The 69,164-nt window shown below is 51.6% G+C and overlaps 3 protein-coding genes across 6 annotated transcripts in view; 2 read left to right on the top strand and 1 right to left on the bottom strand.

Annotated features, from left to right (window-relative positions):
* Positions 1-5,429: 5,429 nt before the first annotated feature.
* Positions 5,430-7,734, bottom strand: GADD45B (growth arrest and DNA damage inducible beta). Its single transcript, XM_044421047.1, has 4 exons — positions 7,449-7,734; positions 7,235-7,336; positions 6,784-6,991; positions 5,430-6,164 (listed from the first exon to the last, which is right to left on the bottom strand). Exons 1-4 carry the CDS (start codon positions 7,490-7,492, stop codon positions 6,051-6,053), a joined length of 468 nt encoding a protein of 155 aa, XP_044276982.1. The 5' UTR covers positions 7,493-7,734; the 3' UTR covers positions 5,430-6,050.
* Positions 7,735-30,245: 22,511 nt separating this feature from the next.
* On the top strand, positions 30,246-63,720 carry MAP1S (microtubule associated protein 1S). 4 transcript variants are annotated; one of them, XM_044421039.1, is made up of 8 exons: positions 30,246-30,372; positions 42,546-42,647; positions 47,350-47,432; positions 49,522-49,662; positions 50,823-53,976; positions 56,946-57,160; positions 61,439-61,613; positions 61,709-63,720. In XM_044421039.1, exons 5-7 carry the CDS (start codon positions 50,979-50,981, stop codon positions 61,592-61,594), a joined length of 3,369 nt encoding a protein of 1,122 aa, XP_044276974.1. In that variant the 5' UTR covers positions 30,246-30,372; positions 42,546-42,647; positions 47,350-47,432; positions 49,522-49,662; positions 50,823-50,978; the 3' UTR covers positions 61,595-61,613; positions 61,709-63,720. The 4 variants fall into 4 exon arrangements, with proteins under 4 accessions (XP_044276974.1, XP_044276972.1, XP_044276976.1 ...); XM_044421037.1 differs by having other exon boundaries at positions 61,439-63,720; XM_044421040.1 differs by lacking the exon at positions 30,246-30,372 and adding an exon at positions 41,870-41,933 and having other exon boundaries at positions 61,439-63,720.
* A 1,378-nt stretch (positions 63,721-65,098) lies between these two features.
* FCHO1 (FCH and mu domain containing endocytic adaptor 1) overlaps positions 65,099-69,164 on the top strand; it is a 56,069-nt gene continuing 52,003 nt past the window's right edge. Inside the window, exons 1-2 of the mRNA XM_044421032.1 lie at positions 65,099-65,282; positions 66,266-66,352. The gene's annotated coding sequence lies outside the window, so the exon portion shown is untranslated. The remainder of the gene's footprint in view (positions 65,283-66,265; positions 66,353-69,164) is intronic.

Genomic DNA, 69,164 nt, shown 5'->3' with positions numbered 1-69,164 from the left:
CTGGGGCAGCCTGCAGCTGAATTCTTGGGCGGTGACCAGGAAGGTGGGAGAGTCAAGGCAGAGGAGGGAGCCACTCTGCTGCCTGCAAGGAGCAAAGGTCTCTCTGCTCCTTTTCCTTCCTGCAGGGATGCTTCCACCTCTCTCCTTCCTCCCCTCCTGGGGGAGAGACGCTCTTCCAGGTGCCATCTGGTCCCGCTCCAACCTCATCCATGAAAGGGCTTTTCAACTGAGACCTTCGCATCTCCTTCCTGCACTCCTCTTCCCATTTATTTTACCTTGAATATGTTAATGTTTTTCATTCTTACTAAATGATCTAAATAGTCTAGTTTCCTGCACTGTCTGTTTTTTATAATGTCTTGATTTTAATTCTTTATCAAATTTTCTTTCATTCTTTACAGTAGCATCCTGTGATAAATCCACATCTCAAAGGCTTGTCTATTTTTGGATGTCTAGAACTGAGAAAATATAACACTATATAAGTACAATTGTCAAAGCAATGTTAAGTTTACATTAAAGATTTCATTTTTCTTCTTAAGAAAGTTGCTCCAGGCCATCCCTACTCTCTCTTTTGCTCCCCACCCACTCAACCAAATCCCAGTATATTTATCTGTATCAACTTGCTCTGCATTTTTATTTTGAGCTACCAGCTGTATTTCTTGAACTACGTGTATAAACATTTTCTTTTTAAAATGTGCACCATTCAGAGGAGGAGTCTGGCAGGTTTGGGCAGTGCCAGGGCTCTGACCACCTTTGCTGTTCTAGCCCTTTAGCTACTCTTTGTTCCCCTGGGCAAAACCAGGAGGTCTCCAAAAAGCCTCCCAGACATGGCTTGGGAATCAGGTGGAACTGACTTGACTGTGAATGCTCATATCAAGACAGTACAACTGCCAAGGTACAGATTGCAAAGCTCAGTGCTCAGAAAACTTAATTGCAGATATAAAAAGGGGTTTTGAAAAAGCAAGTCACTAGTCCTTAAGGTTGTGGATGCAGAAGGGAAAGCAGAAGTAGAGTTTTTGCAGTCAAAGTTCTGAGTCTTTGCTGGACTTAAACTTTGCAGCAGAGGTAGGGAAGTGCTCTGCCTGGGAAGGATGGAGAAGTCCACAAAGAGCACTCTGTGCACTCCCTGCAGGAAGGGTGTTCCACCATGGGGATCACCCCTGAAAAGGCCCTGCCTGTGCTGCTTAGCCAGTGAGGACATATGTCAATACAGGGATATGAACCTCAGCTCCACCTGACGCCACCGGCCTCCAGCTCTGCTGTTCCATTGTGGTAGACCAGCCTTTGTATCAGATTTGCTTGCCAGCTTTAAGGTAGGATCGCTTGGCAGCGGACCACCTGGGAGGCTCATCTCAGCTGTATCGCTGGCTTTTCAACTGACACAGAAGCTGCTCTTGGAAGCGACTTGTCTCCTTTCTGCCACTCAGCTCTTTGTGAAGAGGATTTCCACTGAATGGCACATGAATGTCTGTTGGAAAACATCACTTGAAAGACAGGTTGATGGGATTAGATGGTCAGATAAGGCAGTTTGGGGAAGAACCAATGGAGGCCTGGATCTCACTTGCTGAAGGAAAGATGAGAGGACTCCGAGAACTTCTGCTCCCTCCAAGCCTCCAGATGGGATGCATTTTGACCCACATGTGCTTCCCCCAAATCTTTCAGCCTGAGGCTTTCTCACGCTGGCGACATTCAAGAAGAAACTGGACAGCCCCCTGAGTGGGGTGATACAAACTGGTGTCCTGCAACAGCAGGGGCTGGACCCGGTGGCCTTCATGGCCCCTTCCCACTAAGATGCTATGATTTTCCCTGAAACCCAGTACTTTCCTCTCCCCCTTTCCATGCATCCCCCTTTTCACCCTTACAGCCTTTTGTGCAAATGGAAATGAGCACAGACAGATCTGTGTTTTGTTTTTGCTCCAGCTTGTCCTAGAACATGCATGGCAAGAGTGTTGCAGATGCTGCTGAAGTAGACTCATCTGCCTTCAGATCAGCCTCCTTGCCTTCTTCCTGGCCCCAGCAACAGTATTGTTAACAGTACAAATAATCAAGAATTTATTTATTTAATGTCTAGACTGCCCAACAGCCGAAGCTGTTTGGGTGGTTTGCAAAGCACAATAAATATGACAAGAATGTAAAATTCCGACAGAGGTAGGAATGGAGACGACAGCAGAGCTCATCTCCCCAGCCCAGGAAAAGGAGCTGGTGGAAATGTTTTGAAGATCCCAAACCCTGAGCAAGCTGTCCAGTTACCAGCTTCCTTTCAACAAAACAACAGACGCCAGGATCCCAGGTGCGCAGGCAGCCTCTGGTGGAGCTCCCCAGGATATGGGGATGGAGTGCAGCATGGACTTCAGTTCCCTGGAGCTGTGCCAGGGCTGCTCCCGGTCGGGCTGGATTCCTGAAAGCTGCTGCCATGTGGGAGGCAGGCTGGAAGGAGAAGGGATGCACCCGAAGAGGCCAAAGTTGTAGTTCAATGTGTAGAAGAGATGAAGCAGAGAGCTGCAGAGTCAAGAGAGAGAGAATGGCTGAGTTGAGTCAAAGTGAAGCTTTGCAAGAGCTCAGCTGCCAAGTCAAAGGGGAGAGAATGGCCTAAATGAGCCACAACAACACTTTGCATGAGCTCAGCTGACCACCCCTACCCATGCTGATTTAGCACTCCAGAGCTGCTGCTGAGTTTTCTGGCTACAATGTAGTGAGGATTATCACACACACACACACGCACCCTGCTGAGGCAAAAGAGAGCTCGGCTATTGGGCAGCGCACGAATGAATGAGCTAAATAAGAAGACGACTGTTGAGAGGCTCTGTCGAACCAGAGCACCTGGTCTGAGCTTAGCGGCAGTGCATGTTACCGTCAAGGCTGAATCGATTAAGGCAAATGACACGGCAGGAAGAAACGGGTTGCCGTTCACTGTCACTGTCATTCCTCGAGTGGCCGTCTGAGCCTCCCACGCACAACCCCAACCTGACCCGGCCTGAGCAGCCATAGAGGGTAAGGAGACACCGTTGGAGGGACTAGAGCAAATGGGGCTGGAGGGCGGGCTGTGTGAACGCACGGATGGCCACTTGAAGAACGGCAGCCACAGGTGAGCGACCTGCCTTCCTTCATCCTGGTCTCAGTGCGTCGCTCATATGGACGACTAGCGAGCTTGCCCTGCGGCAGACGGAGGGGGGCTGCTGTCACGGAGGAGCGGCCTGCGCTGCCAAGGCAGTCCGTCCTTGCACGGTCATCCAGCCAGCCGTGCCTGATGAAGGTCGACGGCGAGAACCATGTGGCTGCTCTCTGGATGCTTTGCAGGGGGATCCCAGGGAGGTGGCCCTGGGCATCGCCCAAGCGGGTATGGAAGGGGCCCTTGGTTGCACGGGGAGGGGAAGACCAGCCGTCTCGCAGGCCAAGCTGGCGGTGTTGGAGGCCCGCTGGGAGCATCTCTGTGAATCACAGAACAGTAGAGTTGGAAGGCCATGAAGGCCACCTCCTTGCTTCTGGCCATCGTAGCAGACAGACAGCTTTGGCGAGCAGTGGAGGTGGCCTCGTCCCTGGGCCCAATGAATGCTGGGGGCCGATCAGAGACCTGCCTTCCTGCAAAGCATCCACGTGCCTCTCCAGCACACAGGGAACACTTCTTGCACGGCTGCCTGGACGACCCACCCCACAAGCTTCCCTGGCCTGTGTGGCCTGTGACAGGATGCGCCCGCGAGCAGTGAAGACGCCGCCTCCAGTGCTAAACAGCCCCCGGATATCTCTGTTGTTTGGGATTTCTGCCCCACCTCCTGTGTGTGCATCCTCAGCGAGAGGAAAACCTGAGCAACCAGAGCCACTCACTCTTCCCATTGCCAGGTTGCCACATTTCTGGAGCCAAAATGCAGACCCCCTCCACCCAGCACAGCACCCAAGGGTGCACGTGGAGAGCCCCCTGCTTGGGCGACAGTTCTGGCTGCGTGCGCGTGAACACATGAGAGAGAGCACGCAAAAAAGCTGGCTATGGGGCTTGTCGTGACGAATCTTCACGTGATGCCTGCCCAGGGCCCTGCAGAGAGGAATCTAGCAGTGAAGGCAGGAAGTCTTCAAGAATGCTCTTTGCTACTCTTTGCATTCATTTGTCTAGTTTGCATAACTCCCTCTGTGACTCATTTGAGGGAACCACAAACACCTTCTGCGTCAGCTTTGGCATTTCAAGGGCTAGCAGCTCAACAGAGTGCTTTTAACCAAATCTGCTTCACTGTGCCCACAATGGCAAGCTGTGCTTATGCGATCCAGGCCAAGAAGAGGCAGGTAGTGTGCAAAGTCTGCACAGGTGGAACCTGGTTCAGTGCCACAGGCAAGTCACACATTTCAGAAGAGCAGCTTGGTTTTGTGGGAAGCAGGAAGCATTGTGTGGGAAGCTTATCACGGTGTCAAAGCACTCGGCTTCCCATGCACATGGAGCAACAAAATTAGAACAAGCTTCCTGTCCAGGGCTACTGGCAGCTGGGAAGACCGTGCTTGGCTCACTCTTGCCTGGTTTCCACCTGGTGTGAGAGTGGAAAGGTGAGCCAGACCTTTGTGCGACGACCACCCTTCTCTGGCTCAGCATGTATTTTTTTGCTACTCCTACTTCTGCCCCAACCTCAAAACTAACAGTAGCAAAAAAACAAAACTGCGTGCACATCGTGGCAGGAAGCCAAATGCCTACTTTAAAAAGAGAAGGAAAAGGCGACACAGGGCTGTGGTGTTGCCATCTTTCGTCTGCTCCAAATACCCAATGCTAATTTGCGCAAACCAAGGCACAGCTAAAGTTTAGAGAAACAGCCGCTTGTATCATGGGCTCCAGAATCGGGCTCATGCCTGGGAAGCGGGTGCAGCAAAATCTGCAAGCCTGACACCGCTCAGGTGTGTTGGATCACAGCTCCAACCCTCTCCAGCCAGCTCGGCACCAGCAAGTGAGGGTGGCGTGCAAGTGTTCAGTCTCATCATTCCTCCTCCTCTAACCAGTCCTGCGCATGCGGCACGGATGCCTGCTGACGAACCCCATGAGATGATGTGGGGCCCCTCAGCCACTCCCGCACCCCGGGCAAACCTCTTGAGCATGAGAAGAAGTGCACACATTAGAGGTACCCCAAACAGCCCAGTTGCAGCAAGTTCCAAAATAGTTGATGCAGATCAATGGCAACTGTGTGTGCGCTCAGGCAGTCAAGAGGCCCTGCAGTTCCCAGGATGCCCCAATTAGCGGAGCTGCGGGGGAATTTCTGTGCAGCTAAACACCCAAACTGCTTCCCCAGGGTTACATGGAGAACCCTGTTTCTACCAGACATGGCAAGCCAGTCTGCAAAGGGAGCAAACGCTGTTTGCAGAGGCCAAAGAGATGAGCTGCAAGCCAAGCATATTCTTCCCGCAACCCCACTCAAAACGCAGAACAAACTCTTAAGGCAGACTCAGCATGCATCACTTCATGCTTGCAGAACATAAAGTATCTTTATTGTAATTTTTAAATCATATAAGCATATATTTGTCTTTGGGTTCTTCTCAAGCTTAGAGTGCAAAAAAGAAAATAAAAGATTGCATGTTTGGATGCATTTTATCAAAAAGTCTTTTTTTTTAAAGATAGCATTGTATTTTGTTTGCAACCGTCTTTCGTGCATCAGTCCTTTGCTGCTGCTTCTTCTGGCACAAGCGGCAGATGCAAAGAATTCTTCCCTCTTCCAGCGTCCAGTTAAGAGTCCTTTGCAAGAGGGCAACCAGGTCAGGCTTCCTCTCCGGTTGCTCCACGGGGGACACGGGGAGGCAGCTGCAAGGCCCAGTGGCCCAGAATTCGCCCCACCTCCTCCCACAGCACTGGGCAGCCCCAGGCCAGGAAGGCCACCACCGCCTCCGCCCTCTTCCTTCGGAGCAGTCAGCTGACAAGGTTGAGCCGGCCCTCAGGCACTCACTCTGGGGGCTTCACCTCCTCTGTCTCCATGACTCGTCCCAACCCACTTCTCCATGGGATGGGCAGGCGGAGCTTTTTTTTCCTAAGAACTTCTGACCCGTCTGGTTCTCGTCCGTTTGCTGCGCTCACGGTGGAAGCGGGGGCCAGGTCAGCGCACCTGCAAGGAGACGTAGGGGACCCACTCATTGTTGCAGCGGCTTTCTTCGCAGTAGCTGGCCACCTCGGCTAGGCCATGGCTTGTCCAGGAATCCGTGTGTGGCTTCTGCAGGGGAAGGAAGCAAAGTGGTTGTCAGGATTCGTGGGGGGAGGGCTGGAAAAACCACCGAAAGTGACCCACGAGCAGGGCAGGCCGCAGAGCGCCCTTCACTAGCCAGCTGTGGAGCCCCTCCTGGCTGTTTGGGGCTTCCGCCCCTTCAGCCACAGCCAGCCTAGCTCTTGGGCAGGGACCATGCCCATCAGACCAAGCCCCAACTCTGGGAGGCAGGTGGAAGTCAGGCCACTTCAAGCACGTTGATCTGCCACTCCTCAGCTCCAGAGAAAAAGGCTTTCTTTCCCGGGCAGATTGATCTGGCACTGCAGAGGCGGCCTCCCAGAAATGATCCCTGGGCGGGAGGACATTCCGATCTGCTCACTCAGGGCTGTTTGCCAGGTCAGCTGAGGAAACAAACCCAGGGGAAGTCCCTCCTCCTCCAGCAAGCACAGACCCAGAGCCCTCGGCGTGAACCCCCCCTCCCCCCGTTGCACGAGCACGCTCCTGCCCCCCCTTTCCCCTCCAGGGCATTTAACCTCAAGAAGAAGCCAAGCGAAGCGAAGCCGCCCGGAGACCTGGCGGACCCGGGGGAGCGGCGCGGCGTGGGGCGCACCTGGCGCCGCCGACTCACCGTCACGAGGAGGCAGTGCAGGTCCCGCGGCTCGGCGCCGTCCTTGGGGTTCTCGCCCAGCACAGCCGCCAGCCGCTCCATGCCGGCCACCCGCAGGATATGGATGTCGTTGCCGCAGCAGAAGGCTCGGATGAGGGTGAAGTGGATCTGCAGCGCGATGTCGTCCTCGTCGGCGGCCAGCAGGCACAGCACCACGCAGTCCGGGTCGCTGCGGAGGAAAGGAGGGCCGTCACAGAGCCTCCCGGCCGGGCAGAGCACGCACCCCGCGCCCGCTTGGCACGCTCTGCAAAAGGCCGCCCGTGCCCCGCAGGGCCCGCGCTGGCTGCGCCGGCTGTTCCCCCGAGCCCGGGACAGGCAAGCCCCTTAAAAAGCAACCCGCAGCCAGCGCCAAACGTGCAAGAGCAGCGACGGCGGCGCCGGGGCGGACGGGCGGGCGGGCGGGGAGGCTCACATGTTCATTAGCTTGGCCGATTCGTACACGCCCACGGTCAGGCAGCCCTGCCTCTGGGCCGCCACCAAGAGCTGCTCCACCGCTTCGCTGACCGGCTTCATCCTGGAAGGGAGAAAAGGCGCCAGGGTGAGGGCGAGCGCCGGACAAGGCGCCTTGGGGGCCCAGAGCGCCCCCAGCCCCCTCCGCGGCGTGGCGAGCAGGGAGGCGCGCTTACTTTTTCTCGGCCTCGTCGGGGGTCACCAGCTCTTCCAACGTCATGGTGCAACTGTAATCCACCGTGGCGGGCTCGGCCACGCGCGCGAGCAGGCCAGGGCGCGCGCCACACGTCCGCACGCGCGCAGTCAGCCCCCAAGCTCCCCGCAAGCCCCGCGGGCTCCCTCCAGCGCAGCAAGCCGGAACCCCGCGCAGCGAATGCGCACGGCAGCGGAGCGCGCAGGCAGGCAGGCAGGCAGGCAGGCAGGCAGGCAGGCAGGCAGGCAGGCAGGCGAGGCGAGGCAGCACATCCGTCTGAACGCGGCGCCCGCTGACAGCTCCTTTTGAACCTCCGAGGGGGTGTGGCTCGGGACGTCCCTCGCTCCGTCCTATTCGTAGACGAGGCATCAAAGGCCGCCCCACGGAGCCTGCGGATTGGTTGTCCGCTTAGGCGCCACCACGTGGGATTCCGGCAGTTTTGCAAACGGTAGGGGGAGTCATCTTTATTTGCAATATTTAAGAAGTCGAAAAGAAAAGAAAGAAGCGGAGAGACCGGAGTTTCGGTTGATTTTTTTCTGCTGCCAAGCAGGAAAAGTGCTCGTAGCGTGGCTGAATTTCCCCAGAAACCAGGGCTGGGCTTTTCCGAGCAGCGCGGCTGCACCCTCCTCCTTCGAGAAAGGGCAAAGCCGGCCTTAGCTGCGCTGCATCGATTTAAGGAGACGTTTACGTGCATACGAGGGACGAGAATACGCCCCATCCCCAAGAATGAGCGCGTGCGGGGGGGGGGTGTTTCGGTTTTTTTAAATGCAGTTATTTTGGAAGCCCACGAGGTGGGGAGATACTTTAAGTATGTGCGTAGAAATTCCTGTCCGGCAATGACTGTGGTTTTGCAATCTATTACAGTGCGCGCGCACAGCAACGATGCAAGAACCCGCCAGCAGATGAAAAAACAAAAAATAGCGCAAAGTCTAACTGGGTGGCGGAGGAATGTCGCCCCCCCCCCCGCATCACTCCCGTAGTAAGAGGCGAGAAGAGGTGTCGGTTGTTGCTGCAATCGCTCTTGGCTTCAGTCTCCTCGCGCGGAGCGCTCCTCTCGCTCGTTCCTTCTGCTTCGGTTCGTGCAGCTCGTCCACCGGCAACCCACACCCACGCGTTGTCTTGCAAACTTCCCACGGCAGCAGCACAGTTGCACGCATGCACTTTACAACCGCAACCCCAGCCAACATCCCTTACTCATACAACGCCCCCACGCAACAGGAAAAGGCACGCGTGCATTTTGCATCGCTAGCCGCGCTTTCTGCAGCGCCCGCCCCCCTTTCGCAAGGTGCTTCGCCTTTAATTTGTGCAGGCAGAGGCGGAACCTCGAGCCCTTTCACTCGAAAGTGAGTGCCTGGAATTTCAACAGCCGCTTTCCGTGTAGAAGAGATCCTGGATCAGGCAGATTTTAGCCAGATGTGCGGGAGGGCACAGTAGCCCCCCCCCCCGCAACATTGGGCAGAGCAGTGCATGCCCTTCAACCTGCAACGCTGAACCCACTTACCGGGGAGTAAGCCCCATTAAAGTCAGTGGGATTTATTTCTGTGTAGAACCCTGATAGGCAAGCGAGCAACAAACCACTTGGCCATGGTTTTCTTTGCAGCCCGATGCTACGCAGTTTTACTCGCGAGTCAATCCCTCCCCACTGGGGGCGCCGCAAGCTGCAAAAGGGGTGCCCGGCTGAGTTGCAAGCCACTCTCCGACTCGGTTTGGCGCAGTAGGGCGGATCGGGGCCTAATCCCGCCTGGAGAAAGCGGGTGAAAGTTGCCCAGTTCTTTGGCAACGCCGCTGGCCCCCTCGACGCGCCGCACGCGCTGCCCGGGGCATCGGCGAAACGTGATCCAGCGCTTGCGTAACCGCTTCGGTGACTCATCCGGAGTCAGCCAGCGCAGCTTGCGTCGGGGCAGAGGTGGCTGCTTGGTCCCAGGGAGCTGGGCTGGGGATGAGGAGGAGAAAGCGAAAGCAGGGGGGAGAAGGGACCCGGGCCCCGATCCAAGGGAGTCCTCTTCCGCAGCCCATTCATCTACGGAACGTGCTGCCACATGGTGTGTCGTGGCCACCAACTGGAATGGCTTCCGAAGGAGACTGGATACTTTCCAAAGGAAGAGAAGGGTGGAGGGGCCTCGCTCCCCCCAAGAAAAGAGACAGGTGCCCATGGAAGCCAATCGCTTGGGGCGTGAGCAGGGGGGCTTTCGCACTCCCGCGCTGCTCGAAGGCTTCCCATGGGCAAGAGGCCCGCGAGCACAGCTGCTCTGATTCCTCCAGAATCCTCTTGCTGGAAGTGACCTCGGGGCCCGAAACTCCAGCCGCTTGCAGGCGGGAAATGCCGTGCGGCAGCCTCCGCTGTGGGGAACGAGCCAGCTTCTGTCCTAAAACGCCGCCTGTGAGTGGAAGGCTAGACTAGACAGTCGCACAGTCTGGTCCAACAGTTTCCACCAGGGGACAGCCAGTTTACAGTGGACAAAAGGATTGTGTGGTTGGATCAGAACAAACCTTTCTCTGGCTCAGCCTCCAATAGGCTATCTAGGCCCCCTCAAAAAATCAAATCATGGCCCCAGTAGTTCATGGGGGTGACTGCCGCAGAGGTTCACACAGATTGGCATCGAAAGATGCCCTGCCCCCACTTCCCAAAGAGTTGCACCCACAAGCCCACTCAGAGCCCCTCTGCCCTCTGGATTCCAGCATCACCAGAGCTGTGGGTTTCCAAAAGGATCTGTATTGATCTCCTTTTAAAAGAACTTGCACTGGATCTGATGCTTACGCATCTGACAGGTGAGGGGCAGTGTGGGATAGCACTTAGGAAATCTTGTCTACCTCGCAGGGTTATTGTAAGTGAAGTAGGTGGGAGTTGTGCTTGCTTTATTGGCGGAAATAAATTCATTTAACAATGTGGAATCAAAAGGAAGTATTCATTGATTCAGTGGGGTATATGGGGGCAGAGGGTTTGCAATGGTGACAAAAATATTCTTCCAGATGGACTGGGGGATGTACTGGTGCCAAGCAAGAAACCCTGCACACCTGCTAATAGGGCCTGCTGTGGTTTCTCTTCAGATTGTGTAATACAGGGGTCCTCCAACTTTTTACATGGGGGGCCAGTTTACTGTCCCTCAGACTGTTAGGGGACTGACTATAGTTTGAAAAAAATGTGAACAAATTCCTATGCACACTGCACATTAAAAATTAATTAAAATAAAGTTAAAAAGTAATTAAAATTTGAAAAATTAATTAAAATTAAAATAAATTTAAAAAGTAATTACAATTAAAAAATGTTTGCTCTGCTCGCTCGGGCTGCAGCAGATGAGGTGGGGAAGAGCATGTCCATATTCGAGGGACAGAGCTACAGCACGACCAAGGCACCAAATAGAGTATTTTGCACAATGCAGCTGAGGACTGCGACTGGCAGTTACAAAGAATGAAGCAAAAACACTAAGGACAAATACTGTCAATGCCACTGTGGTATTTGAAGCAAGTCAGCCCAGAACAATTCCCACAATACACAATGGCCGTATTTGGATGCAGAGCCAATGGCCATCATATTTCAAGTGCAACCTTGCCAAAACGGGTACTGCTCACATGAGTTGGACTACAACTTCCATTGGCCATGCTGGTTGGGCATAATGGAAATTATAGTCCTCGCCACCGGCCAGGTTCTGAGGGAGCAGGAGGCCAGGGAGGCGAGTGTGGAGCAGCTCCCCCAGCCGGGAGAGGGCCGTGAGGAGGGAGGCGAGGGCTTCTTTCCGAGGCGAAGGAAGGAGGCTGCGGCTGTCCAAGCAGGGCGCCTCCCGCCTCTCCCCGCCGTGGGGGGAAGAAGCGCGGCGGCCGCTCGACGGTGGCGGCTTGCCCATAGAAGGCCGTGGCTCCCGCACCCGGGGACATGGCTCACATACTTATAAATGGATGTAAAAAGTTATACTCTTCTTACCTTCAATCCTTTTTAGTGACTTCATCTCTCTCTCTCTCTCTTTCACCCTCCTCTCTTCTGTTTCCCACCCCGTATTCCCGCTCTGTATATGCATGAAAGAGGTGGGTGGGGAAGAGAGCCGGTGCACGCACAGTTGAGCCGCTACGATTTGGCGCATGCACCGGCTCTGCTCAGCTTCAGAGAACGCCTGCACTGGCTCAGAGCTTTTGGACTCGCTTGGAGATCGTCCGAGTGAGTCCAAAAGCTCTGAGGCGAGCCGGATAAATGAGCATGGCAGGCCATATCTGGCCCGCAGGCCACAGTTCGAGGACCCATGGTGGTGTAATAGGGGCTGCTGCTTGAAGGGAGGCAGGAATGTAAGGCCAACAAACTCAGCAAGAGCAAGGCCACCCCTGGTGGCTAAAGCTGGCATAGCAACCTCTGCCATCCAGGGTGACTTCCTGCTAGTCCTTTTTCTCACCATCAGTACTCCAAAATCAGTAAAGGCCAGATTTTTTGAGAACGCCCCTTCCTATGGCAGGGCTGCCCTCATGCCAGTCTGGCTGGATGAGCCCGCTAAAAGGGTTTTCTCCAGACAGCTTTGGTTGGGATATTAAGCAACTTCTTTGGTGCATCAAGAGCACTGGAATGTAAGGTGTGTCATTTTGGATCAGGTCAAGAGCCTGACTGTGCGGCAAGGAAGGTTTCTAGCTAGATCCCACGCTGGGCTGCAAGACGCGGTTGCAGTAGCACCTTCTCGCCCATGTTCCCAGCATACATTGTTTGAAACTACAGCTGTCCTGCTCACTGACGGCCTCCTCCTCTGGGAATTCATCTAATCATCTGAGTCTGTGCTCAGAGCTACCTCTGTGTTTGTGCATTTCATATTTTGACTCTGCATTATGTGAAAAGAAGGGGTTTCTGTTGTGTGTCCTAAATTTCCACCACTCAGTTTCACTTATGTGCATCCTGTATTGCTGTGGGATTCGTTTCTGTTTTTATCGTTTTTAGCTTTTGAATATGCATGTTTCATAGAATCATAGAATTATAAAATAGTAGAGTTGGAAAGGGCCATGAAGGCCATTGGGTCCAACCCCTGCTGTTGCAGGACACCAATTAATGCCATTCCACTTAGATGGCTGTCCAGTATCATCTTGATGTCTCTGGCATCAAGAGACCACCACCTCTCTAGATAACTGGTCCCACTCTGACAGTGATGACGCTTTTCCTGATATCTAGACTGAACCTGGGTTGTTGCAGCTTTAATCGATTATTCCATGCCCTGCACTTGCATCAGCAAGAAGAGATCTCGACCTTCCTCTTTGTGGCAGCCTTTGAGCTACTTATAGAGCCATACCATGTCCCCCCTCAGTTTTCTCTTCTCAGGGATGAACATGCCCAGTTCTCTCCGTCTCTCCTCACAAGGCAGAGTTTCCAAACCCTGGTTCATTTTTGTTGTCCTCCTCTGAACCCCTTCTAACTGTTCTTCATCTTTCTTAAATCTGGACACAGTATTCCAGGTGAGGTCTGACTAGGGAGGAGTATAGGAGAACTACTGCTCCTCATGATTTGGAAGGAATACTTCTGTTAATGCATCCCAAAATAACATTTTCTCTTTTGATGGCTGCATTGCATTCTTGACTCCTATTCAGCCCATTGTCCACAATAGTCTGAGATCTTTTTCTTCTCAGTTCTGTTGAGCCACGTATTCCCCATCCTGTATCGATGCCTTTGGTTTCTTTTTCCTCGGTGGAGGACTTGGCACTTGTCCCTATTCAATCTCCACCTGTTGCTTTCAGCCCAGCGTTCAAGTTGATCAAGATCGCCCTGGATCTTCATTCTGTCTCCAGGGTGTTTGCTATTCCACCCAGTTTTGTATTATCTGCAATTTGATTCTCTTTCTTTGTACTTCCTCATCCAAATCATTAACAAAGATGTTGAAGAGCACTAGGCCCAGGACTGAACCCCGTGGCACCCCACTGGTTACTTCCATCCCATTTGAGAAGGTGCCGTTGATGAGCACTCTTAGTGTCTGATTTAGCAGCTAACTTTGGATCCATTGAACAGTTTTTCTATCTAGTCCACTTTTTGCTAATTTGTTTATCAGAATGTTGTGTGACACTATGTCAAAAGCTTTTCATATTGTATTCAAACCATTTGCCTAGTTGACAGGCAAAACGTGAACAGATTCTGTATGCCTCTCACTGAGGCATGTATTCGGCGGTACAATTGGCCCAGCTTGCGCATTCTGGGCAGATTCCTCACATGATAGTCCTGTTAACTTGCTGAACGTGGTGGCTGCAGAACCTGCCGATAACTGATGGCCCCTGGAAAAGGGTGAGGCATGATGGAGATGTGCGACCCTTTGGGTAAATGCACGCAGCCGGAGCTGATACCCTAATTCCATGCAAAGCTGGCTTTGAAGGCATCAGCCAGGTCACTGTGCTGGACCTGTTTAAGAAAATATTCCAAATTTCGAGAGGCCAGAGAAACTGCCAGCTGCTGCCACCTGCTGCCAAAATTGGGCAAGGCAGGATCACAACCAGATGGTTTCCAGAGAGTCAGGTGTAGATTCAGGAAAGGCTTGCAGGCTTTGATGGGACCTTCAAAAGCACCTAGTCTGATCCCCATGACCGTGTTCGATGTTATGACACTCCCCAAAGCTTTTTCCAGACATTGCTTGGAAACATCCAACACAGGAGGGCACATTACCTTCCAAAGCTATGTTTTTAATTATAAAGAAGAGGCTTTTTTGAGGGCCTGTCAAAATCTTTTTCTTGTAATTTGAACTTGGACTCCTATCTTGGGGCAAGAGCCCTTCGAGCAAGCCCTTTAGTCCATCTGTCTGGGGACTAAAAACACCCCTTCCACCTTTGTCCATACAATCTAGCCCCCCTACTACTTTTGTCCTTTCGACATGTACCAATTTGGCAACCGTGATGTCAAGAGTTACCTGAACCCTGTTCCTAAGGTACTAGCTCTCAATCCGCGTCCCCCTTAGTGCAAGCCATTTCTGGAGGGTTGGAACAGGTTCAGGGTGAAAGGACCTGGAGGGGAGGAGCTGCCCATGGGTACTGCTCCGGAAGGCTGATGAGGGTCTTGGAAAAGCTCCGTGCAGCTCCCATGGCAAGCCCACTCTCTCAGCTGCCTGCTTGCAAGTGGCTGAGCCACTCCTGCTCAAACACCTCTCCTCCTCATGGCTCTCTCACAGGCAGAGGTCTGGCAAGCACTCCAGCCCCCAGTGTGTTACTGAGAATATTAGGCCTATCCCTGCCACGTTAAGGTGATGTTTCCTGCCTCTGCTTCACAGAAGCATCTGCTGGAGAAAAATGTCTTTGCCTGGCAGGAGTCCCAGGGCACCAGCTGTTTTTGCTGCAACAGATCAGTGTAGAAGACCACCCAGGTTCTCTTTCCTTCTTTCTTCTTCAGCAGTGCATGCACATGGCCTCCGATTGCATCTTTCCAGGGAATTGTTTACATTTAGCCAGCCGTGTGCAACCTTGGCAAACAGGTGCAGTTGGCAGGATGGTGCTCTCTCCCTTCTTGGTTGCTTTGGCAACCAGGGATGATGGCGAGGGAGGGAGGGATGGTGTTGCTCTAGCAACAAGCTCAGCACCTGCCAGGAGGGTCCAGCTCCCGAGAGGAAGTGGTTTTGCTGGAGTGAAGCAGGATCTTCTGGAATGCTCATGATTCTTCCAAATGATGCAGTAACCAAAGTTCATGAGCTTCAGAATCCTGTTTGCGTGTTTTTTTCTGGTTGGGGGTGGGGTGAATAGGTGTGTGGATCTTTCCAGGTGGGAAAATGATTCCTTTGCCACACATTGTGTTAGCTGTACAGAAAGCAAAATTCACTTGCATGCATATTTTTTCATGCATTAATATTTATATGGAGGGAACCCAGGTTCAATTTGGATGCCAGGAAGCACTTCCTGACAGTCAGGACCCCGAGGGTGTGGAATGGGCTCCCACGGGAGGTGGTGGAGGCCCCATCAGTGTGGGTGCTCAAGGATAGGCTGGACAGGCGCATGGTGGGCATGTCATGAGTGGAGCCGGCTGGAGCCAGGGGTCAGACTAGATGGCCCGGGAGACCCCTTCTGGCCCGATCTGTTTCTAAATAGGGAAATTCTGCCTTCAGACTTCCACAAAGGCCCACAGAGTTGTTTGCAACAATAATAATGGAATTTTAATTCAAATGAACAGTTATACTGTAAACTACTGTAGGTCACCCAGAGAGTTTTGGCTAATTAGGCAGTGTAGCCAAGAAAGTAGTAGCAATAATGATAATGGCAATGGTCGTCATCATCGTCATCATCATCATCTCCCATGACAATAATAAAATACAATACTCATTCCATAAGACCACCAGAAAATGAATGCATAAAAAACAGCTGTCAGCAAAAATGAATAAAACAATTAAAACAAATTACATTTCTGGCAAAAGCGAAACGTCTTGATGAAGGGGTCAACCTGTCCACCAGGATGGGGAGAGTCCTACAGAAGGACAGAGAGCTGCCACCAAGAAAGCCCCGTCTCTGAACCACCACCAGGAGTTCTCTTGGCAACAGACGATAGGCTTGAGATTCCAGTGATGGCTATGAGGGAAAAGTATTTGTGTGAGAGAGAACATGGTCCTTTAGAGAACCTGGAGCAAGAGAGTGCAAAAGCAGGACCACAGCTGAAGAACACAAAAACCACAACTATAGAAGAATTACACAACTTGAGGATCAACAATGAAGAAACTGAAATTATAAAAGACTTCTCTTAATTGTAAGTTCAAAGGGAGACTGCAGCCAAGAAATTCAAGGACTGAAACTTGGAAGGGCAGCAATGAAGGAACTAGAAAGGACCATCAAGGACGAGCCTTTCGCTGTAGACCAAGGCCAAGACCATCCACACTATCGTATTCTTGATTACTGTGAATGGACATGAAAGCTGAGCAGTGGTGAAAATGGCAGGAAGAAAATTGGTGCATTCAAAACACGGTGCTGGAGGAGAGCTTTGCGAATACCCTGGACTGACAGAGAGGCGAGCAACAGGGTCGTAGATGAAATCAAGGCAGAGCTTTCTCTGGAAGCAAAAGTGGCAAAACTGAAGCTGTTGTACTTTGGGCACATCATGAGAAGGCAAAACTCAGTGGAGAAAACTTCATGCTAGAGAAGGTTGAAGGCAGAAGACAAGGAAGACCAAATATGAGATAGATGGACTCTATAAAGAAAGCCATGCATGAAAAGCTGAGTGAGCTGCCAATGGATAGGTCATACTGGAGGGCCTCCAGGCATAAGGTCACCATAAGCTGAGGTCACTTCCAGTGGCAAATGAGTAGATCCTGCTGGTTCCCACAAATCCGAGCACCTTGCATGTGTCTGTGTGCTTAACGAGGTTGGGACTTGGAGTTTTCTGCTGACTTGTTCCAGGGCAGGCCTGAGCCAGATGTCCCCTTCGCCTGCAGGTGAAACAGCACAGCACACCTGCAGCGGTCCATCTCAGGTTTAGGGAGGTGGGGCCTGTCACCTCCAGTTGCATGGGCTCTGGTCCTGGGAGATGGCTTGAGCTGAAGGAGAGAGGGCTCACGCTGTTGTGAGCTGCCTTCTCCCTCCCAGCAGTAACAGTGAGCTGCCAGTACAGCCAAAATGGTCAGCCTCGTGTGCCTGCCCTTGGAGTCTGCCAGAATGTGCATGCAGAGCAGGAAGGCAGACTGTCCCGCAGTGCGGCAGCCATGAGCTCCTCTACTCTGTCCTGGGGACCTGCTTTCGGATACACAGCCTGTGGGATGGGAGACCTGGGCAGCGGGCTGGAGTCCCCAGAGACCACTGCCATGCCCCCTCCCTGACCCCTGGGTCTCATCTGCTTCTGGACAGAGGGTCACATCCCAGAGAGCAGCTCTTTCACCCCTCACTGGCCTGGCATTCACCAGCAGCAGCCTCACCCCAGTAGGTCTGTCACCCACACCACCTAGGTTGTTTGAAATTTGTGGCAATGCAGCTTCAGTCAACTTCCTAGGCTGGGCATGCATGTGGTATGTATTTCATAAGTGGAGCTGTCTGGAGCTGGGGGTCAGACTAGATGGCCTGGGAAACCTCTTTTGACTCACTTTGTTTTTCTATGTCTATGTTTCTAACTTGGTGTCCCCTCTTGCAGAGGGTAACCATTAGTGGAGAATCATCAGGATGGCGGCCAGGGACAAGCGGGGTCCCCCAGGGCTCTGTCCTGGGGCCGATCCTGTTTAATCTTTTCATCAACCACATGGAAGAAGGGGTGAACAGTCTGCTGATCAAATTCACAGACGGTACTAAAACTGGAGCAGTGGCCACAAGTGAGAAGCAGGTACTCCAGATCCAAAAGGATCTGGACAGACTATGGAAGTGGGCAGGAGACAACAGGGTGGCGTTCAAAGTGGGTCTTGCACTTGGGGCATAGGAATGGGAGTCATAAGTACAGGTTAGGGGACAAGTGGCTGGAGAGCAGCACTTGTGAAAGGGACCTCGGGGTGTTGGTCGGCTGCAGGGTAAACATGAGTCAGCAGTGTGATGCAGTGGTCAAGTGGGCGAACGCCACCCTTGGTTGCAGGGCCAGAAGTGTGGCTTCTGGATCAAGAGGGGTATTACTGCCACTCTATACGACTCTGGTGCACCCGCAACTGGAGTATTGTGCTCAGTTTTGGGCCCCTCATTACAGGAAGGATATGGACAGGTTAGAGTCAGTGCAGTGCAGGGCCACAAGGTTGGTGGCCGGATTGCAGGGGATGCCATATGTGAGGGGGTGTCCCGCAGAGGTGGGTAGAGACCTGTTCTCCCCTGCAGAGGAAGGCAGGACACGCTCCAACAGAGCCAAGCTCAGGGAACCAAGGTTCAACTTGGATGCCAGGAAGCACTTCCTGACAGTCAGGACCCCGAGGGTGTGGAATGGGCTTCCCTGGGAGGTGGTTGAGGCCCCATCGGTGCGGGTGTTCAAAGATAGGCTGGACATGCCCATGGTGGGCATGTTGTGAGTGGAGCCGTCTGGAGCTGGGGGTCAGACTAGATGGCCCAGGAGACCCCTTCTGACTTGCTCTGTTTCTGTGATTCCACCATTCTCCTCCCACATAGCTCTCTGACCTCTTTCCCTGTGGTGGCTGCCCCAATGCCCACCCTCTCCCCACTGTTTGGAGGGAGACATTTGTCACACTGCAGCTTACCATTGCTGTGCATGGCGCATGGACCCAGCACCCTGCAGGGCACGGTTCAGCAAGTGGAGCTCTCCTGACCCCCATGCCTGGTACCATCCCTGCCTCCACTGGCACCTGGTTTCTCTGCTGGAAGCTGCTGCAGTGGTGGGGGCACATTTTGCTGTCCCTGCGTCTGCAAGGAGGCCAGTGAGAAGCCCCACGGACTCACCTCCCCCCCAAGACAGTGGCTGCAGCCAGCCCCTCACCAGTTGTGGTGGTGTTCATTTGCTGGTGATGCTGGTTTTGAAAGTTTTTAACACAATTGCATTGTAGACCATAAGTTTGCACCCTTCTTATTCCAAATAATAACCTTCCCCGTTTTCCTGAACACTCCCCTCCCCTTCACCCTTCTCCAAACCCTTCGCCACAGCACCTTGAACCTTAAACGATGGGTGCGATCCCATGCCAGTTTACTTGGGAGTAAGCCACGCTGCTCCCAAGGAACCAACCACCCGCCAACCACACAGCACTGCTGCCTGCATGCGCAATGGTGCCATCCTCGCTCAGAAAACAGTCCTGTTGAGCTCGATAGGAAATACTTCTGGGCAGGCGAGGTGTTTGAGGACAGCAGCTGCAGCGTTCCTGAGACAGGCATGCATTTCCCCCTTGCTTGTTCTTTCCTTCTTGTCTCACCTTTCCAGTACATTGAATTTTGAACTGGAAGCTCCCTGTGAAAGAGAAATAGCACCAGAGCCATGAAGCAGAGGCACCTGAAACTTGCATGTGGACTAAGGGGGCCTTAGGAATGTGCACCATGGGATTAGTTAATTGGCACCATGTGATAATTATTCTAGATTACTTTAATGGCCATGCCTTTGAATTCTGAAGGAGCATCTTCAGTCACTAAGTGGGAGTCTTCTCTAAATGGTGCATCATGTTGCAGCAGACATAGCCTTGGAGCAGGAAAATAACAGCTCTGTTTTTGTGCTTTGCTCGTGGGAGGGGGTCCCCACAGAGCAGAGAGGATGCCAGGTGAGATGGAGCCACTCTGTCCTGATTGCGCACGTGTTCTTCCAACAAGGAGAGTACAACACGTATTATAAATTCATAGAGGGCACATTTTCTTTACTTCTTTTCTTTTATAACGTTTCTTTTATAACTTCTTTTATATTTTTATTTATTTTATATTATTAATTCTAATTTCATATTGTTATTTTTGTATTGTATTGTATTTTATTGTGTTGTAAGCCGCCCCGAGGCTTCGGCAAGGGGCGGCATAGAAATGTTCTAATAATAATAATAATAATAATCAGCCAGCAGTTAAGCAAAGTGCCTCATCCTCTTTTCTCTGTGCTTCACCCTGGAGGATGTTTGCTTCAGGATATTGGGTGACCCACAGTTACAGCCATGACGTCAGGAGGAGGCCACATTATCTCGTGCCCCCTCCTGCCTCCAAAAACCGTCCTTTGGAAGCGGCGGATTAAACAGTCGCTTTATTTGATCAGTGCCAAGAACAGTCTCCTAGAACGTTGTCAGCAGTGGAACAGGAGGGTGATTCCCTTGTGGGCAGGATGGCGGTCTTTCCAACCCCGCCGCCGCCCCCGGGCTCTTCAACTCAGTCGGCAGAACTAGAACTGCCCCCCACCCACCCCTCTTTCCTCCAATCAGGCTCTGGAAGAGGGCCGAGCCCCGAGGCAAGCCGGCTATAATAGGGCCCGGCCTCTTCGGCCGCCCAGAGGAAGTTCAGCACCATGGCCACCTCCCGCTTCTCTGCCCTCTGCTGGGGGTGCTCCGTCGTCCTGCTCCTGGCGGCCTGCGCGGAACGGGCGGGGGTCCGGGCTGCGGCGGGCCAGGCCAGCGGTCCCGAAGGCCACGCTGAGAAGGGGATGGTGAGCGCGGTGTGCAACGTGTGCGTGTTGGTGGCGGGGGAAGGTTCACGCCCCAGACCTTTCCCCGCGTGGGTCGGGACTTCAGCCTCCCTTGTCCCTCAGGCAGTGCCAAGGACACAGGGGCGGGGACATCCGCGCTAGCCTGCGGCAGCTCGGAGGCTCCAAGAACCTTCTGCGCGGGCAGCTCGCCCCTGCGGCCGCCAGGGGCGCTCAGAGCACGCGCTTGCGCCATCTGCCCAGCCAGCGCGCAACGTTGCCGCCCCGTGCAGTGGCGGTGCGCCTTGCCTGGAGGTCGCGGGGAGAGGAAGCGCCTGGCCCGCGGGCGCAGGCCCAGCCGCCGCTGCCTCGCGCCCGCCTCCAGAGCATGGCCCTGGGGCGTCGCACCAAAGCCTACAACAAATGCAGCGCCGGAATGCGCGGAGCCATAGGCAAGCCTATTCTGCATGAGGCGGGCGGTTGGTCCCCCTCTCCAAAGGGCAGGCATGGGGCAACAATGCTGGCGCTCCCCAGCACAGAGCGGACCCAAAGCTCAAAACTCCTCTCTCTTTGGAGTGGTACCTTTTCCAAGGAGATGAGCCCTTAGTTTCTGGAGCTGGAGTCAATTCAACCAGTCCTCGTGGCACCAAGCACTCGCACTTCATCCGCTCTGCCATGGTGTGCCAGGAGGCCCCTTCTTCCCATTCCGCCAACAGCAGGGGATTTTGTTCAAGCAAAGTTCAACTAACTCAATTTTTTAAACTGGCAAAACTGAAGTTTTCCCTCCTGAGAGAGAGCAAGAGAGTATCAAGCAGTACCTTCGAACGACAGGCAACTACACGGCTGGCCGAGAGAGCCAAGAGTGCTTTCTAGAGCCTTTTTCATGAGATGGAGGAAATGGGCCAAGAGAAAATGCTGTTCTTTAAAAGCTTGTGCAACATTACTGGCTTCCAGGCACCATCCTATGCAAACTTGGACAGCAGGCCCCAGTCTGGCTAAACTTGCATTGGGTTGCACAATTACTGGGGACCTCCTGCTGCCAGGGATTTCATGTGCTAGATTTTGGGAGTAATCTTGCCCAGTAACTGGTCAAACTTTCCCTCCAGAGAGGGCAGGCTGGACACAGCTGCCCAGGTTCCATTGCTCTTTTCTGGTTGTCCATTAACATTCCAAGCCCACAAGCCAGACTTCCTCCTTATTGGGATGTTCGGGGGTTGTTATTGTTTGACTCTTATGGTATTTTAAAATTTAAGCTTCTTTGTATTTCTGCAAATCTGAACCTCATGATTCATGTCATGTTTCCCAGCAGCCTCATTTTGCCTCCATTTCCATTGGCACTTGCGATTGGTGGTGGCTTCATATTTTATGCACAGGTTTTTCCCAGTCTGAACATCTTGCTGCAATAAGCTGAGTCATACTTAAGGTACTGTGAGATGCTTTGCTCTTTTTGCTGCAAGAAGTTCTCCCAGGGTGACCTCTCTGTGTTGCCTCCCCCTTGATCTGCGACCCTTCTGCACCTGCCCTCCAGCTGCTAGCCGCTCTGCACACCCAGTTTTTCCACCTGCTTGTACTGTCCAGTTCTCTGAGTGTGGCAGGACTTGATTTGCAGATGTGTGCCCTGCAAGAGGTCTCGGAAAAGTCAAGCAACAACCGACTGCCACCCCTTGAGAAGAAGTTTGGCTGGGCACGCTCAGTAAGTAGTTGGCCAAGGCAGCATCAAGCCTGCCTTCTAGGGGGCTATTTTAAAGAATGCTGGGTTCTAACAATGAGGAATAGATGTTTGACTGAGGGATCTTAGGGACTGCAGCCTGTTTCATGGAGGCCATGGCTAGCACATCCACGCCTCCACTGGGGACTCCAACTTCCATCAGTCAGCATAGCCAAATACGATGAGAGCTGTAGCCCAACATCTGGAAAATCAGGAGTTTGCTGTTGGACTGCTACCCCTGCCATTGCAGGGTACTTAGTAGTAGCATGTTTTGCCTACCCAGTCATTTCCCCATTCTAGAGACTGGCCAGGCTTTGACAGAGTCACTTGCCAAGGCAACAGGAAAATATGCAAGAGCAGCCAGGAAGCCCACAGGAAGAAAAGCTGCTCAGACGGAGGACTAGGAGAAGCAGGTTCAGGCACTGCAAGTCTGAATGGCAGAGTTGGGCAGTGCCAGCTCTGAGCAGGACTTTGCAAAAGAACTGCTGGCAGAGACAGAATAGATGGTGTGCTTCTTTCACCAGAAAGTGCTGAGACTAAGACTGGGTCCTGCTTGATTTGGCATGAATGCATCACAAGGCTGACTTGCATTGCATGGTGGTATTTTAAGCCAGGTTGGAGTCAGTGCAGCGTAGGGCCACGAGGTTGGCGGCCGGTTTACAGGGGATGCCGTATGAGGCGAGACTGAGGGAACTGGGTCTCTTCAGCCTGGAGAAGAGGAGACTCAGAGGGGATCTGTTGGCGACATACAGGCATGTGAGGGGGTGTCACACGGAGGTGGGCAAAGACCTGTTCTCCCCTGCAGAGGAAGGCAGGACGCGCTCCAACGGAGCAAAGGTCAGGGAACCAAGGTCCAATTTGGATGTCAAGAAGTACTTCCTGACAGTCAGGACCCTGAGGGTGTGGAATGGGCTTCCACGGGGGGGGGGGGGGGCCCCATCACTGACGGTGTTCAATGATAGGCTGGACATGCACGTGGTGGGCATGTCGTGAGCGGAGCCGGCTGGAGCCAGGGGTCAGACTAGATGGCCCAGGAGACCCCTTCTAACTCGCTCTGTTTCTTTGTTTCCGGATCTGGATCACCTGCTCGCCAGTTATGACCACGTATCGCCTGGGAATTTGGTCAGAAGGCTAGTTATGCCCTCCTGCAGGTCACTGATAAAAAGGTTGAACAGAGTCAGTGCCAGAACTGAGCCGCGGGGGAGGCTGCTTGGCACTGGCTGGCATCCTGACGATTCCCCACTGATGGTCCCCTCTGCTTGCGGCCCATCGACCATACCCAAAGCCATCGGGCAGTGCATCTGTCCACCCCAGGCCCCAGCAATTCCTTGACCAGGATATCACGCGGCGCCTTGCCAAAGGCCCTGCCAAAATCCATGTGAAGCACATCCCCCATCCAGCCCCCTCGAAACCTTGTCATTGAGCTCCACAAGGTTCATCTGGCAGGACCTGTTTCCGCAGAAGCCGTGTTGCGTGCCTGCCAACCCCCTTCCTTATTCAGGGTTTCTAGAGCTTTCCCTATTATGAGCTTTTATTCTAATCAAGACCATTGTCTTTTAAACTGTGTTTTAATGCATTTTTATTGTCTTAATTAAATTTTATTCATGATTGTAAGCCACCTTGAGTGTTTGGGTAGAAAGATGGAGTAGGAGAACAAGTAGTTTTTGCATTTGCACGAACAGGAGGCAAATGGACCCACTGCTCCACATATAACCCCATCCTTCCTTCCTTTCTACCTACCTACCTATCTCCATTTCCATGCTGCCCCATAACCCAAAGGTTCTCTGGGCAACTTACAGCATCTTCCTGCTGCTATTTCAGCAGACCCTGCCATATGGTGGCAACTTTTCCCTCCTAAGCCACATGCATGAAATTTGATTCACTTGCATGAATGGTCCCACACATTTATTCACATGCATAGTGAGTCAAAGCCTAATTCAGAAAACTGGAACCTACCCAAGGATTTGACATTTAAAGAATTTAAGCTTTGCAAACTGTTTGGCTGAAAGGGTGTGTTAAGACGCATTTTTTAAAATGCAAGTAAAATGCATATTATAAAAAGAATTTGCAGAGAAGCTGCAGGAACAGGCTTTTGAGTGAACAAATGGGCCTGTTCCAGCCCCATGGGACAACAATGCCCTGGACCGCATGCCCTGAACCCTTTCCCCTGTTCCCCCTCTGCAGTGTGATGTGGGGGAACCGTGTGCTGTGAGGAAAGGGGCCCACATTGGCAGACTCTGCAGCTGCCCCCGTGGGACATCTTGCAACCTGCACATCCTCAAGTGCTTATGGCACAGCGGCTGGACAGGAGCAACTTTGGGTTGGGCAGTGTCTGCTCTGGCACAGGTGAGAAGCAGGGGCACACCGGGCCATTTTGGTCAGATAGGTAAAACCCAAACTCAGAAAGCAGTTCCCTGTGCTGCACTGCATACCCCTGTGAGACCCAACAGTGCACGGAGGCCATAGTTTCTGGCTCTGGATTTACAAGGTAGTTCCTGAGGTAAGAAGACTCCTACCTGAGGGGACACAAGTGTGGCCATTGCATACCTAAGGGCTCTTCTTTCTTCAAGGTCTGTCTTGCACCAATCTAGAAATCAGAGAGTGGGGCATATCAATTTTTCAGGTGCCTTTCAAAGCCCCCAGAGCAATAGGAAGGCACTAATACGTAGCCCTGTGAAAGAGAAAAGAATTCTCAGGTACCTGAAGAAAAAAAGTATTTGCCACTTTTTTCCACAGGTCCCTGGGATTTTTTCCCCTCTTTCCTTCCAGTATGCTGCCCAATCCAAGGATTTCTGGGTTGTTCACAAAAATCACAGCCCCCAAGTACATTATAAATATAAAATCTTTATTAAGCCATACATTTGGAATAGGTTTAGAAAACCCCAATGCGTGTATTTATTTCCAAAATTGTTGTGTGAGCAAGGGATGACCTAAGAGAACACACTGTAGTCAGGGCCCTTTGCAACAATGTCCTGCAGGCGAAGTCGGTTCTACACTGTGTTTTTCTGCTGGAGGGGATTTCGTTCACCCCCCAGCTCAGCGAAGCAGACTTGTGCGAGAGGTGATGAACTGCCCCCAGAAACCAGCTTGCATCCATACATGCCCTTTGAGGAAGCAGAGTGATCAGGGCTGGCAGTCGTTGGCAACCTTCTCCTCCAGAAATGCATCCAGTCCCCTTTCAGAGCTGTGCAACTGGGTGGCCATCATGGCATCTTGCGGCAATGAAATCCAGTTTACTTCTGTACTGTGCAACAGACTTTCTTGTAGCTCTCCTGAGTCTATTGGTTCTGCCTTCGGAGGAGCAGAGAAGTCCACTAGCGACTAATGCTAGTCATTAAGATTAAATAGCAAAAAGACAACATATTGCTAACAACCCTTTTGCATCGTTCCAGGCAAACGGTAGTGTACAGAAGTTTCCCTTCTCCAAATCAATCGTTTCAGGATTTAACCAGCAGGTGGCAGCCAAAGACTTCTATTCCTCATCACCTGTGTCAAGTTCATGTCAGATGCAAAGAAATAAAGCAAGATCTAGGCATGGCAGGGTCGTTTGTACCTGTATGTGTTATCAGGGTGATTAAACAACTGGAAGAGGACCATCCATCCTGAGAGCCACACTACTGGCGGATGCGGAGACCGGGGAAGCAGAGATGCAAAGTGGGATGATTTTGCTTCAAGGGGGGACAAGGACGTGCCAAGGTCCCACAGGGCTGACTAGGATTGCTGCACCATCCCTTCGCATTCTAAACAGAATTATAATCAGGAGGTGGGGTGATCAGTACAGCAGTTTTCATTTTGAAATGGGGGATCCTTTCCTGCAACAAAAGGGTGCTTATTTTCAAACTAGTTTTCTTTTATTGCAGGAAGAAGTCCAGCTTTATTCACTGGCAGTCCCATTGAGTGCACTGAGTTTAATACACAGTACTGCACATGCTCAGAGTACTCCCTTTTTAAAAGCAGGTTAGCAGATAGATTTGAGCGGGCAGTTGCGTCTGCTGCAAAGGAAGGCAGACGGAGTTGCTAGGATGGGACAGTGCCCGGGGGGGGGCGGCGGGGGGGCATTGATTGCAAGCTTCAGAACCAAGCTGCACACGTGGCCACCTAAGGGGTCTGCCCAGCAGGACCGAACATTTCCTGGGAAAACAGCTCAGCAGGGGTGTCATTCTGGGGGCCTTTCCTTCGCAGGGTTGGCGTATGTTGGAGGTGACTTCAGAGCACATGACAAACCATGGGCAGGCTTGCTGTTCAGAAATGCTGCTCATTCAGGACAGCTTCCAGGCCTTTTGCTGCAAAGGGTTGGACTCTAAGAGAGACCATGAAATGGACAGACCCAACTCAATAGTAAGTCAGGCCTGGGGTCCAAATCCAGCACTCTGGGTGTCCCCAGATGCCCATGCTGCTATTCCCTGCATGGTCTTGTCCGGGCATTGCGATAGCAGCAGCTTTGCTGGGGAGGCCCTGTTGCCTTGAACCCCCGCAGTTTATTGAAAGATCACCCAGGCACTCTCTGCACAGAATTCATACTCCCAACAGCGCTATCAGGTGGAGGCCAGACCAACCACCGGCTTCCAGAACATACACAGAGTGTGTTGTAGGTTCTGAATCATGTGCTCAGCAGCACGTTGGATGATGATGAAATAATGAGGACACAGTCAAAAAGAAGGTGAGAGCTCTGCAGAGGAGGCTTGATGCAACAGTATGTGATGACAGGAGACTGTGAGGTCACTCATGAGTCATTGCAAGTCTTGGTGAATTAATCAGGCCAGGCTGCAGCTGCTAGCAGATTAGCAGCACAATTAGCAACAGTTGTCAATGCAGTTAATTTTACAGTTGAGCCCAGAGTTCCTGTTTCTTATGCTAAACTAAACCAATGCTAAACAGAGTCTCTGCCTGGAATTCTGGTGCTTTCTGAGAAGGGGGTGCAAGTATATTGCAGCTTTGATTTTATTACGCAAGGGACACATAAGCAACCCTTTCCCACCAGGAATATCTAAATTTCCCAACCTGAACCAGGGAAAAAAGATTCTGCACATGCACAGAGGGCTATTTTCTCTATTGTTCCTTTGCCTGCTTTGCACATGCGCCTCGGCTCACGAATGCCTCAGTTCACGACCAAATCAGGTCACCAACAGAAATTTCAGAAAAATTTTGCTGCCGGTCGTGAACTCCACATTGGGTGACAATCGCGATCGCGCCTGCCTTCCCTGCACAGGCGCCATTACAATTGTGCTTGGGGGTGGGGGATGGCTGCGATCGTGGTCCTGCTCATGCAGGGAAGATGGGCACGATCGCGGTTGTGCTCTTGGGCGGGGGGAGATGCCTGTGATTGTGCTGGGGGGAAGATGGCCCCAATCTTTGTTGTTCTTTGTTGCTTTGTTTCAAATTTTTGTGATTAAAAATGGTTATAGAATGGATTAAGCTTATTTACACTGAAATTTATGTGGAAATTTGACTTGGCCCATAACCAATTTGGGTGGTGACCAGAGTCCTGGAACAGATCAAGTTCATGAGCCAAGGTACTACTGTACATGAAAAAGGTGCCACAGTGCATGAGCAGAATGCTACTACAAAGTCTTCATTCAATGTATTGTCTGGAAAAAGCAATTCATACACTCAGGGGAAAGCTTAATTATTGGCCTTGATTAAGAGAAAAGCATTCTGCACATCTTTAGGCGATGTCATTGGGCTTCATTGGCTACTCCAAATTCGCCAAGGAGTACACTGCTATTGTTATGATTCTCTTTTAAAGCCCTCTATCAGTTTACTGAGGAAAAATTTTGCAGGCACCCTCATTCAAGGGGAAACCCTGCCCAACTCTGCATATGCTGATCTTCTCATTAGCCCTCCATGTTCTTCAAAGCCATCTGCCCTTTCAGTTCACTGCAAAGAAAAGAAAAATATAGACACTACATTCTACAGAAGCTTCGGGGGATGCTTTTTTAGTCCATGGGTCCCCAAACTACGGCCCACAGGCTGGATACAGCCTGCCATGCTCATTTATCTGTCAGTGAGCAGGACAGCTGTAGTTTCAAACAATGCATGCTGGGAACATGGGCGAGAAGGTGCTACTGCAACCGCGTCTTGCAGCCCAGCGTGGGATCTAGCTAGAAACCTTCCTTGCCGCACAGTCAGGCTCTTGACCTGATCCAAAATGACACACCTTACATTCCAGTGCTCTTGATGCACCAAAGAAGTTGCTTAATATCCCAACCAAAGCTGTCTGGAGAAAACCCTTTTAGCGGGCTCATCCAGCCAGACTGGCATGAGGGCAGCCCTGCCATAGGAAGGGGCGTTCTCAAAAAATCTGGCCTTTACTGATTTTGGAGTACTGATGGTGAGAAAAAGGACTAGCAGGAAGTCACCCTGGATGGCAGAGGTTGCTATGCCAGCTTTAGCCACCAGGGGTGGCCTTGCTCTTGCTGAGTTTGTTGGCCTTACATTCCTGCCTCCCTTCAAGCAGCAGCCCCTATTACACCACCATGGGTCCTCGAACTGTGGCCTGCGGGCCAGATATGGCCTGCCATGCTCATTTATCCGGCTCGCCTCAGAGCTTTTGGACTCACTCGGACGATCTCCAAGCGAGTCCAAAAGCTCTGAGCCAGTGCAGGCGTTCTCTGAAGCTGAGCAGAGCCGGTGCATGCGCCAAATCGTAGCGGCTCAACTGTGCGTGCACCGGCTCTCTTCCCCACCCACCTCTTTCATGCATATACAGAGCGGGAATACGGGGTGGGAAACAGAAGAGAGGAGGGTGAAAGAGAGAGAGAGAGAGATGAAGACACTAAAAAGGATTGAAGGTAAGAAGAGTATAACTTTTTACATCCATTTATAAGTATGTGAGCCATGTCCCCGGGTGCGGGAGCCACGGCCTTCTATGGGCAAGCCGCCACCGTCGAGCGGCCGCCGCGCTTCTTCCCCCCACGGCGGGGAGAGGCGGGAGGCGCCCTGCTTGGACAGCCGCAGCCTCCTTCCTTCGCCTCGGAAAGAAGCCCTCGCCTCCCTCCTCACGGCCCTCTCCCGGCTGGGGGAGCTGCTCCACACTCGCCTCCCTGGCCTCCTGCTCCCTCAGAACCTGGCCGGTGGCGAGGACTATAATTTCCATTATGCCCAACCAGCATGGCCAATGGAAGTTGTAGTCCAACTCATGTGAGCAGTACCCGTTTTGGCAAGGTTGCACTTGAAATATGATGGCCATTGGCTCTGCATCCAAATACGGCCATTGTGTATTGTGGGAATTGTTCTGGGCTGACTTGCTTCAAATACCACAGTGGCATTGACAGTATTTGTCCTTAGTGTTTTTGCTTCATTCTTTGTAACTGCCAGTCGCAGTCCTCAGCTGCATTGTGCAAAATACTCTATTTGGTGCCTTGGTCGTGCTGTAGCTCTGTCCCTCGAATATGGACATGCTCTTCCCCACCTCATCTGCTGCAGCCCGAGCGAGCGGAGCAAACATTTTTTAATTGTAATTACTTTTTAAATTTATTTTAATTTTAATTAATTTTTCAAATTTTAATTACTTTTTAACTTTATTTTAATTAATTTTTAATGTGCAGTGTGCATAGGAATTTGTTCACATTTTTTTCAAACTATAGTCTGGCCCCGCAAAAGTATGAGGGACAGTAAACTGGCTCCCTGCTTAAAATGTTGGAGGACCCGTTTTAGCCCCTCCACTTCTCAGTTCGCCCGAATATGAAATACAAACACTCAGAACGGTACTCTACACGTGCTCAGGGGATCATCCCTTTTCTTTTCGCCTTTCAGGTCACTTTAAGGAAAACACAGAGACTGCACTCTGCACATGCTCAAAGGGTGCTCTTCTTAGCCCCTCCTTCATCTTCCCACGCCTCCTTTTCAGTATGTTCATTGAAGCCGAAAACGCACTGCACTTTCCGCCTTCCCAGCCAAGTCAGAAGAGACCGGGAGCCGCAGCACGCATGCGCGATAGCACTCTCCTCCCCCTCCCCCATCTGTCGCATCTCCCATCCCTCCGAAGACCCGGGACCGCCCAAGGGGTGGTGGCCTGTCTACGCCTCCGCCTTTCGATTGGCGGGCGGTGACGCGCCTGGGCGCGGCCGGCGCGAGAGGCGCCTTCAAAGCTTGGGCGGAGTGGGGCGGGGCAAACGGATGCCTCTCAGGCGCCGAGCAAGATGGCGTCCGTGGCGGGAGGCGGAGGCGAGCTCGCGACCCGCGCCCGCGCCACGGCCCTGCCCCTGCCCCGCTTCACGCTGGTGGTGGTCTTCGGCGCCGGGGGTGGCCGGCTGGGGCTGCGCAGGGCGGTGCTGGAGGCCGTCCGAGCTGGTGAGGGAGAAAAACGGAAGTTGGCGAGCCGGAAGGGGGGGGAGAGGGCGGCAAGGGGGGGGGGGGGGGGGGGGGGGGGGGGGGGGGAGCAGCGCGTGCGAGAGTGGGCAAGCAGCGAGGGAGCTGTCTCTGTATATAATTAACTAATTGAAATAGCTCACCATGTTCTGGTAATTATTGCATATCGCTGCAATTAGCACGCTGTATGTCCGTAATTGATAGCATTCAGTTATAATTTATGAATATGACGTCCTATTCATGTGGTTCATTAATATAATTATGTGTATGCTTATAAGTACCTATGCATTCAACTTGTGCTAGTAATTACGTATGCATATAACTGACTCATTTAACTAATTTTTGCCTGCATCTTGTCAAGTCTTCGAAAGGAGCTGAAGTTAGATTCTCTGAGGTTCTTTCTTTCCCCACTTTTGCAGCCACCCATTTTAATCTTTGTTAGAAGAGCTCTGTCAACTAGGTTGGGCACAAAAAGATTGGGGGGGGGCAGGAGTAGAAAGAAAAGCCCTCCTAATGAGAACTTCCTGGGTGATTTGGGATAACATTAAAGGTTGTGGGGACAGTAAGGTGGAACACAGGTGATAAGAAAGTGCAAAGTTACGGAAAAAGATGGCCTTCCCCAGCTAGATGCTTTCCCCCCAGATGGCCTGACCATGCTTAGTTGTAAGGGAGGTTGAGGGTGTTGCTATTTGTCAGTCATTTATAAACATTGAGTCTATAAATTCAAAGCTCTCTTGATCCTGCTGCCCCCCCAACCCAACCCAACCCAACATTTCAGGGGATCTCAAAGGCTTTGCATTGAAAAGCTTAAAGCAGCCAAACATGAGCAGTTCTGTCCTGCATAGATTTATGTTTAAAGTTGTTTTAAGATCTACATGTCTTCCCATGTGTGGTATATAAGCACATTTTTATAATGTGTTAAGGGCTGATTCTTTATAAACTACATAAGGTGATTTGGCTATTGGGCAGTATAGACGTGGTTTGAATTAATTTCTACTCCTGAGAAAACATAGAAACAGAGCGATTCAGAAGGGGTCTCCAGGGCCATCTAGTCTGCCCTCCTACACTAGCCGGCTGTTAAGTTCAGTGGGACTTACTCCCATGTAAGGATGTGTGTAGGGCTGCAGCTTCAAGGATTCATTTTCTACAGTAATACTGTGAAATACATCAGGCCTGGCTAAAGGGCAGCATTGTCTTCTGTAAAAACTACAAGTTATTAAACAGATGTCAGTGCAAGCCAAGATTATTGTTGCATTTCCATGGTATTTTTTTTAAATCGTTCTTTCATGTAAGGACATTCATGTAAACAAAGTTACAATCCTGCATTCACAGTTGAGAATAGGCCCCATTGGAATGGGTGGAACTTGCTTCCAAGTAAGCATAGATTGGATCATACTGTAAGTCACTTGGAGCAGAACAATCTGTTCATATGTGCCTTCCCTCCCTAGATTAGGTTGATCTAGCTGAGTTTGGATGAGTTTTAAATGGGTTTGATTCAATTGCCTTGAAAGCTACAGGCCTTGAAAATGTTTAGCTGGTTGCCTTGAATTTAGCCATAAAGTGCCTTCTCAGAGAAAATCTCCTGATTGTTTACATAAAATAGCCTTCTGACAAATTCACTTGATTGTTATGTCAGATTTGTGATAATAGCATTTTGAAAAAGCTTCAGACATGGGGGAGGAGATGGAGCTTGGGTGTGTGAAAAGCCTGCAATGATTTTTCTTTATCTTTTAAGAATGCAGTTTATATCCTCTCAAGGAGCTTAAGGGGGCACAGATGAAGTCTGCCATTTTATTTTCAGAACAACCCAATAAGGAAGGCTAGGCTCTGAGAAATGATCTGACTTAAGGCCACTCAATCAGCTTCAGGATAGAGTGAGGATTTGAACTTGGGTTTAGTCTGAAAATGTCAATGTTACACATCGTAGAAGAGGGTTGATTCCTGGCTTTGCATGTGTCCAAATATTTTAAAGGTTCAGCAACCTTTGACGTAAGAAAGAGAGCCTAACTGGCCAAGAAACAGCACTGAAAAGTGGAAGGCGATGTTTCCCCTTTTTAAATTTCAGACTCAGGAATGTTATTTGTTATTTCAAACAAGGCATCAGAAAGCCCTTTTGAATGGAGAAATACAATTTGGAATTCAATCCTTGAAGGCAGATGTTTCTTTGAGAAGGAGGTTTCTCTTGGTTAGCATCTGGAATTGGCAGAGTTACTTTCATATTCATTGGCCTCAGTTTTTGAGGCCTCATGGAAAATGTGAGACATTTCAGAGGATTAGAGGATAGCATCAGTGGTCCCTGTCTTCAAAAAGGGTAGCAGAGGAGACAAGGAGTATTAGGCCAGTTAGCCTACATCACTTCTGGGGAAGATGATGGAAAAGCTCATAATTGGGAAAGCTCTAGAAATGCTGGATAGGGAAGGGGAGTTGGCAGTCATGCGACACAGCTTCTGCAAAAATAGGGCAGGGCAGGGCCTTTGACAAGGTCCCACATAATGTCCTGGTTGAGAAAGGGATGAGCTTCAGGAGAGATTGATGCATTGGCCAATGGGTTTGGGCATGGCTGACAGACCTCAAGTGAAGTAGGGAATCATTAGGATGGCGAAGTTCCCCAGGGCTGAGTTCTGGGACTGGTTCCGTTCAGCCTCCTTATCAGTGACCTAGAGGAGGGGGTATACAGTCTTCTGACTGAATTCACAGATGTTACAAAGTGGGGGCGGTGGCCACAACTGGGGGGCAGGCACTTTTGCTGGGGGTCCGACTAAATGTCCCAGGAGGTCCCTTCTGAGTTGCTATGTTATGTTTTCACTGGTAAACAGTTTTTTTTTTTTTAATTTATATCCTGCCTTTTTCCTACAAAGGGCTCAAGGCAGCCTACATCTCCTCCTCCATCTTATCCCCACAACAACAACCCTGTGAGGTAGGTTGGGCTGAGAGTCTGTGACTGGCCCAAAGTCACTCAGTTGGCTCCATGGCTGAGCGGGGACTAGAACCCAGATTGTCTGAGACCCAGTCCCATGCTCTTAACCACTACACCACACTGGTTAACACAGAGCGTTTGTGATTGTCTCTGTAGTTTCATGACTGAGGGTATTTGTGCTGCCATGCCACCATGAGGGTTCAGGACTTGCTTGCTGTTTTTGCAAGCTGAATTATACTAGTTGCTTGGATGAGAGTGGCGAGACATCGCACCTGCTGCGGCATAGGGAGGGTTTCGATTAGCATCCAGGAGGGGTTATCTGACTGTGGAAACGTGCAGGAGGCAAATGAATTGAGGGCCGTGGGCTTCCTGGGAAGGAATTGCACATGGTAGCGATCAATGCCTCCTTTCATCTTGGAATGGGAATTAAGGACGCAGCTGCTTACGTTTCCTGATTCTGAGCAATGTGTAGATTTTGGATTTTGCAGGCTGTCAGCTGAAATGTTTGACTTGTGTTAATAGACCAAAAAAGTTTTTTTCTTTTGTCCCTGTTGCTAGGAAGCTATGGATTGTCCTTTGTTGTAATTGGGCAAGTTGCAGGTCTAGGAAGACAGTTGCTCCTTTTCCAAACTAGCAAACATCTCTGTGCATCCCTATGTTTGTGAAGGGTCAATGCTTTCTGTAATACTTAGGCACTGAGAGAAGCAGACACCTTTCCTGATCAGGAGCCCTGCAGAGGTGTTGCACTCTGAATGTGGAGCCCTGCTGAAGGATGGTGTTGTAGTGCAGTGCTGCTTCTTTCTTTGCACCTTTTGGGAAGAGGCTGTTCCTTCCTGGAAAGCCCATTTGAGCACTTGGGCCTGAAGTTGCACAGCTGTGTTCCATGAGCAAGGCCCTGCTTTCACCTGTGGACCAGTGCTGGGGAGGTGCCAGAGCAGGCAGGGCTTAGGTGAGTGGCTGGCTGATGCTGGAGGCAAGGAGGCATCTGCCACCCCATTGCTGCTGCTTTAATTGTCCTTGAAGAACAAACTGCTTTTAATTCTTCCCTCCCTGGAGAGCCAGAACAGTGGCTGCCTTCTGGTAGCCAGAAGGGGTGCTTTTTGTTCCTGGCTGTGGCTGACTCACTTCTGCAAGGTGCATTTGGCATGTGCACTTGTTGGCATGTGTCTCTTTTGGCAGCTGGAATGAGGGTGTGTGATTTGTGGCATATCCTCCCACCTTGGCTGCTAGTTTCAGCTCATGTGCAGGGCTTGCATTCCTGAGAATATTTGCTTATATATTACTTGGTTGTAAACCACCTAAAGAGCTTCAGCTACTGGTGGCATAAAAATTAATAAATGTTGTAGAAGAAAAGGAAGACAAGTTTCTAGCTCTCCTGAAAGTGGAGAGAAATGTGGGATTTGCCAGCATTTGGGAGACTGGACATCTGTGCTTTGTGAGATTACCTTGTGGGCTGCCCAGGTCATTTCCCTCATTGAATAAGGGCCTGGACTTGTGAGCTGACTGCCTGAGGATGTCATGGTTGTAGCTTTGCTCTCTCGGGGGCTGTGTGTCTTGAACATGCACTCCAAAATATAAATTTTACATGTGTTGGTATCCTACTTGGATGTTAAGCTCTGTACTAATTTGCTGGCTGCAAAGTCCTTATCTCAGACTCAGTTCCTCGTTCATTGAATGGGGATGGCAATACTGGCCTACCTTACAGTAGTAAGGATTACATACAGAAGCTTTGTACAGGTTGTTGATGCACTTATTTTACATTCCTTCAATATTAAGTCTTCTAAAGGGTGAGTGTTCTATTGGGTATGAGGAGCAATACTTAGGAAAATGGAAGGCAGGAGCATAGCAGTAGAAAGGGTTTTTGGGGGCATGAAAGCAGCATTGAGAAATGAAGGACAAGCCTTGCTTTGCTGTGGCTTGAGGAGTGTTGCCAGCTGGCCTGCTCACTCGAAAATCCTTTGGAGCCAAGCAGGCTAGAACCTGGCTGCTTCTTTTCAAAAATGGATGTGGAGACCTGCCCCATGTGGGGTATGCGCAGGTCCAACTTGTGGCTCCTCCTTTTGCTGTGCTGATTCAAAAGCTTGTACGTTATGTAAGTTTGGGCAGATACAGATGAATGCCTCATGAAAGGACTCTACGCATTCAAGATAAGCAGGCCATCCCTACTTTTCTCTTCCCCCTCTTCCCTACATCTAGCAGAAGCCCCTTCTCTTGAACCATCAGCCTGGAGAGAAGGTCTATCCTGACCTCGATAGTTGCAGAATGCGTTTAGGACATGCATGTAGCATTGTTGCAGGGGTGACTCGAAGGGCCTTCCAGGAAGGGGTGATGTGTTGCAGTCCCTGGGCAGATACGCCAGGATATGTCACAGAGCCTTTGGCCAGAGAGGAGCTTTCTGGGTCTTGCTCTCTGGAAGTGAAGGAAGTATGACAGCCAGATGACTTGGCTTCCTCAAAGAGAGATGGTGAACTTCTCACTGACCCACTGAACAAGCTTAAACTGCCCTCCTCAGCTGGTCACAAATGCTTTCCCCATCACTGTGTTGTGTGTGCGTGATTGGATCACTTGCTGTTTGAGTAACTGGGGCTTTAAATTTGGGGACAAGGTCCCTATGCCTGGTCTACACAAGGGTAAACCTTACTGCTGCTTGGAAGGTACTGGGAACTGTAGCACATTCATCTGTAGCCTTGGCATCATGGAATTGCACCCTTAAGATCTCAGTATTTTGAATGCTTTGTGGAAGTGAAGGATTCCAGCCACCTCCAGAATCAGAAGGCATTCCAAATGCTGAGGTGCTGGCCCAACTCGAGCTGTCATGTTCTTCCCTTGTCCTTAACTGGCCATTAAGCCCCCACCCCATCCTTCCCTAGAGTGGCTGCAAATTCCACAGGGAACTGAATGCTTGAACCCTTTAATGTCTGACTGCCTGGCCCAGAGCTCTGATTTTGGATCTCCAGATTTCCCTCTGAGGAGCCTTGCAGCTTGTCATTAGAATCATGCTGCATACTCCCAGGCCTAGAGAAAGGTCCTTGTTCAGCTGCATTGATATATTTTGTGGCTTGTGGTTGGATCCATTGGGTTTGCGTGAGTTCTGCTTCTTTGAGGGATGGTAACATAAGGCAGAATTGCTCAGTATCAAGTTCCTACAAAAGAAGTTCACCCAGATGAAATTTTTAAACATTTAAAAGTAAAGGGAGGTGTGTGATAACTGGTCTGACTTAGATGTAAAGTCTGTATTTCCTTTCTTCTGATGCAAGAAGCAAAGGGCTCTGTTTGTGCAGGGCAGTCGGGGCAGCCACGGCTCGACTTTCCCCATTAGGTGATGCGCTTCCCATTTCTGCAGAGCTTCCTGTGTCCTGACACCAAACAGGAAACAACTGCAGCTGACTTTGATATCATGACCCTTTTTGTCAAAGCAGAGAGTCCAGCTTTTTGGAGAGGAGGGGCACAGAACCTTTTCTTGCAGGAGCTTTTTATACTGAGAATGCATGCACAGAAATCAACAGGATCTTATTTTTTAAATCTACAGTAACTTTCTTCAAGAACTCCAGGGAATAAACAGTGGAGAACCCAATATCTGGAGAAAACATAGAGACAGTGGCAACAGTGAGGTCAGCATAATTGCGGCTGTGGGGAAAGTGCTGCCAACAGTAACTTTGGAGCAACCGCTCTCTGTGGTCTTGTGGACACTGAATGGGTCATCATTTCGGTGCCAGGTTAAGACAGGCCTTTTCTCTAAGGCCTTTAAAGACTTACTTGGCTGCCCAGGGGCCCAGAGGAGGGCAACAAAAATGATCCTGGCTCTGGAAACACTGCCCTATGAGGAGAGACTGAGAGAACTGGGTGTGTTCAGCCTTGAGAAGGCTGAGGGAGGACATGGTATGACCATAAGTACCTCAAAGGCTGTCAGAAAGAGGAAGGTTAAGATCTTTTCTTGCTGATAGCCGAAAGGAAGACACGGAATAATCAAGTCAAGTTGTGACAATCCAGGTTCAGGCTAGACATCGGGAAAAGCAATACAGCAGTGGGACCAGCTGTCTGGAGAAGTGGTGGGCTCTCCCACACTAGAGACATTCAAGGCAAAACTGGACAGCCCCCTGACTGGGAGGGTGTGACTTGGTGTCCTGCAGCAGCAGGGGGTTGGACTCGGTGGCCTTCATGGCTCCTTCCAGCTCTACTGTTCTATGATTCTATGAAGTAGAATTAAGTTTTAGTTATGCACGATGAGGCTGTATATTCATGCAGTGTTTAAATTTTTAGTAAATGAATTCCAATAATTCATTCACACTGTCATGCTCTTCCAGAGGTATCTGTAAGATTATTAGACAGTTTTTCTCTCCAGAAGATATCATCACAGATGCTTGATTTTACAATTCTCAAAACTGTAAATTTGTGTCTGCAGAGACTGCATGCCTCTTCTGCACACAAAAATGTTATTAAAATAAACACAAATTTGAGAAAAAACCTCAATCCCGTTGTTCTTTTGCAAATCTATGTACACAGAATTTATTTATTTATTTATTTAGAAAATTTCTAGGCTGCCCCATTTGCCGAAGCCTCGGGGCGGCTTACAAATAAATTAACATACATAAATAGCAATGTAAAATACCCATAACTGTATAAAATAAGTCACCCTGGCCAAAAAACTTTAAAATAAAAATAACATTAACAATTAAAATGACACTTGAATAAAAAGGTCTTCGCCTGGCACCGAAAAACAAATAACGACGGCACCAGGCGGACCTCTCTGGGGAGCGCATTCCATAGATTGGGCGCCACTGCAGAGAAAGCCCTCCTCCAAATACCTATCCTCCTAATTTCCTTCACGGAGGGTTCCCGGAGAAGGGCCTCTCCCGCTGATCTCGGGGGGCGGGCGGGCATATATGGATGTAAGCGCTCCTTCAGGTAGCCAGGACCCAAGCCATTTAGGGCTTTATAGGTCATCACCAACACCTTGAATTGGGCCCGGACTTCAATGGGAAGCCAGTGAAGCTGACGGAGGACTGGAGTCATGTGAACATAACGCCCAGTCCCCGTCAGCAGCCTGGCAGCTCTATTTTGAACCAATTGAAGTATCCAGACCGTCTTCAAGGGTAGCCCCACGTAGAACGCGTTGCAGAAATCAGGTCGGGAAGTCACCAACGCATGTGTCACTGTCGCCAGGCAGTCGTTCTCCAGGTAGGGGCGCAGCTGATGGATCAGCCGAAGCTGAAAGAAAGCGCTCCTCGCCACCGCTGTCACCTGAGCTTCCAGTGAAAGCTCTGAGTCGAGGAGCACTCCCAAGCTGCGGACCTTGTCCCTAAGAGGGATTGCAACCCCGTTCAGGACAAGGTCCAGGTCCCCCATCCGAAAGCCCGATCCACCTACCAACAGGACCTCCGTCTTGTCTGGACTGAGCTTCAGTTTATTGGCCCTCATCCAGCCCGTTCCCTCGGCCAGGCACCGGTTCAGCACAGCCACTGCCTCACCTGGATTGGTGGAAAACGAGAGGTAGAGCTGGGTATCATCAGCGTACTGATGACTCCGCACCCACACCTCCTGATGACCTCTCCCAGCGGTTTCATGTAGACGTTAAACAGCAAAGGGGACAAAATGGACCCCTGCGGTACTCCAGGGCAGAGCTGCCATGGCGCAGAGCCATGAATCAACCTGTTACCTCTTAAGTGCTACATTTCAAAAAATTCAAAGAATAGAGGAAGATTATTGGGAAAAGAACTGCACAAGAAGCAAAGTGTGAGGAGGGAGAGACAAGCAGTTAAAATGAAAGTGAGTGTTTGAGCAGAATACTCCACAAATCTTTTGATCTTTTTCTGTAAACCTGAGGTTTGTCGCATTATTCCTTCCTTGGAGAAGAAAACCTACAATGGCAGCAGGTCATAAGAGACCCAGTTTGGGAATGTTTTAATGAAGTTCCTCTTCCTATGGGTAAGGCAGGCATAATATGCAAATTATGAAGAAAACCATGATTTAAATCTAGTCTTACTGACTAGTGTTTTAAATTGATTTTATTTAAATCAAATTCACTCTGATGATGTTGTTCAGTGTTTCTATGTTGTTGTTGATAATATAGCTGAAGGGGCCAAAATTCAGTCAACTGGTGAAAAGTATGCCCTGAGGCCCCAAGTGGGCATCCCCAGAATAGCAGAGCATTGGTTTCACATGGAACAAGGCCCTGCTCCTCCTCCCCACCAGCTGCCTCCCAGTGGGTAGAGAAGTGTCTGTTGCGAGGGCCGATCTCACGTTTCACTTGCAGGGGCAGTGCTGGGAGGATGCATCTGCACGCTTATCAGTGTATTATGGATATCATATTTTTGATTTGAAAGTTCTGCAAATCCTTTCCTTTCAGGCTTGTCCAAAAGCCAGAAATGGGGACACTGCCTGAAAAGTTACTGTTTTTAAGAAGTGGGACTGCTGAGAGTTAACAAGAGCATTCTTCTTTCCTCTGCCCAGGTGGTTTGGTCGAGCTAGGAAATGCCTGTTTCCAGCTTAGCCAGGCATGTTGGCCCATGGTTAAGCAGGGGAGGGGGCAGCTCAGTGGCAATGCTCTGGCTGTACATGCAGGAGGTCCCAGGTTCTTCTAGGTGGGGTGTAGAAGACCCCTTTTCTGAAACCCTGGAGGGCCACTGCTGCTGATTTGTGTTGGTAATACTGGACTTGATGGGCCAAGGGTCTGACTTGGGATTGGGTGGCTTCCAGCATTCTTGGAGCAGATGACTCTCCATAAGCTCATCTGCATGTTACTTGACCAGGAGACAGGCCGTGGTTGGCACTTTGCAAAAATGAGCCAGGCCTCCTTGCAGTTTAGCCTTCTGAATATCCCGTACTGGCTGGTGTGCAGAGGGAGAGAAAACCCTGGGGGTTTCATGTTTCTCTGCTTCCTTTGTCCTTCCAATCTGTGAGTGGAGGGGTCAGCCTTTCTGCTCTGGGTCCCAGGTTGTTCAGAAGTTTTCATGTTCTTTTCTATTTTGCTATTTTGGCATTGGTGCAAGGTTGCTCTTGGAGCCATTGATTATGGAGAACTGGCTCTTTGACATGCAGGTACAAATCTCAGTCCTGGGGTATTTCAGAGATGCTGTGCTTCACTCATACAGTTTAGTGCTTGGTTAACAGTCTGTGCAGAAAGATCTTAGCCTCAGCCACCTTCTTAAGTCTGGGCTCCCAGCAATTTGGTGGAATTTGAAATTCCCTTGTCAGGCATGGGTTGAATTGACTGCTTGAAGGCCAGCATGACTGTCTCTCAACAATCCTAGATGTTGGTCCTTCTTCAACACACCTCAATTCAGGGCACAGTCCTGTGCATGCTCAGTTTGGCTGACTGGGGCATGCTGGGAATTGGAGGCCTTTTTTCCTGGCAATACTGGATGATGCCTTTAAGCCATTAACTGATCAGATGGACTAATCTTGGCCAGACATCCCAAAGGGGTCCTCTGTGTGTGTGTGCGCACAAGCACTTCAAAGTGCACTTTGCCTTCTTCAGGACCCAGTTGTTTTCCCTCTTGGCAGGTACTTAGGTGCTGTTCCTTTTTTCCCTGTCTTTTCAGTTTTGTAAAAGGCTGACTGGCTGCACTTTCTAGCCAAGCAGGGATCCCATAATCAGCCTGACAGTTTAATGCAGTAATGTCATCAGGCTAGCACACAGGTGTATGTTCTTAGTTGCTTGCCTTCTGAAATTGCAATGGAGAGGGACTGTTGACCCCCCCCCCCCCAGCTTTGCTGGTGCTTTCCAGATGTGCTGCACTGATCCCCCCAAAACCAAACCCCTCCCATTCTGCATGTACTCCATCGACCACCACACTTGCTGGGCTGCGCATACCATCTCTGGAACGTGTGTCCTGGAGTAGCTTGCCGGAATGTCCTGAGGATACTGAGTGAACTGTGTTCTGCATCGCCTTCCCTCCTTTCCCTGCTCGAGTGATGCAGGCCGAATGCCAACAGCCGCTGAGTACATCAGCTGCACTGGACTCTTGAACAGCAGGGTTGGATCTGGCTCTGTTGACTTTTTCTGAACACTGCAGTCTTGTGTCTTGGCTGATGCAGGATATGCTGGTGTTATGTAAGCTGGCAGGTCGCACTTAGGGCCTTTGCGCTAGCCCAGCATCTCCTCACTTTGCTGTGCCAGCAGAGCAACTGTATGGCATCCCTTTTTTACCCCCCTCTCGCTCTCTCTTTGCGCACCGAGGCAGGTTTGGGAACTCAGGCTGATCTTGCTTGTAACAGCAAAGCCTTTGGGGAACGCTCTTGGCCCTGGGCAAACGAAGCTCGCTGTTTGCCATCCAGTCCCTGTGAGGGAAGGAGAAGCTGTCAGCTATGGCTGGGAGTGTGGATACAATACACCAGTACAGTGTGGACCCCTTGGAACTGGAGGAGCTTTGTAGGGGAGGCTGATGCTTGTGGGGGCAGAGTGGGGCTGAAGTTAAAGTCTCAGTGACAAAAGGAAGAGGCAGTGGAGGAACTGAATGGATGCCTACCTTGCTGTCCCCTCCCAAGGCCCCATGTTGTTAAAGAACTTTTTCTTAAAATGCCCCATTTTATTTTTATGAAGAGGTATAAAAATCATGCCAGTTGTTTACCTTCTCACTGAAGCTGCTCTCAGAAAGGAAGCCCCAGACATCTTGCACTGCCTCTGGTAAGCACCTGCAGCCTTGTTCCAGTCATGATTCTGGCAATTCTGCTATTGCTGTTGAACTGTCTCATCTGTCCATGGAGGGTTGATGTAGCTTGGAAATTTAAAACCAGTCTCAAGATGGAGGTGGCTGTGTCTTTGGGGTTGGTGGGAGCTGACAGTCCTCCCAGCCTCACATTTGCTTGTTCTTCGCCATGATGGGGAGCTGGATTGTGCATGAGATGGATGCCCATAGTCCGTTTCTGTAGCATAATTCCCGAGGGAGTGGGAACTGTGAACACATGTGGGGAAAGGAAAGACGCCCCTCCTGTGGCAAAAGGCCAGCCCCACGAAGTCCGTCAGTCTCCCCATCACGCTTGTGCATAGGCTGAGGCAGGGAGTTCTTGGATGATGAAGCTGTGGCACCATTGCATGTGCCAGCTGCATTGCTTCCTCCTCCTTTGCCCTCTGGGGTCCCCCCTTAGCACACATTCCTGTGCTTGACATAGCCAATATGCAGTACTGTTCTGAGAGCATCCACTGCTTTCTCATCTAGGACACACAGAACCGCTCTGCAATGCCCCTCAAGCCTTCTCGATCCGTGGTTGACCTTTTCGTCTTGCTCCCGTCTTTCAGGGATCCGCTCATGGGATATTGACCTCACTGCCTGCGACCTTGATCAGCAGCTCAAGCTCTTTGTCTCCCGACACTCTGCTACCTTCTCAGACATCGTGAAAGGTAAGGAGTGAGCCGAGATGCTGCTTGAGGAGGTGGGGAGGGGCACTGGCCCCCACGTCCACAAGGGCTGTTGCTTTGTCTTGGGAACCCTGAGGCTGTGCGGCTGTGATTTGAAACCACAATCATGTCCCAGTTTTCTGCGCTGGTTTTGGCCTACATGTGAACTCATGGATGCTTTGTGGAGGCTGCTGTGCATGTAGTCAACAGAAGGAAGGGGCAGAAAGCTTTCTGAGGCAGTGATCCACCTTCTCCTGTCTCACTTCCCTTGTTCCCCCCCCCCCCCCGACCGCCCAAGCTGTGTTTCAGGTTCTATCCTTTTCTTTTCACTTGGTAGACTTGGTGCTAGTACACTGCAGTGAAGGTGGCATTTCATTTATTCAAAATTATTTTTAGGCTTCCTTTAAGGACAAAACTTTCCCGAGGCAGGGTGCAGGACAAGTACTGTGCCAAGGTATACAGTTACATAAATAATTTTGCAGTAAAGTACTATAAGGCACTATCAAAAACAAAATAGTGGGGTGCCAAATATGTGCACAACTGTGTTCATAACTGGCTGTTGAGAGTGCCTTCTGTATCAAGCTGGGAATGATGGATGCTGTAATCCAGCACATCTGGAAGGCACCAGGTGTGGCATTGCTGCCCTAGATTTCCCCTGTGCTCCATCTGGTGAGATGTGCAGAACATGCTGGCTGAAAGAGTCCTGCCGTGTTTAGTTTGCTGGCAGCCGCTATTCCGAGGTGTGCTGTTTCTACCAAGGGAGGCTCCCTTCTGGCCTCTCACTGTTCAGAGCTGCTGCTTCCATGGATTTGGTAATGCTTTGAAGGGGAGCAACCCTGGTGGATCCAACCAACGGGCCACTGAGTCCAGTGAGGCCTGGCGGCTGCTGCCTTTTTTCGTTCTGCTTGAGGAGCAGATGCTGAAGCTGACATGCATCAGCTCTGAGTGGAGAGGTTCCCCTTGGCAGTTGAGGCAATCAGCAGATCTCTGGTTGATAATGAAGTTGTTTGGTCCAGACATCTGAGCTGCATCGTGCAGGCACATTTGGTGATGTCCCAAATTCTCTTGCAGCCTGCTTGGTTTGCAAAGCGTGCCTGACAGTCCCTGCTGTCCAAAGCAAGCATGCCTGCAAGCCAGCACGTGGTCTCCTGGTGCCGTGAGCATTTTGGCTGCTCTGGCAGCAATGTGCACAAATTCACATTGCTCTCCGGATCGGCTCTCTGGAAGGAGCAGCTGGCTGGCAGTTCGCCTCTCTGGGAGTCGCTCCCTGCCCCAAGAGCCCTCCAGGGCAGAACTGCAGCTCCTCTGTGTTTTGCTGTGGAAAGCAAACATTGTTCAGCCAGAGAGACAAAAGTGCTTTTGCTGGGCTGCTCTCTGCTGCTGCTTGGTCAGTTGACGTGCATGCTGCTCAGACCAGACAGGCCCAGCTGCTGCTCGTTTTGAGAAAACAAGCATGAGATCACCTACGCTGTTGCTGGCCAGTGGCCACTCCCTCCTTCTCTTAGGGAAGCAAAGTCTTCTCTTTGATGGTGCCTTGGGAAACCTGCCGTCTCTTCTTGCTACCTCACCCCTTTTCCCCCTTGCAGAAAGCTGCAGGCAGGAGACCAGACGGTTGGGTCAGATTTCTAAGTGCTCTGGTGGTCTGCTCTGGCACAACAGTCCTCTGTAATGCCTCTCTGTTTGACCCTGTAGACCCACTTTTGACCAGCTGCCTGCCAGCCAAAATCATGCTTTGCAGAAGTAGCCTTCCTGGGCATTGAGGCAAATCAGCTTGCCAGTCCAACCAAATCCAGTCCCGGTCCAAGCCCTTCGTTATTCAGAAGAGAGGAGGAAGCATCACGGCCCAGTGCACAGGCCTTAGGCTGCTTTTGGAACCTTTTCGTGTGAACCAAACTGGAATTGTGGGATTTTTAATCCCCAGTTGCTATGGCTGAAAACAGGAGCACTGGGCCTCTGGCAACAAAGTTCACAGGCGATGCTTTGTGATGTGTTCTTTCATGTGCACATATTTTCTGGCCACTGCAGTCTCTACCACCTTCTTGTCTCGATAAACCTAAGCACCTTGCAAGCGATGTCTGACACAGATCTCAAAACTTGTTTGTTTTCCATGGCTTAGTCACTGCCTGATGCACAACAATCCCTCTGCTTTTTGAGAACTGCAGGAATACTGTGTGGAAAGAAGTGTGTTTGAGTTTGTGCATTTGCAGAGGTCTGCAAGGTCTGTTTTCAAGAGTAAAGTCTATTTTTTACCTTTTGCCTGCCATAACATTTTGAATGAAGCCCTGGAAAGCAGTGGCTGTGAGGGGAGCCTCTCCTAGTCTGATCTAGTATTGCCAGTGTGGTGTGTCCTCATTTGCTTGGAGGGATGTCTACTTGGACTGCCCACCTGCATCTTGAATGGAGTGGTGTTTCCTCCAAAACGTGGCCTTGGACTTAACAGAATAAGGATACAGCCCATTTCCTCCAGCCACCTCCGAGTGCAGCAGTGGCCCAATTCATGGCCTCGGTGTTCTCAGCCTCTGCCTAGATAAGCTTTCTTACTTGCTTGGGCTTGTTGGCCATCTTCTGGCAGTGAGCCATGCAGTACAGCTGCTCTCTGGCCTCTTCCTCATCTCTGTGCTCCCTCCCTGCAGACGGGGAGCCCTCAACTTCCTCTTCCTCCTGTAGGATTGTCCTGTTCCTCAGCAAGAACCCTGGCCTCCCCTTCCGGGCTGTGGGTCATGCTGCTTCCTGGGGATTCAAGCCCCTGCAGCTCCTTCTCACCACCCCTCCCTCTTTCTCTCCTTCTTGTGACGGTTAAAGAGTTAGTGCAGTGCATGTAAAGCAGCCACAAGCATTAGAATTCTTTTCTCTGTGTGCCTGAGTAGCATTTATTTTTAAAACCTCTTCTGCTTCCCAGGGCAGTTGCAGTGGGCTCCTAAAAACTCTGCTGGGGAAAGGCCTTCCCATGTCCCAACATTTTGGAGTGCAGGTGGCTAGCCAGACCCCTCATTAAATCCCTAAGATAGGCTGTATGTGATTTTTCCTGGGTTTAGTGTTTCATCAGGACTCTGTCCATGCTAGCCTTCCATAACCTGTTGCCCTCTGGGTATATGGGCTACCACTTCCATCATCCCCAGCCAGCATGGGTTATGGTCATTGAGAATGAGGGGAATGGTCGCCCCAGACTGCCAGAGGGTTCTGGGTTAGGAAAGGCTGGTTTAGGCATTCCACAGACTTTGCACATGGCTTGGAGAGGATGCTGTTGTTGTTAGTCGCGAAGTCGTGTCCAACCCATCGCGACCCCATGGACAACATTCCTCCCGGCCCTCCTGTCCCCCACCATCCCCCGGAGTCCACCTAGGCTCACCCCAACTGCTTCAGTGACCCCATCCAGCCACCTCATCCTCTGCCGTCCCCTTCTTCCTTTGCCCTCAATTGTTCCCAGCATCAGGGTCTTCTCATGGGTCTTCTCCATGGAGTCCTCTCATCAGGTGGCCAAAGTACTTGAGTTTCATCTTCAGGATCAGGCCTTCTAAAGCGCAGTCGGGGTCGATCTGGAGAGGAGGTGGTACCCTCCAAACACTGAGCTGAGGGTGTGCCGGAAGGCAGGCTCTGGGTCTGTCCAGTCCAGGGGTCCTCAAACTTTTTCACCAGGGGGCCAGTTGAAGGGTGCCGGTGCTGGGCATGGGCTGGAAAGGTGATGCCAGTGGTGCACATGGGTGCTGAGGCGGGGGCGGGGTGCATGATGAGGCGAGGTGTGGGTGGGGGTAGGCATGTGCCGTGGGGCGGGCGCATGAGGCAGCGGCTTGCTCACTTGGAGAAACCACTGCCTCCCTGTGTGGCGGGGAGAGGTGGGCAGCAGTGTGTGTGGGCGTGGGCGCAGCGGGTCCAGATGGGCATGGTGGGCCGATTAAATGGGCATGGTGGGCTGGATCCGGCCCCTTGGCTGTAGTTTGAGGACTCTAGTCAGTATTGCTGGTGTGGACTGGCAGCCATGGCTTTTCGTAGTTCATGGAGAAGAACTGTCCTGCCCTTCTTGGAGATTATACATGAGAACTTCCTTGGGCAAAGCAGAAGCTCTTTAAGCCACAGCTCTTCCTTTAAAAAATAATGTCCTCATGCATGTGAAGGAATGTAAATGTACATAGGAACATAGGAAACTGATCTGGTGTGTCAGACCCTTAGTAGCTCTCAAGATGCTGTGGACCTGAGCTTTTAGCATTCCTGACCACTGGCCAGGCTGGTGGAGGTCCAAAATAACTAGAAATCTCCTTTCTGCCCATCCTTTCGCCTAGTTCGGTGTAGCTGATGCCAGCTGGTGGTAGTTGCTCTCCAGGGCTTTGGGCAGGGGTCATTCTCAGCCCTACCCAGAAATCCGGCCAGAGACTTGCCCTGGGGCCTTCTGCATGCACACCAGAAGGCAGCCAGCAATCATGCATTTTACTCCCTGGGCAGGTTTCAGTCTGCTCCGAAGGTCTTTTCTAAGCTTCCCGCGGACAGCACTGCCCTTTGGGCTACATCTGTATCTTGGCAGTGATACAGCACACTTGCCTGCCCCACACTGGCAAATGACTGGGGCTGTGCCGCACCCTGGGATCTGTGCCACCCCCAGAGGGGCACTCCCCTTGGTTGGCATGGGCACTCTCCAGGGAGCGAGAAGCTGCACTGAGCAGCCCAGCTTGGTCACGCCTCCTTCACTGGGTGCTTCTTTCGCCTCCCGCAGGTCAGCGTGCTCTGCACCACCGTGGGGAGGTCCTGGAGACACTGGTTTTGCTGAACCCGTCCGACAAGTCCATCTGCGATGAGGCGAGTGGTGGGGAGTGGGCGTGGGGTCTTCAGTTCTGCCTGGAGCAGGATGCAGCGTGCTGCACAGCAGCAGAGTTGGCCAGAGTATTGCTCCTCTAGTCTTCCTTAGCCTGGTGCCCTGGCTGGCCGAGGAGGTGATGGGAGTTGTAGTCCATCACAGCTAAAGGGTATGAGGTGGCAAAGGCTAGCTTGCTCAATTTCGCCTTGGATGACTGGCTGTAGATTCACATTCCTCCTTTTGGGGTGCAGACCTTGCATGCTGGCTTACTGGGCAGCCTGTGAACATGAGCCATGGTTCCTAGTAAAACAGTAGGAGGAGAGGAGAGGAGAGGAGAGAATTCTTGACTGGTCAGTTGGATCTGCAAAGAACTGAGCAGCAGCTAAAACCAGATGCCAGGTAGAATTGTGAGAACCCATTTAAAAAATGTCAAGCGGAACAAAACATTTTTCAAGTCTTAAAAATCACTGAAAGTGTGTGTTGGGGGGATGCTTGCTTGCTTCCCGAAGAAGAGGCCTTGCCCTTGGTGTCCACACATTGTCCTTGTCGTGGAAAGCTGGAAAGCAGGCAGCTCTTCCACTCCTCTGATTCTGGATCAGTGCAGCACCTCTCATGGAGCTGGTCAACCACCTCGTAGTCAAGCAGTTTGTGTATTCACGGTGCTTTCTGCCCAGAATTCTGTACCAGCTGAAGCTGCTGGGCTGACTTCAGCAGCCACCTACTTCAAAAGTGTTCTGGTAGCTTACCCTGGGCACAGATGAAGATTGGTGTAACTGAAGCCTGCTGCTCCACTTTCTCCAAGTGGCTTAGCAGCTCTCGTAGCCCGGTAATGAATTAAAGTGGGTCAGATGGAAGGACCATCAGGCAGATCTACAGCTGGCTACAGAACTAGGCTCGGTGCTTCTCAGAGGGACATTCTCAGACTGGGGAGAGGTCACAAGTGCAGTATCACAAGGCTCAGTCCTGTGTCCAGTGCTCTTCGACATCTTTATTAATGACTTGGATGGTGCCGAGAATGCTGATCAGATTTGCAGATGACACAAATCTGGGTGGGGTAGATAATACCCTGGAAGATAGGCAGACATCAAAGTTGAGAGGTTGGAGTGCTGAGCTGAGAGCAGCAGAATGAAATTCAAGAACAATGCCAAGTTCTGCACCCAGAAAGAGGGAATCAAGTGCACAGTTAAAAAATGGGAGATACTAGACTCACAAATACGGCAATGAGAAGGATGATGGCATTGTCGTAGATCACAAGTTGAATATGAGTCAACAATGTGATGTGGCTGTGCCAAAAAACCAAAGCAAAGCAAAGCTAATGCTGTATTGGGCTCCCTTAATAAAGCATAGCTTGCAAATCACATGAATGCTGGTTCTTTTCCATTGGGCCCTAGTTAGGTCCCATCTGAAGCACTGCGTTCCATTCTGGGCGCTGCACCCAGAACAGATCCGGGAAAACTGGAAGGGGCTCAGAGAGGGCAGCATGGCTGATAAGGGGGCCGGACACAAAGCCATATGGTGAGAGACTGGGAGAAGTGGGCATGTCGCGCCTTGGAAGAGAAGGTTGAGAGGAGATAGGACAGCACTCCATGAGGGCTTGAGAGGCTGTTGAAGGAGGCGGATCGGATCGCTTCTCTCTCATGCCAGAGTGCAGGGCGTGGCATAATGGGGTCAGTTTACAAAGAGGCAGCTGCTGCTGGGCATCCAGAAATGTTTCCTGGCTGTAATACAGCCCTGGAACCAAGACGTGGGAGGTGGGGGGCTCCCGCGCTGGAGGTATTCGGGATGCAGCTGGACGGCCCTCTGGCAGGGTGGCTGAACTGAGAGTCCTGCCCTGGGCAGGGAGCTGCACTCGACGGCCCTCTGGCCCCTTCCAGCTCTACCGTTCTGTGATTCTAGCAGGCTGCAGCCCTGGCTGCCTCCTACTGAGACCCTTGGGATCGCTGGGCTTTGCACCTGGGAACTTTTGCACACAACACTCCACAGGAGCCTTCCTCACTGGCTGTGTCACCGATGCCCCACAAACGGGGAGCTCCAGTGAGCGGGGTGGCGCAGCCGTGCTGGGCTCATTGTCTCTCTTTCTGTCCCCTCCAGCTCCGCAATTTGGTCACAGACCCCTCGCAGTACAAGCTGCTGATCTTTGCCGGGCCCTGCATTGAGGAGACGGGGGAGCTGGTGCTGCAGACGGGCACCTTCTCCCTGCGGGACTTCATCCAGATCTTTGCTGACAAGGAGGTGTGTTCCCCATCCTGCGTCTTAGGGACTCCTACACAGGACTGAGCTTGCCCTGCAGCTGTGTCCCTGACCCGGCTACCTGGCATTGAGCTTGTGGGTAGCAGGGCAGGTCCAGGATGAGCTGGTGGGGGGGGGGGCGTGTGCTGAGTAGGGCCACAGCACTCTCTGAACATCCCAGGACCTTGTGTCTGCCCCTCTGAGGTTAACACACTTCTGGTTGTGGGGTGGGACTCTGGTGGTGGAAGGAACAGCAGTAGGGGTCATTCCACACACATAGGACCCATCCCCTCCTGGACACGGTTGCATTCAGCCAGCGTGCCGCTGTAGCCCTCAGCTGCAGTTGGAAGGAGATGCCCTAGCCAGTGGAAAGCCATGCTTATGGCTAGTCTTCCCTTCCCCCAGCAGTGGCTTCCCTGTCTTCAGCTCAACAAGGCTTAGCAGAAGGCTGGCTTCCTAGGGCAGCCCCTGCATGAGAGCAGTGGTCTTCACGCTTTCCTTAGCAGAAGTTTGTTTGCTTGGGGGACTGTCAACTGGGGGCTAACGGGGGCTTCCCCGAGGACTTGGAAGGCTTTTCTTTTCTCCCCTGCTCCCCACTAATGCTTCCTAGGCCTTTTATCTCCACATCATCCAGCCAAGGTTGCCTCACTCAAGTCACCAGGCAGGCGGATTCCACGAGGCCATTTTTCTTCTCATTGAGTCACGCTCCACTCTAGTCCCTGAGTAGGCCCACCTGGTCCTCTTGCCTGCATGCTTCCCTTCCCTTGCTCTCTAGGCCTGCCAGGTGCACCATGTTGGTCTTTGCCTACTGGGCACTCCCTGCAGCTCACCTTCTGTTAAGGAGGACTGGCTTCCAGACCCTACCTTGCCCTGCCGACCAGCTCATTGCTGCAGCAAAGGCAGCAGCAAAGTGAAACTGAGCAGTTGCTGAGGGAGGAGAGGGCACTGGGAGAGGGGTAGAGCTGTGATGGAGATGATTGTGAGCCTCCAGGAGGAAGGGAGAAAAGAAAAGCAGTGGTGGGCGTGCTTTTTGGCCGTGCTTGGCTGGACCTCGGTGCCTGCCAGATGACTGAGGCTGATGGGGGCTACCAACTCCCAGGTCAGGCGGGACGGAGCTTGGTAGCTGCGTTCTTACTCCTCCTCGTGTTTCACTCTCCCTCCAGGTCGGAGAGCTACTCAGCTGTGCAGATCCCTCTACCAAGACCAGCCTGACTGTGGTGTGTCCAGACTTTGGGGAATGGAAGGCTTCCAGACTGGGCCAGCACAACCTGCTGGACTTCATTGACCTGCGCTTCAACCCGGGCTGTGTGCTGCCAGAGATGGAGGGCCTGCAGGAGTTCCTGGAGTACCTCTTCGAGTCCCTGGATCCCCAGTCACCTTTCGATCTCCTGGAGCCACCAAACACCGTGGGCTTCCTGAAGCTCTCCAGGCCCTGCTGCTACATTTTCCCAGGAGGGAGAGGCGACTCTGCTTTCTTTGCTGTGAACGGCTTCAACATCTTGGTGAATGGGGGCTCCAACCCCCGGTCATCCTTCTGGAAGTTAGTGCGCCACCTGGACCGCATCGACTCCATCTTGGTGACCCACATGGGGACTGACAGTCTCCCCGGGGTGAACAGCCTGCTGCAGAGAAAGCTTGCTGAGATGGATGAAGACCCTTCCTCTCACAGCTCCCTGAATGATGACTGGGTGAAAAGCCTCATCTCACCAGAGCTGGGTGTGGTTTTCATCAATGCTTCGGAGAAGCTGAAGGGCATCAGAGGGGATTCAGGCATCCTGAAGAGTTGTGACGAGGCCAGCTTAGCTCTACAGTACCTCGACAGGCTGGGCATCCGGCCCCACCCGCTCTTCCGGGAGGCTGCCCCCAAGGCAGAGCCAACCATCCTCTTCCAGAAGATGGGCGTTGGGCGCCTGGACATGTATGTGCTGAACCCCGTGAAAGGCAGCAAGGAGTTGGAGTTCTTGATGCAGCACTGGTGCGGGAACGGCTGCCCCCGGGGGCTGGAGCTGCCCTTGCAGTGCCTGACCTCCATCTGTGTTCTCCTGGTGTGGCACCCCGTGAGCCCCACAGAGAAGATTGTGCGGGTCTTGTTCCCGGGCTGCACACCCCAGGGCAAGATCTTGGAAGGGCTGGAGAAGGTCAAGCACTTGGAGTTCCTCAAGCATCCCATGGTCACCCAGAAAGACCTTGAGTCGTTCTCATCTTCTGCCTCTCAATTTAAGCCGAAAAAGGCAGTCAGTCAGGAGAGCCTCCAGTCGGGCTCTCGACTGAGCCTCACAGAGATCAGTGCACCTATTTCCAAGGAGAAGAGGTTGCCGAAGCTGCCCAGCTCCCGAGACCGACCCAAGGCACCCAGTGAGACCTCAAAGGGTAGTGCTGAGGAAGAGAGAGCTAAGACGGAGGCTTCCCCAGAGAAGCTTAAGCAGGATGTGAGGCCCAAGCAGTTGAAGGAGAAGCTGCCTGTGAGGAGGGACCTGAGGAAGCCAATGCCAAAGGAGGACACCACTCAAGAGAAGGGTGCAGTGAAGGAGGGGAAGCCAGCCAAGCAGGAATGGAAGGTGGATCCCCCCAGGAGGGAGGGGCTAAGGAGAGAGGAAGCTGTGAAGGCAGAAGAGAAGGCAGCAAAGCAGCCGATGAAGGACCTGCGTAGAGCCCCAGGGGCGGAGGCCAAGAGGCCCCCAGCCAAGATGAGCAGTCTCAGGAAGGTCACTCCCACCCCGAAGGAGGCAAGCAAACTGAAGGCTAAGTCGGTGAAGGAAACCGTACTCCAACGGCCGAGCGGCACCAAGGGAGGCCTGTTGGGTAAGCCTGTGCCAGAGAACCGTGGAGGCCTTGCCACATCCAGGAAGGGGTTGGAGCCTTCGTTGCTGGGCAGTGCGGCATGTCATGGCAATGTGCTGGAGCACCCCCAGAATGGTCTCACTGCAGGAATGGATCCTGAGAGCCCTCAGCCTTTCCGGCACAAGGAAGCCAGCTCTCCCCTCAGAGGCTTTGGCCCTCCATCCCCGTTGGCCAAGACTCCAAAGAGCGACCGGAGTGTCGATTTTGAATTCACACCAACAGACATCCAGGTGGGGCTCAACCACTTCCCGGAGGCTGAGGAACCTTGTGGTGGCGGTAGCTCTGAAGAGAAGACCCTGGAGATGATGTCACCCGCCAGCTCTGCCCCAGCCAGTGCCAAGCACACTCCGTTCCACCAGTCCCCGGTAGAAGATGCTGTCATGGTTGAGGAGCCAGCGGCCATGATAAATGCCTGGCGGCCTGACAGATCTGGTCCCCAGGCCTCCCATGACAACTCTAGCTCTTCCCAGGAGAAGCCGTCGGGCGGCCTTTCCCCTAGCCTCTTCCGTGATGACGTCCCTGATGTGTCCCCCACCATCACCACACCCTCCTTGCCAGCTGAAGTGGGGTCTCCTCACTCCACGGAGGTGGACGAGTCCCTCTCCATCTCCTTCGAGCAGGTGCTGCCTCCAGTGAGCGAATTCCCTCAAGAAGAAGCAGGGAACATCCGGGCGGCACACCTCACCCCAGAGCCAGACGTCGCTGTGGGCAAAGCAGGGATGTCTCTGCCCATCCGGCCCTGTCACCCTCACCCTGGCACCCAGCGGTGGGATGGCCACACGGTGCCCAGGTCTGGCTACCGATCCGACTCCCCCCACGATGTGGATCTCTGCCTGGTGTCGCCGTGTGAGTTTGCACACCACAAGTCGGAGAGGTCTCCGTCGATCAACGTCAGCCCCCGCGACGTGTCCAACAGCAGTGACTTCTCACAAGAGCTGGCCAAGCCCTCCGTGCACTGGAAGGGTCTGCGGGGCCAGAAGCTGCACCCCCTGGCCGATGAGACCCCCCCCACCTCCTTCAGCGAATCTCTGCCCACTCTCTCGGACTCTGATGCGCTGCCTGCCATGGAGGAGTACCCTTCCAGCCCAGTGGAGGGTGGGCTGGACTCGGATGATGATCCAGAAGGCCTGGCCCGGGCTCGGGACCCACTGCCGCCCCCCCTGAAGGACCCCTGTCCTCTCCCTGCCCAGCCTGGGATCTGCATGGTGGACCCTGAGAGAGAAGGTGCAGCCAAGATGAAGTGGATGCCCCTGCGGGTGGGCTCTGCACCCCCTAAAGCAGACATCCCCAAAGCCACTCCTGCCCGCGGCAGGGCCAAGCCTTCTTCAGCAACGATGGCGGAAAGAGCCCGCTTGCGCACCCTTGGCAAAAGTGACCCTTCGGTGGCCTGTGCTGGGGGTGACAGTAAGACAGCCCTCCATCATCGCGGGATGAACAACAGACCACTCCTGCGAGCTGACCGGTCATCTCTGGCAGGTAACGTCGCCTTCCCTTGGCCCTGTGGTGAGGCAGGTGGATGGCTGGGACCCCAGGGAGAGGGTGGGGACCTGGGGGTGAGCAGTGGTAGCGATCTCCTGGCCAGCTGTTGGATTACTGGGGAGGGCGGAGGGTGGTCCCTTGAAAATGGCAGCAGGAAGGCCACTTGGTGTGCCCTTATTGTCTGCGAGGGCAGCTGCCTTCAATTAAATGGATCTGGGATGTGTCCTCAGTCAAGAGAGCAGCCATTTTATTAACAATTCTTTCTACCCAGACACTTACCAAGCAGTGCGAGTGGAGGTGGGCAGGAAAGGTGGTACTTGCAGGTTGGAACTCTGGTCCATGGACCTCAGTATCATCTGTTCTTTCCAGTGTCTCTGGCAGAATGAGAGAGTTTTCCAGTCTCCTGTTGCCTCATATTCTTGAACTTGGGGCCATCAGTGTGTTGCTACTGAGCTATATTTCAAATCCTTCTTTCTCCTCCAAATAAAACAAGTTTCCAGACTTCATTGTTCTGAATAAAAGGCTGGTTTAAATAGGAATATAGAAAGCTGCCTTATACTGTCTCATATTCTTGGTCCATGTGGCCCAGTATTGCTGACACCGACTGGCAGCAGCAGCTTTTCAGGGATTCAGGCAGGGGTCTTTCCAGGCCTCACTGGAAAAATTGAATCTGGGACCTTCCAGCACAGGAGCGCTGCAGGTAAGCATTGGCTCTTTAGCCTATACACATTTTAAAATAAACCATGACTCATTCCCCACCCTCCACAGAAGGTCTGCTTTTAAAATCATGGGTTTGCCAAACAGCAGGTTTGCTTTAAGTAGGCATTGGTTCTGCTTTTTTTTCTGGAAACCTGAGCTATTTCATGAGCACACCTTGCAGTCTCCCATCCAGCTGCAGCACAGTTTCACCCTTGGTTAACTTCAGATTATTGTCAGGGCCTTGCTTGGTGCCTTCAGGGTTGGCTGTGTGGCGCCTGTCCTGTGGAACATTTGCCCTCCCTGATTATCTTGGAAGGGCTGAGGCGCGTGGTGGTCAGCTTGGACTTTTATATTGCAGCATATTGTTTAGGGATGCAGGTGGCACAGTGATTTAAACTGCTGAGCTGCTGTGCTGGTTGATCGAAAGGTCGCCGGTTCATGTCTGCACAAAGGGGTGAGTTCCTGTTGCTCTGTCCCAGCTCCTTTCAGCCTTGCAGCTCAAAAACATGCAAATGCAGGTAGATGAAAAGGTGCCACTTCGGTGGGCAGGTCACAGCGTTCCGTGCACCTCGGTGTTCAGTCATGTGGCCACGGAGACCGTCTGCGGACAAACGCTGGCTCCTCGGCCAGGAAACGGAGATGAGCATCATCCCCCTTGGGTCAGGCATGACTGGACTTCATGTCAAGGGGAAACCTTTACCTATATTGTTTAACTGTCAGTGCTCTTTTAACCGCTGGCTTTCTGATTGAATGGATGCACCTTAGGTGAATTTCTTATTTTCAATTTGTCTATGATTTTTTTAATTGTGTGCACAGCCTCAAAGCAGCCAAATAGCTCTTAAACATAAGTGCAATGATCCAAATACATTTTTAAATCAAAGTTGTTGCTGGGCATAATTCTTACATGTGTTCCCCTTTAATGAGCATTTTAAACTCATGTTTACACATACTTTAGCCTGTCTTAAGTTCTTCCCACACCCTCCCCAATGAAAAAGTAATGTTACCTACTGTGCATTGTCTCCACTGTAGGTATTAAATTAGTTTAATACTGTTTTATGGAATATGTAAGTGCAGCTGCCACTTAATTAATCCACAAATGACCAAAATTGAGTCTTGCACTTCCACTTTCAGTTCATATTCCATTGTTGCCCGATTCAAGGTGTGATATCTGAAACCTGAGCACTCTTGTTTGTTTAGGGAGTTAAACAGCCCAGAGATACCCAACAATAAGCCATGGACTAATTGACCCAGGATTGCTGTTCTGTGTGAACTGTGTCATAGCTCTTGCTATTCCTTTTCCTCCTGAGTTTTGCAGCAGCTTTGTGACAATAGCATTATTTCAGTCCGTTGTCCTCTGAAAGTGCTGGAATGCAATGTCTGACCATCCTGGCCAGGTTGCCAGGTTGTGGGGAGCAGTCTCTGGCCTGTCCTGGCTAAAATGCAGTGAAGATGCAGCCATGGGAATGCTGGATGCCTAAATGTGGCAAGGGATCCCTCCGCAGGCTGGCAGGGCTGCAGGAACCCTGGCCCAACATCTCTCAGGCGCCAGTGTCAGCTTGCCAGGAATTCTGCGGCACAATTGGAGGTGGGTGGAGGAATGCGGGACAGCCCCTTCTCTGGCTTATCAGGCAGGGCTGACTGAGCCAATCTTGCTGGGTAGAAATGGCCCACCAGAGTGGCGGGAGGGACTGTTTCTCTCTAGAAAGAAACTTGAAAAGTGGGCAAGCCTGCTGAGAAACATAGACACACAGTGTATACACCAGAGCCTTGGCCTGTTCACCCTCCCAAGCCAGTAGTTCTGCTTGCATGGAGCAACTGGCTCTGGGGTCTTTTCTGGGCCCGAATGGCCTCCAGCAAGATGTTTCCTCTCCCAAAACCTCAGTGTGAGCCTCCTTCCACAATCAGAGGCCCCCTCAGAGCTGCTTCCTGTGCCTCTATCTCTTTGAGAGGGAACAGCGGGTCGGTGGGTGAGACTTGGTCACTCAGTTTCTCATGACTCTCTGGTCTGGCATCGCACTGCATAGCCCTGGGCTTATTCTGTGGTCGAAGGGCTTGGGCAGGGGCTGCTCTCCTGGAAAGCCCTGGGAACTGCCACCGGCCAGGGTAGTCCACAGGGATTGACGGGCCGGTTGTCTGTTTCGTGGCCCAGAAGCGTCTTCCGTTTGGCGGCTCCTAAAGACTGCAGAAGGTTCCTGGACCCTTTTCAGCTGGTTGTGTTCTGCTGTTCAGCTGCCTGTTTCAGTTCTCTGCTCTGCCCGTTTCTCCAGGCCCCAAAGCCCGCCTCTCGTGCCCCCCAGTCTACCTGGAGCTGGCTTACATCCCTGGTTCCACGAGTGCCCAGTGGGTGGATGAGGACTTCTTCCGGGTCATCCGCTCCCAGTGCTACGTCGTCAGTGGCGAGGACCACATCAAGGAGGGCGTCATGAGGAACATCCTGGATGCTCTCCTGGCTGGGAAGCAGCAGTGGGCCACTGACATCCAGGTGGGGCCAGAAGGTGTGGTGGGGCGGTAAGAGTGGATTGGTTGAGTTCACGGAGGAGCAGAAGGCTGGCCGTGGATGCTGGTCCCGACGGTGGAGTGCTGCCTCTGGCACTATGGGCAGCCCTCCAGGGCATGAGAAGCGGGGCCTGCAGCACTCGCTTGCTGCTGCTGCTGCCCTCCCTGTGGGGTCATCCGGGTGACCACCGTGTGCTCAGGACATGCAGCAAGACGCCTGCTTTGCATGCTCCTTGGGCTTGCCCTTCCATTACACAGCCATGTGATGAAAAGCACGTTCAGGTTCTTGACTTTGGCACAACACAAGTTCTGCCTTATGTCTGGTATGAAAAGAGTGCACCTCGGTATTTCATTGGCTGCATTCAAACAATATAGACATCTAGTCTGACCCCCAGCTTCAGCTGGCTCTGCTCACCAATCTCCAGCATGTGGGTGTCCAATCTTTCTTTGAACACCCTCACTGATGGGGCCTCCACCATCTCTGGAAGGCCATTTCATATCATGGGGGTCCTAACTGTCAGGAAGGACTTCCTGGAATCCAACCTGAAGCCTGGTTCTTTGAGCTTAGCCCCATTGGAATGCATCCTTTCCGCAGGGGAGAACAGGTCAAAACCCTGCACCATGTGACACCCCCTCACATACCTGCACGTCGCTATCAGATCCCCTTGGAGTCTCCTTTTCTCCAGGCTGAAGAGACCCAGCTCTCTCAATTTCATCTCATATGGCATGTCTCCTAATCCAGCTACCATCCTTGTGACCCTGCGCTAAACTGATCCCAACCTTGGTATTTCTCTCTTGTAATGTGGAGCCCAGAATTGGACACATGCCTCCAGCTGAGGGCGCACCAGAGTCTTAGAGTGGTATCAGCACATCTTTAGATCTGAAAGCCATGCTTCTGGCTATACATCCAAGGGTGGTGTTTGCCCTCTTGACCACCGCATCGCACTGCTGTTTCATGCTTAGCCTGCAGTTGACCAGCACCCCGAGGTCCCTTTCACAAGTGCTGCTCTCCAGCTGCTTGTCCCCCATCCTGTACCTGTGACACCTATTCCTGTGTCCCAAGTGCAAGACCTGATACTTATGCACATGGAACGCCATCCTGTTGCCTCCTGCCCACTTCCACAGCCTGTCTGGATCCTTTGGATCTGGAGTGCTTGGCCCTCCATTGTGGCTGCCAGCGCCACTTTAGTATCATCCACAAATTTATTCTGTGGACTAGCTATCCCCTCCTCCGGGTTATTGATAAAAGGCCTTCTCCAGGTGAGATGTTAGTCTGCAGAATGATGAGGAGTTGAGCCCCAGGTGTGTGACTTCCAACCCCCCTTCCCTATCTAGGATTTCTACTTTCCCTATTACGAGCTTTTCCATTGTGTTTCCCAGAATTGGACATAAGGCCAACTGGCCTGTAATTCACCTTGTCCCTTCTGCTGCTGCTCTTGAAGATTGGGACCATTGACGCCACCCTCTAATCCTCTGGAACTTCACCCGTTCTCCACGAGGCCTCAAAAATGAAGGGCAACAGATGCAAGAGAACCTGTACCAATTCCTGAAGTACCTTTGGGTGCAACCCATCAAGACCTGGCACCTCTGTAATATCCGGGGTCCTGAGGAGCTCATCAGTTTATAGGGGACTGACTACAGCCTGTGCTCCTATAACCCCAACCTCATCTGGCCTGCCAGGCACATGTCCCCCAACCTGCTTTGAGGAGAATACAGTATCAAAATAATCATTTAACATCTGTCCCCTTTCTCTTACTATTTACATAAGAATAGAAGCCCTTTTATTGCTCCTGACAGCAAAAGTCTCAGCTCATAATCAGCTTTACGCTTGTGAAGCGTCTTTCTGCATCGAGCCACCTCCTCCTTGTATGCCTCCTTTCCTCAGTTGCTCAGTGTCCATTTCCTGTGGAGATCCTTTTTACATCTAATCCCTCTTACCACCTCTCTGCATTCATGGCATCTTTTGTACCTCCCTGATTTGCTGATCTGCAAAATTGTTAAGGTTTCCACCTCCAAGACCAAACTTCTTAGTGCCGCCCTCAATTGACCTAAGTTGGTCCTTGTGAAGTCCCAACTCCTAGTACTTGACCACTCATTCCTGATCTCAAAGCAGAGGATGGAGCGGTCCCTCCCACCCAGGGTTCCCCTAGTCTGTACATCCCCCACCAGATTCTCCCTGTTGGTTGAAACTAGGATGTTTCATCCCCCTTGTTGCCTCCTGGACACCCTGGGTGAAAAGCCCTCCCTCTATTGCTTCCAGGAAGTGACAGGACCCAGCTGCCACTCCCGAGTGCATCTCCTAACTAGTAACAGGAAGGTCGAACTCTCCCATCGTAACCGTGTCCCTTCCCTGGGATATCCTTCGGAGCATCGTCCGGGGTCTCAAGTTGACCCGGTGGGTGATAACATACCCCCCACTATCAGCTCCCACCCCGTCTAGACCCATCAGTCATACGCAGATCGCCTCCACTGGGTCCGCTTCTACCCGCCCCCATCGCTCTGCACCCTATCCCTTCCCTGTCATATAGCAGAGCCCCCCCTTCCCCTCCTGTCCTTCCTAAACAGAGTCTATCCCTCTACGCTGACATTCCAGCCCCGCTTTGCATCCGCACCATGTTTCCGTGATCCTCTCTAGGTCATACCCACCTGTTCGCAGGAGAGCCTCTGGCTCTTCTTGCGCATATCCCGTGCTCATAGTGTTGGTGTACATACATCTCCGCTCTTTCCTGCAAATCCCATTCCCTGGCTCCCTAGCAACCCTGCACGATTGCCACAGCTTGTAACCCAACAGACGAGCAGGAGGTCGCCACCCTCCCTTCGGAGTCCTCCTGCTGTTGGCAGGTATCCCATGAGCCACTGCTCCTGATATTCAGCCCCAAAGTGCATCACTTCCTGCCTGCATCCGTACATAGAGGCTGGCTGGCGCTGCCCCTGCACTCGCAGCTCTTTTGAGGGGACTGGTGGTTGCGTGCCAGGACCATGGAAGCCATGATTTTGTGTTGAAACAGCAGGGCAAGTTGTGGTGGTTGAGAAACAGCAGGGCAAGTTGAGAAAAACCATTATTCTTTATTGTGATTTCTAAGGATCACACTTACCATGATGAAATACCACATCTACATTTTAACAGCATGACAATAAAAAGTCATGTTGTCGGAACACAGCCATTGAGTAGTTCTGTTATTGTTCCCCTAGACTTAAAAATGTAGCATTTAGGGAAATTATCTATTGCATATTTGAAATTTTAGAATTGTGGGACAGAAATAGGAATTGAAATCCAGAGTTTTCTGTCCTTCCATTTTGAACAAATTTCAGATGGGTGGCAGCAGCCATAATTTTGAAATACTCAGCTTGTTGTAATGCTTTTGACTAGATCAAGGCCTTTGGCCCAGATTGTTTCTGGCAAGAAAGTCTTTGTCTGTCTTTTCTAGTCATTGATGATGGTCAGCTCACACCTGTGTCAAACCACAACTGAATGCAGCGCTAGAAAGCAGCATGCCAAATCTTGTTTTTAATTTGCACAAATTTGCTTAGTTTGGTCTCATTCTGTTCCCATGATTTAAGTTGGTGTGCCATGTCTGGAAAGGAGCTCCAAATACTTAAAAGGCACAAATTGGCAAAGGCCTGGAGAAGCTTCCTAGCTTTCACAGCTGCAATGAGAACTAGCAGGTTGCTTGTACACTCTTCTGAACAGATAAAAGCTGAACATCTGTGGCTGCCCCATTCGTTGTACTGTTTGCAGTGGGCCTGCTTTCTTGGCTCCATTCTTTCTCTTGTACCTCTGCCCCATTCTGGAGAAGTTTCTGTGGGCTGCACTCTGTTGGTGTCTGGGACCAAAGGCAAAAGGTGTGTGGCCTTTCAAACTAGGACCCCCCCCCCCCCAAAAAAAGCTCCCAAAACAAAACCTACTGAGGTTTCATGCTCTTACATTGGAGGAGAGAGGTAGGCCAGCTCCGCCTTTGAAGCCAGGAGGGGTGAGGTGTGAAGCCTGGGAAGCCACGAAAGGGGCCACAGCTGGGGCAAAGGGTGCAGCCAGGGAATGCAGGTGTGGCCACAGGGGGGCGCCAGAGGCATATTTGGCCCACAGCCCTAGAAATGTCGTGCTGGCTGGGGAATGGTGGGAGTTGGGCTCCCTTGCTAGAGGGGTGCAGGAGGGCCTCGTTGGCTTTCTGGCGCTGGCAGTCGAGGGAGCAGGGCAGCTGCAGACACGGCTTACCACCACGGCTTACCACCAAGGCTTACCCTTCCCTTCTCTCATCGTTCTCAGGTGACCTTGATTCCCACGTTTGACTCGCTGGCGATGCACGAATGGTACACGGAGACGTTGGAGAGGCAGCAGGCGCTGGGTGTCACTGTCCTCGGCAGCAACAGCACGGTGGCCATGCAGGATGAAACCTTTCCTGCATGCAAAGTGGAGTTCTGAGCAGCCCTGTGAGCTGCTCGTGAGTTGGGAGGTGCTTTGAACCCAGGGATAGGGTCTGGAGAAGGTGCCGCCACCACGCTTCCTCAATCTTGCTCTCCTCCTTTCTCCTGGCAGAAGGAAAGGCGTCCATCTTTGGTGTGGCCCATGAGTTGTGCTTTGCTCCTTGAGTGCCGGATGAGCGGGCCCCTGCCTCCTTGCTCCTGAGAAGCACGAGGACAGAGACCTTCCGGAGACACCTTTCAGTCCCTGCAGCACCTGCCCCTCCACTGCTCATCTGGCTTGTTTGCATGTCACCCGGCGCAAACACAGAGAGAGTTGGGCAGATGACTTGGAGAGGCAGCCGCTGGGCTGGGCTGCCCTGAAGCCATTCTGCCCAACTCTTCTCCATCCCCTCTTGTTCCAAGTATTTCTCTGCCGTCCGTCTTCACCTGACCTCGAGGGCCCGCAGTAGTTGGGGTTGGTCTTGTCATCCAGAAAATCTTCCCTGGGAAAATGCTGTACAGTTCATCTGCTGCTCCAGCTTGTGGCAGTGACCCTGTTTCTGGAAACCAAAACTGGGATGTCGGGTGCAGGATGTGGGGAGCTGAGGGTGGTTGTGTTGTGCATCTTTTGCTGCTGGGCCGCTGCAGGGAGAAATGCCTCGGGTTCTTGAAATCTCTTTTCTTGGTCCCTGCCTCCACAGTTAATTTCTTAGTTTTGTTTGGCAGAATAAGGTCTCTGGGGTGGACCCTGTGAACCAGAGTGGGTGCCTGGCTCGTTTCTAAGATGGAATTCCAGTTGATCTGTTCCCATTTGGGCCTGTTTAGCCTTTGAAGATTTTGCAAAGCAGTTTCCCTTAACAGCCTGCCTCAGCCGGTAACCTTCAAGTGTGCCAACTGCAGCTCCCTGGATCCCTGCTGGGCCAGGTAATGCAGCCTGACACAACTGGAGGTAGCATGTTTTCTGGCCTCACTGATGTCACTTTTTGCTTTTTCTTCCTTCTACCCCATACTAGGAAAGAGGTGTGAGATGGGTTTCCTCAAGAGCAAGCCAGGAGCTTTTCCTTGCCCTTGGCCACTTGAATAGCCTCTTCCTGGAGGCGGTGATCTTGATCGGAAGGCTCTGCTTGCCGCCATTGCCCTGGTGGTGGCGGAATGTGTGTCTCCTGATTCTAAATGGTGTGTTGCCTTCCTGCCCCAGTAATTCACTTGTTTTCAGTTGTATCTGTTTGCAGGACCAGCATCACATCTTCCCTGGATAACCGTTTGTACAACTAGGAGTTCCTTCCTATACTCTTCTTCCAGTCCCACCAAAACACAAACTCCAGATTTTTTCTACCTCTTTTATGTTGAGAGTAGTCCTTGTTTCTTGGGCAGTTGTCCCCGAAGAATAGTCCTATGAGAACCCAGCCAGGGCTTTCCTAGGTGCATTCCTTAGATCTTTACGCCTCCTCCCTTACCATTTGAAGGAAAGTTGGAAGAGGGGAGCTTCCCTCCTCCTTTGCAATGTGACACTAAACCTTTGTTTTATGAGTAAAGAAAAGATTTTTTTTCTTCTCCTTAAATGTCTATTTTGTATTTTTTTCTAAAAAAAAAAAAAATGAAAAAGGAGAAACCAAAATTTGTTAATGTATTGAAGGTGTTTAATTTATACAGTCACATTTTTGTGCAGTGTTTACATATCCCAGATGGAGAAAGCGGACGGAAGGAAGGGGGTGTGGGTGTTACACTTTCGCCTGTACATGATTCCCACCTTGCCTGGCCCCATCCTTCCTCCCTAATTTGGGATCAGCCTTTTGTTTCATACTTGTAATGATGTATGTTTAGGAAAAAATATTTTTGGGAGGTGGCGAAAGATATGAATGTTTTCACCACCTTTAGTGCTTTATATACTTTGCCTAGTTGAAATCCTAAGCAGATTGGAGGTAGGAGAAAGGTTAGTCCTTCCCCTGGAGAATTCCTCTTTAGTGGGGGGTGGGGGGGGCCAAGTCCTTTTCTCTGTGCTCTGTCTCTTGGCCCCAATTACAGGGGAAAAAAGATGGTTGTTGTAGCTGTCAACACACTCACGATGTTGTGTGTGCACACATACACTGTGTTGAAACCTATTGGAAAAAAAAAAAACATTAAAGAGAACAGTAAGCTCGATGAGATTCTGTGTTGTTTTCTTTGGGCCTCACTTGACACTTCCCTTCTGCCTCCAGTTCAACTTAGTGACCACCAGCCCCGGTGCTCATGTGTGAGGAAGGTGCCCCGTCCAGTCCCCAGGTGCTTCCCAGGTGCCTGCTCCCTTTTCCCTGCAGCCATCTCAGGCTACAAAGAATGTCTTTGTGGAGCGTGACATCAAAGCAGGAAGAGCAGCCTTATATTTCTATTCTGTTGCCCCCCTGACAACAGAACTGTAACTTAGCAGTCATGAGGCCTAGAAATTCAAAACTTGTGGCATGATTTTGAATTTGGCACCTAGCGCCTCTTTCATTGCACCCTTCCGAGCTCTTACCTCCCTGGTTCTCTGCTGCTCTTGCCCTGCAGGGCAAAGCAGTGTCCATTTTGCTTTGGGCTGTGGCTGAGTTTGTCATTCCAGGCATGCCCCCCTTTCTTGGCCCTGCACAGCATCTAAAGAATGACAGTTGGTCCTATTTCAAGGCCAGCCTCTCTCCCTGCCTTTGCAACTGTTGGAGAATTATCCAGAAGAGCCCTGGAGCTGCACAAAGGATAATCAAGGAATCTCCCCATCACACACACATTTTCCTCAAAAGAGTGAAATGCAACCCACGTAATGAAGATGTGGCTGGCTCGCTCACTGCTCACAGGGAAAGGATAGTGGGAAAGGCTCTGCGTAACAGCCTAATGTGCAGAAAGTGTTTCATACTAGCTCATTCCCCCACTTCAGTGTTGAGCAATTCACACTGTGCACCCCAGAGGGCCCTCACCTTTCTCCTTGCCTCTCGGGGGGAATCTGGTTTACAAGGAGGGCCTGCATGCAGATAGTCCTGGGTTCCAGTAAGCAGGGGATGAAGGGACACCCATCTCTACCTGGCTGGTGACCCAGGGCATTGAATCAGAAAAGGTAATGTTGGGTTACAGGGATCAGATGTAATTGTTGTTGGTCGCAGGAAGCTTCATGGGAAGATCTAGAAGGGACTTTGTTTCCCTCTGTCTGTCTGAAGGGGCCACTAACCAAACTCGCGCAAGGTAAGGATACCGGCCTCCCTCCATGATGGCTGCAGGCTGAGGTGGCCATCACAAAGGTCAAATGCATTTGTAGGCTGGGGGTGTTTCGAGAGGATTGGGGGCAGGAAGGCGTGTGCAATTGTTGCCCCCCCCCCACATCATCCCATGGTGGGTTAGATGGGCTGTGAGCCTTGTAGAACATTCACTCGTTTGCTGGTTTCTGAGGAAGACAAAAACCATCTCAGTCTCCAGAGAAGATTCTCAATGCATTTTCATAATGGTTTTATCTATTTAAGTGTTTGCATTTGGGGGCTTTAATGGCTGCGGTGGGGGGTGGGGGACTGGTGCCGCAGATGTTCTGTTCCCCCGCACACATCCCTAATGACAAACCATCATTTCAGGCTAGATTCCTGCAAGAGACACAGCTGTGCTTTGGGTATCTCCCTCTTTATTTTTTTGAAATAGGTGGACAGACATTGCACAATTGGAGCAGCACGGGACAGAGTAAACTGGTTGCCATGGCAACAGCCAGAGTAAAGGTATGGATTCAGGAGTGACTAATCCAGCAAATAGGACCTCTTTCCCTACTGATCCTTTGTTTTCTCTTGGAAATCTTGGGTGGCAATTGAATTGGGTTTCCTAAGAAGAATCCCTTTGGTTTCAGAGTGCATCTACTGAGGGAGCCATATGATAACTTAGGTTTCCGAGGGAGGTGATGGTTTGAAACGCACCTAGCAGCAGTTTCTCCTCTAGGCCGGGGCTCCGGAAGCCATGGCTCCAGTCTCCTTCGCCTCCCTCCATGCCACCAAATTAAATAGGGTTCTGTCCAAGAGACTTTGGATTCTAAACTGCTCATTCTCTAGGCAGCATTATTTAGTCAGCTGAGGGCCTGACCGAACACCTGTTCAGACAGAAGAAAATCCTACAGAGCCCTCCGTTTCCCATCTAGAATAAAGTCCTACAACTTCCAGCAAAACTGGCCTGGGAACGCTAAAAGTTCTTAGGGTTTTTGGTTACTTGCATACTTCATGAACTGCTGATTTTTAAAATGTGCACCCGATAAATTTAGAAGTCCAAAAATGTACTTTCCTTCCTCAACATACACGCACACTGGAGGATCAACAAGTCTTGCCTGCGATGCACAGGTTGCTTCTGAATCCCATTCTCGATAAATCAATTTCTTTTCAATCCATCAGGGCATTTGTAACCAGTCTTAATTGATGAAAATAACTTCCTGTATGCCAGGGGGATTGTGTTTTTTGAAGGAATCAAATCCAGAACAGATGAGCAAATCAGCAATTCTGATTGAAATACAGTTTACCATATTTTTATTCCTAACCCTTTAACGAAAGTGTCATGACCATCTTACATAGGCTTCTAGTCTATAACTGTTCTAGCTAATCTTCCTGCGTCAAAACCAGGGGTGTGATGAAGGCTCCTCAAACAAGCCATCTTTTAAGAACTGTGTATTTAAACTGTCCCTGCTTTCTGTGTTTTCTCCTGATGTCCTGTTTTGTTTCAGCTGTAAGAAGACTGAGGCCAGCTCACTGATATGCACAGTTCAGATAGAACTTGCTGAGATGCACAGTCAGCCTTTTGGAGAATCACTGTGAGTGCTTCCCCATCACGGACCCTTTGTGCTATTTGAGACTGAGTTCTGTGTGCCAGTTGCTGCTGATGTCTTTTGCCTGCATGCTACGTCATCAGCACAGGATCTGAGCTGGCAGCAGCTGGCCAAGAAAGGGATCTTGACCTTGTGGTGGAGACCTTGAGAAAATACTGACCCCGTCTGTCTGTGGCTGCTGCGGAAAAGGTAGAAACATATTGGGCAAAATCCAGGAAGCAATAACAAGTAGAAGCAGAACTGCCCAGATCAAGCTGCCTTTATGCAACTCTTAGCTGCGAATGCACTTAGAATCCTGTGCACAAGTCTGGTCACCACATCTAAAGAGAGATGAAGAGGGGGCAAGAAAGGGGAACTGAAGTGATTGACTGGTTTGGACCTTTTGGTCTGTTGGCGTGAAGGCAGCCCATTCCACCAACTCCCACAATTGCAGTGTAGTTGTTGTTGGTATTGTTAGTCACGAAGTCGCGTCCAACCCATCGCGACCCCAAGGACAACATTCCTCCCGGCCTTCCTGTCCTCCACCATCCCCCGGAGTCCACCTAAGCTCATGCCGACTGCTTCAGTGACCCCATCCAGCCACCTCATCCTCTGCCGTCCCCTTCTTCCTTTGCCCTCAATTGTTCCCAGCATGAGGCTTTTCTCCAGGGAGTCCTTCCTTCTCACTAGGTGGCCAAAGTATTTGAGTTTCATCTTCAGGATCTGGCCTTCTAAAGAGCAGTCAGGGTTGATCTCCTCTGGGACTGACCGGATTGATCGCCTTGTGGTCCAAGGGACTTGCAGGAGTCTCCTCCAGCACCGCAATTCAAAGGCCTCAATGGCTGTGAAAGCTGGACCATAAGGAAGGCTGAGCGCCGAAGGATTGAGGCCTTTGAATTGTGGTGCTGGCGGAGACTCCTGCGAGTCCCTTAGACTGCAAGGCGATCAATCCGGTCAGTCCCAGAGGAGATCAACCCTGACTGCTCTTTAGAAGGCCAGATCCTGAAGATGAAGCTCAAATACTTTGGCCACCTAGTGAGAAGGAAGGACTCCCTGGAGAAGAGCCTGATGCTGGGAACAATTGAGAGCAAAGGAAGAAGGGGACGGCAGAGGATGAGGTGGCTGGATGGGAATGTTGTCCATGGGGTTGCGATGGGTTGGAATGTTGTCCATGGGGTTGCAATGGGTCGGATGTGACTTTGCAACTAGCAACAACAATTAGACCACTCCTAAAAAAATCAAACCTGGATCTAGCAGACGGCAGTAACCACAGGTGGGTGGCCAGTGTCCCCTTCCTGGGCAAGATATGTGAGCAGGTGGTAGTGAACTGCTCCAGGGACTCTTGAATGCTCTTCCACATCTATATACCACTGCTGGAGGAGGTTATCTGGAGCTGTGGTCTGAGATGCAATCAGTATGCATCTCAGCTCCAGCTCTCCTTTTCATCTAGCCCAGGTGAGGCGCTGTCTGTTCTTAATCATTATCTGGGCTTGTGAATGGGATGAATGAGGGCCATAAAACTGAAGCTTAATCCAGATAAGACAGAGGTGCTGTTGGTGGAGGGATCCTCTGTCCAGATGGGTGATGTTACACCGGTCCTGGATGGGATTGCACTCCCCGCAAAGGACAAAGTTCTTGGTTGGGGGTGCTCCTGTACCCTGAAGGTATTGCTGGAATTTCAGGTGGATCTGGTAGCCAGGAGTACCTTTTACCAGCTTATGCCAGTTCACCAACTACAGGCTTAGAGTGTGGGATGTCATGAGGTGTAGTGAAGGCCCCCCCCGCCCCCCGTACGAGCGACTTCAGAAGGGGCAGAACAAATTCCTGGAGGTGGGAAAGCTGCTGATGGCCATCAGGCCTGCTGCTTAGTACACCCATTGCTGGGAAACATGGGCAGGAGGGTGTCTTGCGTCACACCCAGCCTGCCTGTTGGATGCCTTTGTGCTGTGGCAGGGGCAGAGGCGTGGTTTGGGCGCACCGTTGCAGTGCTGTGGCGGCAGTGGAGTGGTTCTCGAGCCGGTAGCCAGAACCTGCCCTGGGGGCTCGACAGGCTCCAGAAGAAGCGAGGGCTGCAGCAGGCCCAGCTGGGGAGCCCACAAAAGACGGGAAGAGCCTCTCAGCATTCCCAGGGCCATGAGTTTTAACACAGGGTCTTGTGGCGCCTCTAGGGCGGATCAGTTTCTTCTGGCATGCGTTTGCATGCTCCCCTTCTGCTCCACTGATGCATGAAGTGCACATTTCACAGCACCCAGAGCCAGGAGAGTTTCCGCTTGTCCAGGAGGAGTGAGACCCAATCCTGACTTCTGGCTACTGGAGAAGTTCAGCATGTTATCTGCTGGACTGTGACAACCTCCTAGCCAGGCATCTTGCGCAGCCTGGCCGCTGCACGCTGGCTGCCTCCAGCTGCAGCTTTGGGTCTCCTTCCCTTTCCCTTTTTCCCTTGCGGGGGTGTCTCCAGCTGACTCACTGCAGACGGTCAGGGGATCCTTCTGGGCGGAAGACTGGGATCAAAGCTCCCGAATAAAGCCCCTGTGGCTGATGGTTGGAGAGCCGGGGTGGGATGCAGGAACTCAGAGCATCCCCCTCTATCATGGAGCTCATGGGGCGCCGTTGGGCTGGTCCATGATGCGCAGTCGAAACTGCTCGCAGGCTCGTTGCGGGCTGGAGGGAGAATAGGAAAAAGGGGCGGGGCAGCCACGTTACTGAACAAGCCAACCTAGTGTCTAGTAGGCGCAGTGGACTACAACTCCCAGCTGACCCCGTAGAGCCCCCCCCCCCAACAAGAAGACCCCCGGGTTCTGGGGTGGGGCGGTGTCTG

The sequence above is a fragment of the Varanus komodoensis genome, unplaced genomic scaffold (genome assembly GCF_004798865.1).
Source record: "Varanus komodoensis strain SLA01 unplaced genomic scaffold, ASM479886v1 scaffold113, whole genome shotgun sequence".
Lineage (NCBI taxonomy): Eukaryota > Metazoa > Chordata > Lepidosauria > Squamata > Varanidae > Varanus > Varanus komodoensis.
The sequence above is the reverse complement of the archived record's forward strand: the minus strand, read 5'-3'. Positions and strand labels throughout refer to the sequence as shown.

Coding starts and splice junctions, on each gene's coding strand:
- MAP1S (XM_044421039.1), top strand. CDS start 50,979: ATGGAGGGCCTGCAGGAGTTCCTGGAGTACCTCTTCGAGTCCCTGGAT. Junction 53,977..56,945: donor TGACCGGTCATCTCTGGCAG/GTAACGTCGCCT, acceptor CCGTTTCTCCAG/GCCCCAAAGCCCGCCTCTCG. Junction 57,161..61,438: donor AGTGGGCCACTGACATCCAG/GTGGGGCCAGAA, acceptor CATCGTTCTCAG/GTGACCTTGATTCCCACGTT.
- GADD45B (XM_044421047.1), bottom strand. CDS start 7,492: ATGACGTTGGAAGAGCTGGTGACCCCCGACGAGGCCGAGAAAAA. Junction 6,992..7,234: donor TCGGCCAAGCTAATGAACAT/GTGAGCCTCCCC, acceptor TTTCCTCCGCAG/CGACCCGGACTGCGTGGTGC. Junction 6,165..6,783: donor TGCACTGCCTCCTCGTGACG/GTGAGTCGGCGG, acceptor CTTCCCCTGCAG/AAGCCACACACGGATTCCTG.